Here is a 56348-nt window from a genome sequence, read left to right on the forward strand (position 1 = left end):
ACCTTAACCCTCAAAATTAATCCAACCGTTTCTTAGATCCGATCAAATAAAGAATGACAAACATACAAGATACGCGCGAAAAACATAACCCTTACTTGGCAGTCGGGTAAAAAAAATAGGAAGAAATTATGCTTTAATGTTGCCATACAAAATATGTAATAATTTTCATAGCAATGAATTTTTGTGTCGAATATATCTGGCTGTTTCTTTTTCATTGAATATCTAATAACATTCACAAATGTAAGTAAATATTGAAATTAAACACAACATTACGTGGTTCCAGATACACCTATATATCAAAGCTCGCAAAAAAATCTCTATACTTTAGTCTAGACGTCCACTAGACAAAGGCGTTCACAACATACGCATTCAACCTTGATTTATAGATGGGTATTAGTCCAGAATACTACAACAGTGGAAGACAGATCGTCTGGCCCTCTTGGAAAGCAGGGCGTCCAGCGGATCCCCAGCCGCGTACCGTTCCGTCGTGTTACTTGACGAGGACGGGCACCTCGAGGATGTCGGTCTAGATCTGTCTGACAACCAGTTCAGATTCCGCAGAGGGAGATCCATCTCAGACGTGGTACTGTAGGTGAAGTCCCTGGCGAAGAATACAGTTACCCGTACATGTTGGCGGTATCACTTGATATGGCGAACATGTTCACCCCGGAGAAGATTGTCGGGGACTACTTATCTAGGCGTATGGTCGAATACCCTTGGGTCCTCTCTTGTAGAATATCGGCTAAAACTGAGTGCTGCGAGAAGCTCCCCTTCCGGGTGTCAGCGTAGTTCGTTACGCAGACGACACCTTGATGACCTGTAGCGGAAACCATGGGGATGCTTTCCTGCGCGTCATCGCCAGCACGGTATTCATAGTGGGCCGCATACGGCGGTTGTGTTTAAAAATCTTGAAAAATCCGAGGCTGTGCTTCATGGTGATCATTGCGATGCTTCATGGCCCTCGAAAGGCGCCGCCCCAGGATGCTCATATCGTCGTCTCCGGAGTTCGTATCGACGAGAGGCCGTTGCGGACGTCGGACCCCGCTTAGAATAGACCCCTCAGCGCCTGAGGTCGGCGGCGACCTTAGGTAGATTTTCTGCCTTATCTCATGTGAGGCAGCCTACGTGTTGGCGGGAAGTTTGCCCTGGGATTTGGAAGCGAAGTCCTTTGCGTCGCTACGTTAGTGGCGCGAAGAAGCACACCGATACTGGCCGCCCGCCCGTGCGACAGGAACTGGAGAGACACAGACCTGAGCTGCGCCAATGGGTTACCGAGACGTGGAACTCAAGGTTGGTGCGTCCTAGCGCCGTCCTGAGGACTATTGAGGCAATAAGTCCGTTATTGAAGAAGTGCTTAGGTAAGCGCGAGGGCGTCCTATCTTTCCGTCGGACACACGTACTTTAGGTATATGGTTGTTTCTGGAATTATCTGTGCCGGATCGGACGGGTGTCGATGGCCAGGTGCCATCACTGTGACAATTGCCTCGAAGACGTGGCCCGGCTAACGTTTTCTCGTGACCCGCCTCTGAACGTCCAGAGGAACGCCGCGGAGTTTTAGTTGGTAAGAGTCTGACGTACCCCTTCTGTTCCCCCGATCTTCTGATCTGATATGCAAGAATTCTCATGAATGCTCTTCTGGACTTCCCCGCGTTAAAAAAATGGGTAGAAACAATAATTTTAAGTATACCTAGCGCTTTTTTCCTTTAATCACGAATTTTTTTACAATTTATTTATATTCTAAACAAAGACTGTAATTATAATATTCAATTTATACCTAAAATACTACTACTGTAACTGAGCAGGGACTAAAATTCTCGGACCGCGACAACGCTGTAACCCGTGCTGTGTTTAAATATTCTGATAATGAAATTAGTGTAATAGGCGCAGTACAATAAAACGAAGGATTTTTACAGGATTATTGCATTTTAAGGTCGAAAAAAAAACATTTCATAGAAATTTTCTACGCTGTAAATGAATTTAAAATGCTCTTAGAGCTACGAGTGTTAGATCATTCAACACAGAAAAAAAATCTGATTCCAAATATGTATATAACGTATTTCCAGATTTTTTGGAGTAACAGCAATAACGCATTCCTGGGTTGATATGAATATTTTATGTAATATTTCAAGTTGTTGTATATTTTTGAACGCCTTATAATGTATGGCGCGTTTGTATGTACTAATAGACTACACATTTTGGTAAAAAAACATTTTAGTGTTGCCATGCAAAAAATAACAAGTTTTATAAATATGTATTTTTGTATGTAATATTTCAAGCTATTGTCTCCTTATTATGTTTTTAAAATGTGTGGCTTATAGACAAAAAAATCAGGACCCAAATTCTTGGTATTTTGTAAATATTAAGTCATATCCTTTACAAACGGCCCCTAAAATTAACAAATTTTCAATAAATATAGAGAAACAAAAATTGTAAAAAATCTTGCACGCAAAACTAAACAAGGCATTTCCCCGCGAGCTGCTTGCAGCTCGCGCACCCACGCGATACCTAGTATGACTATAATTTTGTGAATTCTTATGTATCTCTGTGAACTTTTGTGTGGATGTTGTAGATATTATTTATCTGAAATAAATAAAACTACCTATTTTCATAACACTTTCTAGTTATTATGTTAGGTTTCTAAGTATAAATTTCCTGTGACATATGAACTAAATCTAACATCAGTGTGATATTAGTGTTCTAATGTTAATATAATGTTATAAGTTGTGTCAAAGTTAATAAAATTATAGTTACGTTCACAGATTCATTTGTTTATTTGTCATACTAATAATATATTTTGTTGTTGGGTATTTAAAGTAGGTAGAGTTCTATTGTGGGGAAACTGAATCACATTCTGGCAAAGTATCGTATGCTATTATAAGTTTCCATTGAACTTTTCCATTGATTCTTATTATGTTCATTTAGTGTTATTATGAAAGTAGCTAGCTGCAGCGGCTCCGCTGAAGTTTTCGGTTAAAAATTGAATTATACTTTAAAATTTTGGTATTTGTTTTACATTTCATATTTACTTATAATAGAGTTTATATGTAGATCAGGAGGCAGGTAGGTGCCTATTATTGATATTATTCTAGATTATGTAAATGTAGGTATTTACTAGGTATATTATGCACGGTTTAAGCCATTTTAGGATTATGGCATGTTTGTCCCTGTTGTTCCGGGACCAGAATAGGGCTACGGTATCCCCTGCCTATCGTAAGAGGCGACTAAAAGGGGCGTTCGCCGTATACACCAGACGTTGTGGTGATACAAATTCACCTGGGCGGAGCCCGACGGGGCAGTGCGCTGAGAGGACTCCGGTCTCGTTCGTTTGGAGATCCCGGAGTCCTCTACGCAGCGCCGAGGACGGCCACCGGGGGGGGGGGGGGGGTTTAGTGGGGTAAAAGTCCCACATAGCTCTGTGTCGCTCCCACGGCATCGGGTACCTTTTGAAGGTTTCCCCCTCGCGAAAAAAAAAGGATTATGGCATGTTATATAGCATAATTAATATTATGCTTAAGCAATAAGTTAATTTCGCTGTAGGTATTACGCTTAGCGTACATTTTAAAAGTTGTTAGACATTGTAGAAAATAGAAATTGAGTAGAAAACCAATGTCTCTCTTTCTCTTGTTCAATTTAATACAAACAACATATAAGAGTCTATGCCTGACTTTAATAATCATCTTGTACCCCTATTAACTTCACAACTAACTGTTGTGATATCACTTTATCACATGTATTAGCTATATATAACGCACGTCTGGTTGTCAGTGTGTCGTTTGAAGTGGCGGCCCACAAATCAGACGGCAAGCGACGCAGACAGGCTCTTGGCACGGCGTTACGTACCTGATCACGTAAGTACCCACATCAGCTGTACAATGCATCTAGTTTAATGTAATAAGAAGATTGTTACATTTACAATGAGCAAGATTCTTACCACGCAGAACCAAAGGAGGAAGATTAGGCCCCTAAAATATATAATCTTGAACTATAATCCTTTATGACTTTTTATGGTGCGGCATTTCAGACAAATGGGAAGTTCTATTATCATAGACTCCTGATTATGTCGAAGACTACATACTTTTTTGAAGGCAATGAATTTAGGTCCCCCCAAACCAGAATCCTGATTCCATCACTGATTCCTGCCGTGCCTGGAGAAAAGCTACGGGAAAACCTGGATGATCCTATTGGAGCGACGTGAGGTTATTAAGGCAACGTAAGGTAATATATTAAGTTTATATTACCTCGACTACCAATATATTAGTCATATAAACTTTTTTGACGTTACAGTTTCCAATTTATAATTTCTACTAACTTCTTGCAATACGAACAAAAAGGAATTGTCACACTGTTGAGTGGTCTATTAAGCTAATATTATTGTAGTCTATTAACATACATAGTAGACACTCCGTAGTCGGAAAAAATAAATATAAAAAAGCGTGGGGTGCTCCATTTATCAGTTTTTGAAAAGCACCCCACACTTTTTTCACAATAATACTATTTACTGTTCCTTAATTGATTCCTAGATTGAAAATTATTTTCTACTTTTTACTTGATTTTATCATAAAAGCGTGTTTTATTTGTTTTTTGAACTATATTTATTTTATTAATTTTTAGTATTTGTTGTTATAGTGACCATTATTATGCTTCGTCTGTAAAAAAAATCAAGTGTCTATCTATTACGGTTTAAGAGATAAAGCCCTGTGACTCACGAACAGACAGCGGAGGGTTTCGTTTTAACCTTTGAGTACGGAATCCTAAAATTCATTCTACAAGATGGCATTATAGATATGTACATTTGAGTTATAGGGAAATAACATTATTATTTTTCAAAACTGAAAATCAATCTAGTAACTTTGCGTGAACTTTCTCTAAGGCGCTCAAACAATCTCGCCTCGAAAATCGTTAATCCTGAGGATGTTGATAAGGACAATGGTACATTTTGTCATCGGTTTTTGATATTTTTTTCAAAATTTTGAATTAAACTGAACGTTCAAAGTGGATAGAAATCGGGTTCAAAGATTCAGTTACTCTGTTACGTACATACGTACATACAACCCAAGCTAATAAAAGCGTGTTAATGAAAAGGGTCGCAACAACTATCTGTACGGGCAAATCAAGAATGCAACTAAAAGCTTTTTTTGTAAGTTTAAAATAGCAAACGAGTCCACCTGATGGTAATTGGTAAGTGGTTCTTACCGCCCATGGATAGGTATCTGTAACCATCATCATCATCAACCCATTACTGTCCTACTGCTGGGCACGGGTCTCCTCTTAGAGTGAGAAGGATTAGGCCATAGTCCACCGCGCTGGCCAAGTGCGGATTGGTAGACTTCACATACATTTGAGTTCTATTATAAATCTCTCTGGTATGCAGGTTTCTTCACGATGTTTTCCTTCACCGTTTAAGCAAGTGATAATTGATTTCCAATACGTACATAATTTTGAAAAATCAGAGGTAAGATTTGAACCTTGGACTCCTCGATCGAGAGGCCGAGTTTCTTAACAACTAGGCTATCTCTTCTTTTATCTGTAATCAACTCCATAATATAGAATAGTTGTTTTGCCTGATGTCAATCACGGATGCGCTTCTAAAGACGAAGGTCATTTATTCAGCTTATGCCATGCCTCTTAGACAAATACATTATTAATTGGATACAATTCACTATACAGTCAGCCGGCATCCACATACTTTTACCAAAATGCAAGAATTGCGTCATGGTAGAAATAGGTGTAGTGGTGGTATGTCATCGGTCGAACTATACTAATTTTGTCACCATTAAATGTTTTTTTTTGTGAAATAATTGAGTCTTACATTTGCATATGCGGCTCCATTTCCTTCTAAAAATGTTTACGTCTAAATAGTCAGGTGAAACGTCAGTTCAATGATATTTGACCCGCAGTAGGCTTACACCCAAATGCAAGGCAAACCCGGCGCCGGCTAATAAGTTACATCTGTCGTGTGTTGTGTTGGGTGTTCAATTATCGATTTTTATTCAGTAGTGAAATTCAATAGTGAATGTTTTTTTTTTATAACATAGGAATAGCAGACGAGCATGCAGTCCATCTCATGGTAAGTGACTACTGCCGTCCATGGACATCTGTAATTAATCCCACATAGGATTATATATTCCTACCTGAGGCCGGCTACAGAAGCGCCGCTACTCCTGATGTCTAAGCTGGAACGCCTCGGAAAATTATGTCTCCCTTACCGCCTTCAAATCAGAACCCAGCAGCGTTTAACACTGCTGTTATGAGACGGAAATAGGTGTGGCGGTGGTACCGCCAGAGTCGAACCACAAAGGGTTCTACCATGCGTGTTTTAAACTGGCAGGTATATATTTTTACTATAACCGATATTACATACTTACCTTCAACAATTTTAACGTTTTCATTTGCGCTATGTAACTGAAATTTAAGTATACAAACAGCAAAAGATATATTTCTGAAGTCTGCCAGATCTTTTACAAAACTGTTTAGTACGTCAAAAACCTTCCACCGCTTTGCGGGATGTTTCAATTATCTCGTATAAGCGTCTCTTCCTTGCCACATTTTTTAAAACCAGAAGTAACAGAGCTTACCATTGTTGTTATAACGGTTGTTGTATAACAGAAATAGGAAATAGGCTTAGAAACATAAAAAGTTACAAAAACAAACTATTAGAACAACAACTTATATTAAGGCTGAATTGGGTTAGGCAGCATACGTAGCAAGGGAATCGCACCCAACTTTCACAAACCCATAAATTCCACGTTTAAATAAATCCATTCATCGATACAGACACATCACTAGTGTCAGTTGTGGGAAGCGGCGGCCTCTTTGATATTGATACGGAGTAGGGCTTGTCACTGTTTGTTTGAGGACAGCAAAACGAATCACACTTACAGCACATTTGTATCATGTGTGTGTGCTACTGGAATATACCGAATAGCTTTACTGAGAACATGTGTTTGGCGCCACGACAAAGAAAGATAAAAGTATTGTTTTTGGGAATTAGGATAAGTTTTTGGAATAAGTTTTAAATATATTTCAAAGAAAATGCGTAACAACTATCAATATACCTAAGTAGTCAATTTGAGTCTAAAGTTTGAGTAGGAAAGCAAAGGAAATTATTTATTAAATACAGCAATTGCCCTTTAACAGTGAGTGGTTAGCCATTTTACTAACATTTTCACGAATGTATAACTAAATATAATTTGTATTTATGAGCACATTACATTTTAAATTGAGGATAATTGTTTTAGCAGTTGGTAGTTGTAAGAAGAAGCTGCAGCGGCTTCTCTGTACGCAAGCAAGAACCGAAAACTAATGATTCAATTATCGCTTCGGATAACTCGCATTTCTTAATTAAAGCGGCTAATTAAAGATCGTCGGAGATAGCGTCGGCTCTGCGCTTCCGTTGTTCTTCACCCTTTGTCCTCTGACCAATCCGAACCACACTTTATTTCAGCTTGATAAGCTTTAAAATAAATTGAAGTTAACTCTAAAGCATAATCCAATGCTTAGAGAGTCGATGCAAAATGAATGTTGTCAGCTTAACCAATCTAAATTCAACCTTAAATACAAACAGCAAACTTCAAATTTCAACAGCTTAAGCACGTTACCCATAAGACAGGATGGCTCCAGACTTGCAATTGAATGTGAGCTTTGAGCAGTTGGGTGAAGATAGACAGTTGGGTATTTATAAGGTTTGTTTGTAGGGTAGGCGGTACGATTAGAGGCGGCGGCGGAGCGTGACGCCCGCCGCGGAGATCACAGGGCTCGCTCCAGCCCGAGGGTATTTATAGGGCGGACGTTTGACATCACTCTCGTGGTAGCACCCTTCAGGACGTTTATGGGTATCTCTAACCCATAAAGCGTTGCTTTCATGTGAACGCGATTGATTTATTAATATTGTTTTATAAATCTTGCGGTTTTTGATAAATTATATTGTCACAGACATATTGTCACGCAATAAAAAGCGTATGTTAATCTTTATTCGAGAACCTTCATACATCAAGTTTATTTTGTACCTATATGTTTTATGCTGAGTAATATATGTATACTCAATATGTTTATCATACTTATCAATAAAATACTTTAAGGCTTTAACATAATACTTACCTCCTTAGGAGTAGGTACCTAATAGGTCATAAGTAGTAACTTATTCAGTGTGAATTGATAAAAGCAAGATGGTTGTCCGTTAGTGGCAAAACAGAGATAGTCGGTCTCAAAGATTTTATTGTCTAACCTACCTAACTACATATTTACATCACTTCTTGTTTCCAAACACAATTTATATCCATCTATTTAAGATACCGTTCAATTTTAGCATCTAAGGTCAATAGCCATGTTTAGTTACTTGAATCGTTTGTCTGTTATTCTAACACCGAGTGTGGTCGCTCGCCACGCTCGACCACGCGATCGGACCATTGGGCGCCGGAATGGACTATTCGTGACGCTTCGCCACTAAACGATCAGACGACACTGACTCAGTGATGTGTGGTGTACAACTTACTTTGTTAACTAGCTGTAAATTTTGTGAGTAGGTGACTAGGAGTGTGAAGTAAAGTATATGAATATATCTTTAGGTAGTTTAATTTTGTTGTAGCGACTTATAGGTTTGATATTCATTTATTGGCACTTCTAAGAACCAAGTTAAAAGGCTTCGTGCAAGTGAGGTTGTTACCCTTAAGAATACGCTAAGTTGGAACGCTTCGATAAGTATGACTCCCATACAATACTGTTTAAACCAAAACACAACAGCGCTGAATACTGTTGTTATTAAGCAGAAAAGTTCCGACGGTGGTGTCTCCGGAGTCGAATCTCTAAAGGAGCTGTCCGCCCCCTTTAAAAAAAATATCCGTATCTTATTTTAGCAATGTAGATTATAGGTCTTGGTAGCACAAAACAAGTCGTAATGCGAAGTTATTTAAATAATGTGACCAACATACACAGTTAAGTGCAGTTACACCAAATAATAATATGTTCTTGATAGAGGAGGAGAGTTTTAGGTTTACCGATCAAAGTAAAGCCTATGTAGTTAAGTACCTAATTACACATAGACACAATGCATAATGGAAACTGCTCAGTGAAGTTGCTAAAAATACATCGCAGATTCCATCTATAAATCACGTTACCAAAAAATACAACAAGTGCTAAAACATTCGAGTAACACAAAAATAAATCGGCTTTCGAACGGAAATAAAATATTAATAACCATCTCGTTTGTTACGAATTATATCGCGAACGTAGGTGTTCGCAACGGGCGCAGGGTTGCCTGGAAATATCTTTATCATATTCAATTTCAATATATAATTAGTACATACTACCCCTTCAGTGGCTTTGTCGGTGGTAGAACTCTGTGGACTGACTCCGGCGACACTTTCACCCACACGTATTTCTACCTAATAACAGCAGTGTTAAGCGTTGCTATGTTTTGGTTTGAGGGGTATGGTAAGAGCGATATTCTTACCCGAGACATTCTAACTTAGTTTAATAAAGAAAAAAATATATATGACAACTTTAAAGTAACAATCGGACTCGACCTTAAAGTTACATGAGACGGCAGCCTGTAATGAACTATTCATCCCTTGGTTTAATGCATCTTCCCGAAGGCAACTGAAATTTTATTAGGTACTTTTGAAGGAAAATGGAAAATCTCTTAAGCACGTCCTGCTGTGCAGAATTTAGCTTAATTTCCGTAGCCGTAGCCGCTGCTACGAAAGTTGAAATATCCTACCACTTTCGTTGATACTCAAGAGAGTTCACTTCAAGAGAGTTCCACTTTCGTTGAGACTTCTACTCGTAGAGACTCCTACCACTTTCGTTGATATAAGTAAGTAGGTTTATGTAGGTAGTTAGATAGGTCACTTTTACATATGTTCTATTTAATATTAGGTAAAGTCGCTAGTAGCAGCTAAGTCTTCTACGAGATGCAGCTCTTCCTGTGATTATTCGGATGGAAATTCGAAATAACATCATTTGTAATTCTACATTTTTTTCAATAACTCTCAGCTTACCGTACGGTTATTTCAGCCACTGAGAAGGTACCTAACCAATAAATAGTACCTACCGACATCATCTGAAATTAAGTCAACGTTGTCACGCATATTTACTTAACTTACCTAAAACAATAACTACTAAGGTCTATCACGAATTCTTTATTGTTCGTTAAGATAAATTTGAGACACTCCAAATTACCATATTATGTTTCTCAAAAGACCCTTCAAAACAAAATATACCAGATTTACCAGTTATGTACCTACATTGTACCATCATAATGAATACTAAGATTTCTACCACATGCCACCAACATTCCCAGGCAGCAGCCCTGCGCCCGCGCGCCGGAGGTTAATAAATACGGTATAAAGTAGGCGGGCATTGTTCTGAGGCAACGCGTGGTTTATGCCCAATTGTGGGCCGATTGCGAGCGATTGTGGGCGACGCTATTGTTTCGTGTTATCTTTTCTATAACCCTTTATGGCTCTCTTTAATGGCGTTTTTACTAAAATTTCAGATATTCATTGCCGTAGGTAATATATTAGGTACGTCGGATCTACCTATTGCGTTTAAATTAAAATAATCTTATATATAGAATTCTCGTGTCACAATGTTAGTTACCGTACTCCTCCGAAATGGCTTTGCCGATTTTCACCAAATTTTATATGCATATTCAATAGGTCTGAGAATCGGCTACTATCTATTTGTCATACCCCTAAGTAATAAGGGTCGTTCACCCTTAACTTTCTTTTATTTATTTGGCAACACAACGTTTGCTGGGGCAGCTAGTAGTTTTATAAATTGCGTTGAATGTCGCGGGTCGCAGATTCGATTCCTTAACCTTCTTATCGAAAGATCGAAGTAGCAGACGAGCATGCAGTCCATCTGATGTTAAATACATCTGTAATCAATTCCAAATAAAACAGAGGTTTTACTTGAAGCCAATTACCAACAGCGTTGCCAGTTCTGATGAAAAATATGGCTGCTACATATGTCGGCATCCAAATCCTTACACTGAAACTCAAGAATTGCCTCACGCTAGAAATTGCTACTTCTCATAATTTCACCTCGATGTTATGAGATTATGTGCGTGTTGGATTTTTTTATAATATAAGAATAGCAGACGAGCATGCAGTCCACCTGATGGAAAGTGGCTACTGCCGCCCATGGACATCTGTGATCAATTCCAGATAGGATTAGATATTCCTTCCTATGGTTGGCCACAGATGCGCCGCTACCCCTGAGGACTAAGCTGGAACGCCTTGGAAAGTATGTCTCCCTTACCACACGCTTCAAACCAGAACACAGCAGCGCTTAACATTGCTGTTATAAGGCAAAAATAGGTGTGGCGGTGGTGCCGCCGGAGTCGAACCACAAAGGGTTCTACCACCTATAAGAAGCTTTTGCTTTAACAGAGAAAGAAAATGTACGTGTTGAGCGTTTTCAAAAAAATCTTAAAAATGTGTTAAGTCTACCAACCCTCAATTGATCAGTGTCGTGGATTGGGACCTAAAGTTTCTCATACTAATAACTTCTGCTTAAAATAAGCTTAGGGATTAAATTAAGCCAACGATATGATAATCTTGCATGTGTGATAAGTGTGATATTGTGTGATGTTCGACGACCCGCGTGGCGGAACGGTCACCATACCGGTGTGACGCGCATAGGGTCCCGGGTTCGATCCCCAGACTGACAGATTTCTAAAATGATGAATTTAGGTTTGTGTTTCTCGGTCTGGGTGTTTGTGTATTTGTTTATGTGTGTTTTCATAGCGCCCACGGTACCGGGAATCACAGTGTGGGGCTGTGAGTGTAGAAAGCGTTTTTTATAAGTTAATATTTTTAATTCGTAGCACTTCGTAGCTACATAAGGCAAGATGTAACTAACTAGTACCCATCTACTTAGATACACGATGTCTGCATGTATTATATCGATATTGCGATGTATTATAGCCTTCGTAGTCCACCTCATGGCGAGTCCCCATGGACTTCTGTGACCAAGTCCATATACAACTGGTTTTACCTGAAGCCAGATGCGTTGCCGCTCCTAGGCACTAAGGTGGTCGCATCATACCTACATATCCTTTCCACCGACATGATGAACTAAACACATTTCAATATCGTGATGTTTGTGCCATATATATGAAAAAGTGTCTGAAAGATACCTTCTTTATTTTCATAAGTAATTATTCATAAGTAAGCATGCTTTCCATTAGATTAGGTTATCTACCTATTCTATTCGTTGGTGTTTTTCCTATCGATTAGGTATATTGCACAATAACTATAGAGTGTACCTCACGTTTTTTATGTAGGAGGCTATAGAATTTTCTTGTAGGCATCAACTCGTCAATTGATAGAAATTCTCATTTTACAAAATAAGAATATTACATATTTTCCTAAGAAATGATTAAAAAAATATAAGAATAATATTTCCCTAACATATGATATAGAAATAAAATCGGTACACACAGTTTATACAGAGTACAGATTGTACAAAGTCGGTGCTTTTGAGTCTGTGGCACGGATCCGCATCATTTGCGCGCCATAATCCTGCAAGATGGCGGCTGGTTTTTGCCGTTCACGCATTTTTGTGGTAATTAACGCGGCTTTTTTGACATTAGTCGCATATTCCTGACATATTTGCTGTAATTAACAGCAATACGCCCCGAGCGGGACCTCTGAAACGTTTTTGCGAAGTTTCTTTGTCGCTGAAATGAGTGCCGCTACTGTTTTACTATTTTAAATAGTAATTATCGTAAAAACACGAGGCTGAAAAATAATGAACTGAAAAGGGAATTAATGTAGCCCATGTCACTCCCATAATCTAAGCGAAACTAACAACACCTCGCAGGAGAAAATCTGGCAAGCGTTTGATAGTTTAGACATAGTCATTATCCTCCCCATTTCAGTAAATAACGAGGTTTTTAAATAACTTCTTACATTAGGTCATAGATTAGTAAAGATTACTCACTCCTAACAAGAAAATGTACCCAGTTTTGAGAATTGAAATAGTTGCGTAAAACAGTTTTGCCACGTCTCCGTGCTAAAATGTCCCTAAAATATTTGAAATAATTATTTATTTATTACGTAAATTACGCAGTATTAGTTATTTATTCGTAAATTTTCTCTAAAAATGTTTTTATTTGTCAAGAATTCAAAAAAAGGACTTACTAAAATAAGCCGTTTGAGGCTTCATTCAATTTCAAGGCGGCGAAGTATCTTTACTAATCTATGCATTAGGTAGGACTAGGCAGGTTTGTATCTACTAGCAATACGAACTTGTCTACATATATTGTCATTATTTGTTATGTCATTTACCTTGAAAATAACAATTCGTTTTATCTTTTGAATAACTATTTTACGCATTACGCCTTACGCATACCTGCGTAAAATGATTACAAGATGTATCTACATGGATAGTAATATTTATTTTTCAATCTTATAAAAAAGCTCTTTTTGCACTTTCGTTCAAATTCGTATAAGTTCTTACTTCTTATGTATGTAAGTGAGTACCTACGAGACACGCAAACGGAACTGTGCTGAAATATTTTTTAATCTGGTTTAATCCACTTTACACGCTATCAAAATATGATTGATACGATCTTATATCTAATAAAATGACTTTACAAAGGCGTAAGGTTTTACCTACCTACTTTACAATTCTATCCATCCATACATCTATCTCTAGATAGATATGTTGGGTGGTTGATTCATGATATTCAAAAATAATATTATATGAATTAATTAAATTATTAATGTTACTTTAAGTTAGTGATACTTGCAAATGTACAATATTTACGTTTTAATATTATTTTAACAGAAAATTAAATACTTATAAACTTTGTTGCCATTTTACAAACTCCATTAGCGCATTTTGCATACTAATAGCTGTGCATATCATTTAACAAACATGACATTACACAATCAAACTGCAAACATTTGTAATTAACTCACTTAACATTACACAAGCCTGCAAACATAACCAAATACATAAAATAGTTATGTACATACATAACAGCATAGTGCTACCTTACCTCCCCCTCCCCCTTCGGTAGAGTCCGTAGAGCTTACTCGAGCGACGCACATACCGTCGTTACTCGTCCCGCTTCTGCCCAAGCGCAGCCGACCGAATGGGAAAACAGACACATTACAGTACCTCTACGTTCTTAAAACCGACTCTATCGTGTTAACGTAGAGTTAAAAACACAGCCGAGCGGAACAGGGATGCATCAACAAGCTTCAAATAGAACGCGACACGGAAAAAGGAAAGCGTTTGAAATGAAGCGCAGCGATTGGCGGCCGCGCACCAATGGCGGCGGGAGGCGGGCCGTGCGCGTGCGCCGCGCTCACATGTCGCCGCGCGCCGGCAGAGGGCGGACGTGCTCGTGGTATGTGTGAGTGAGTGATGATGCTGGGCGGCATGGACGGCAAGGAGTACGGCGCGCTGCACGCCGCAGCCGCCGCCGCTGGATACGCGATGGAGGCTGGTGAGTACTTGTTTTAAGCTGTACACCTCATGCCTTTGCTTTCGACCAGTCAAAAAATAAGAAATTAATCTAGATCTAGATGTTGTATGCTTGAAGTTCATGATGTGCTGATAGATTTCATTAGATATTTATTTTTACGAACCATATTGATGTAAAATATTTGCAAAATGCATCTTCAATGTGTCCTGTAAATAGACTCTACGAAAAGTAACCTAAAAAGCTCTTGAAGGTTACTATCGAATAATGACTTAATAAGTCATAGTTAAATATGAATATGCATCTCCAGCCATTAAAATTAATAATACATAATGATTAAAAAAAACGCTAGACGTTAAAGTTGAAAAACAAAGTGTTATAAATTATAATCGATACAAACTTTAAGTAATAATGAGAAAATCAAAACAATCATCGATATGTGGAAAGTTTTTTTAAGGACATTTCTTTTTTCTATAAATAATTTTATGTAGAATACCGAACCGGTAGGAATGTGGCATATTTGATAATGTCAATATTCGGTACATACATTACTATTGCTAACCGGTTTCCAATGATTCTAACACATCTGCCTTTACAATCCCATAATAACACAAGTGATTATAATTTATGATTCGGGCCCTTATTTCGCTCATCTACGTTAATGAAACTCCTGCGCAAAATTTCATAGTCCTAGACCTCGCTGCTTACTGTGTCAGCTCGCCAGTTAGTATTATTAAGTACAAAATTATCACCAACATCATTGATCAGATATAATCTACTTTTAAGTATCCCTTCTACGCACGCTTTATCTGGACCTGAGTCTACAATTCTAGATTTTTTTATTCAGATTGTAGATTAATTTATTACATTAAATTTTATTTTATATCTCTATTCCAAATCGTTATGGATTGATTTAATCCTGTGAGCTATTCTTTCGGCATGGAACAGGGAGACTTGTAAGTCGTAATCCCTACCATAAGTCTAGGTATCATCGTTGTAACAAGAGACCTGTGGCATAGAGGCCTAGACCTAGACCTAGGTAGGCAGTTATTCCACCACATAAGTATGGGAAACTGGGGACACTTGATCCCCCCTTTTGTTTTTTGACCACTATTTGGTAAATATTGATCCGATTTTAGATATATTGGTACTGAAATACGTGTAATTTCATTAGCTATACTAAATATAAAAGCTAATGATATCGGTATATAAATTTTGTAACCAGCCCACGAAAACTTTGTATAGGGAATGATACCATGTGTCCCATATACGAGTATATGTCTGACTTGATCCCCCCCTCTGGAACACTTGATCCTGAGGGAAATAAGTCTCCTATATTTTCATATGATACCAAAATGATAAAAAAATATGTTAAGATTGATTTATCATTGATTTATTTGCTTAGTAGATAAAGTAGAAACAACAACAACAACATATCCACTGTTTTGATAAATCACATATATGAGTAACTATGTTTTCAGCTAACATTACTTAATGTTCCTATTATCACAGAATCTTATGGTTGATATTTTTTTTCTTGCACCTTCTATTGTTTTATATACTCTAGGCATATTGAACCCTGAAATTATTCAAAAATAAACATTAGTGGATGTGTGTACTCTCATAAGAAAGTGTACCAAGTGTACCCTAGCTATACTGTGGTTATAAAAAGATATTGTAAAAAAATCGACTACTATTAACACTATTCTATGAAACAGACGTTTAAAAACATAGATAATGAATAGTTTAAAAATGTTACCTACCCAAAATAAGTTTACTAACCAATTATTTAATCAAAATGAAAACTTACGAAAATAATTTTCCTGCGACCCGAAACACACAATCATCCGCCATCTTCTTAAATATCAAATTGGACAAGAGTACCAAGTTTAGAAAGTTATAACGTATCACAGACAACCAAAGTTGCCACACTAAAATCATATAGCGTTCACAGAAGCTCTGTAAATCCAGTGTACCAAGTCTCCCGTAAGGATCAAGTGTCCCCAGTTTCCCCTATACGATTCGTTACATAGGTTATATTAAATGAATCATCTTAATATTTTTAAATACGACATTTCTCACCTTATTGTATTAAAATAAAGGAGTTGTGGACTGGCATGCAGTTGATTTGGCTCTTCTCTCATATGGAAAGGTCTTATTTTTTTCTGTCTTTTTTCTCGAGGGTTAAACCTTCAAAAGGTACCCGGTGCCGTGGGAGCGACATGGGGTTATGTGAGATTTTTACCGCACTGAAACCCGTGGCCATCCTCAGCGCTGCGTAGAGGACTCCGGGATCTCCAAAGGAATGCAACCGGAGACCTCTCAGCATACTGCCCCGTCGGGCTCCGCCCTAGTGAGATTGAATCACCACACCGTCCGATGTACACGAAAATATGCCACCACAAATACCGCCGTCCTTCCCGGGGTCGTTGGCCGAGCGGTTGGAGCTCCCACTCTTGCCGCCCGCAACCCCGAAAGCTCCTTTTAGGCGCCTCTTACGACAAGCAGGGGATACTGTAGCCCTATTCTGGTCCCGGAACTACAGGGACCATATGGACAGGTCTGTGTCCCCAACAGCAACTTGTAAAATGAGTTATAACAAAGTCGTACATTAGAAAAAGTTCTACTAAAACCAAAAACTCTAAAATGTGTCTGCATATCTATACCACCTTCCACAAAGATATGTAAGTAGGTGTACGTTTCCCTGTACGTTTTATATTTTGTACTCCAATGCCTACGGTAACGTAGGTATTACCGTCAATTAAATAGGAAAATAAAAAAATGAACTGCTTATTAATTAAGTAAAATTATAGTAAAATATTTGCTTTATCGCCAAAATGTAGAAATCTGATTTCTTTATTAGAAACATCGGAATTATCTGCTTTATATTTGATATAAAATAATATGGTTTACTTAAACAGTAAATAATACGTTTTTATAAGAGTGTGTAAAAGCCCGAAAACACCTATAAATTAATTAACTACACTATAATAGTTTTAATGTATTTATCTTAGTTTATGCGATATAATTGTTCAAAATAAATAGCTCTACATAATCATATCAAGATCTATATACATTTATCTATTTGCTTCCCCGTGGCTGAATTATGTATTCAAGAAAAGTTTTAATCTTTGATTAATTTTAATTAATCGAAAATTAAATCCTATAAATTTCACTCATTATCAATAAGCGCAATAATAATAGATACGTACCTATCTATGAGGAATATTACCCGCTGTATTACCGTCATATAATGAATAAAGAAATAATTTTCCTTTTGATAAATAAAATATGTGCTTTATCATAGTTTTTTGTCACTGCAACATTGTAGCACCGAATATATCATCGATCATTTCACAAGTAAAGCAAATGTACGGTTTAACAAAATGCTCGTTACGAAATCTCCAAAACAATTGTAATCAGTGTGGAGCACAATAAATAGTTTTATCTGTAGTATTGAGTCGTGACGTGGCCGCAGGGGTCCGCGGGTCATCGGGACCCATTCATACTCCGCGTTCAAGCGGGTAATGAATACATCAAATATTATTTATTAGTCGCCCGGTCGACACTTTCTGATAAAACGTTAGGTTTGTTCTTGCTCCTTATGAGATACTCATGGGTTGTAGTAACAGATAGAACTTCCTTGTCAGCTGTTAAATGGCGATTCTTTTAATCTGAACGCTAGTTTCTGTTCTTTAAAGTTTAAGCATGACTCTCTCCCAGCATCGCAGGTGGGACACGAGCTCCTCTGGAAGGATACGAACCGTGCTCTTTGTAGTATTTTTTGAAATAAAATTGTCCTAACCAATCTAGTTTAGAGACCTTGACGAACTCTTTGTGTGTGGGTGTACAAAATATTAAGTTTATCCTCTGGCTCTTCAGATCAGCTTCTAGCTGAAACGCTGCTCTCTATCTAGAAATCTCCAGTCCCTGTTATATTAGCCCTTACTAAGACAAACAAATGTATGTCTGTGACGTAAAATAACTGTATTTTCCGAATTAATTCTTTGCATACTATAACATATTCCATTTTGCTAATTACCGTGATATCTAAATACTTAACAAAAAGTATTCTAATTTTCATAAAACAGTAGTCTGAGCTGTGTGTTTTATTATTTAGAAAACTCTACATAAATTACTTTTTCCGCCAAACATTCCATTCTGCATTAGAAATAAGAAATCACACGGGAGTTCACGCAAACACAAAGTACAGGTAGCAAGAAAATTCGGTTAAACTTAAATAACTCGTCAGTGCGTAAATAACACATTGACACCGTTCCAGACAAGTGCTCGAACGCCACCAACTTGCACGTTACTCAATCGTTATCGAACGTAATTCATTCGTATTTTAAATAGGCATACTTTCCATACATTACTGCTAGAACAAACAAGATCTGACTATACTTTTCCTACTTACTAATTTTTGCAAGACTATGCATGACTTTGCTGATTGAACTGTACATTTTGAATTTAGTTTAGAACGAACCATTAAAGTCTACAAATACGCCTTAGGCTGTTATGAGCTTTGCATATTCTTGTGTTAAGATTGTAGCAGGGAGTCCCATTACATTTTTATTTACCTTGTTAATGAAATTGAAGTGAGCAGCTGATGGTAAGTGGTGACCGCCGCCCACGTGCACTTGTAATACGCTCCAAGTAGAATAGGAGCTCTTCCTGAGGCCATGGATATGTTACTATTCTACTTTACTTTACTATGAATACTTACATTGAAACGTATTGGCAAAGTAGGATTGCCATATTTTTTCCAGATAGGTAACTAGTATTTCTTACAAAGTGTCACTGCATGACTGCTCTTTAACAGAGCATTAGAACATAGCAGCACTAAACAAGTCACAATAAGGTCATCGATGATCTCTGTAAATTACTGAAACAAAAACCAACGACGAAAATCCCAAGTAATAATCCAACTGTGCTTAGAGAGGTCGACATACCTATCGTTTTTGCGATAAAACTATGTTGGCGCCATGGATCTGTGTGCGATTCATTATTTTTAACCAAGTCTGAGTGTATTTTTTTTTATCAGCTATACCTAAACATATATTACGAATTAATAAAAAAGGTACAAGGTTGCAGGCTATCACACTCGTATAGTATAATTAACTATTTATGTATACGAAAAAAAAGAAACCGATGTGGTTTTGATAGCAAACGTTTCCTAAGCATTTTAGATATTTTTAAGAACTTATAACACACTATGAGCTTGTTCTATGTAAATCTAAATAAAATTAATAGAATTAATATAATAGTGTCTGTATGACATTAAAAACAGAAAATAGAAACATAAATAGCAACTTTTGATCATTTAACTGCATTTCAACCACAGCCGTGAGGACTTTTTTCCTGCCTTTCTATTTAAATTTTAATGAAGAATTTAAATATCTGTGTATCCCTGTGTGTCGAAGATGGTACAGAGATCCTAATATTGATTAGTTGTAGACGGTATTTTTACACAACAGACGTGCAAGCATGCCTGCGTGCAGAGCACACGACAAGAAAATGTCATTAATAAATCGAATAAGTTAATTAAATTATTAAAATGTTTTTACCAATATCGCATTTTTAAAATTTACTACAAAGAAAGAAATTTGATTAACCGCACTAATTGTTGTCGTAAGGTATACGAATAATTGAAATAATGACGACGACGTTTATATTAACTATTAACTTGAGAGGAATAACTTTATAACTAAATTCACAGTTTAAACTAAACACTTAGATATAAAACACAAAAGTAAATCTGTTATTTATCTTTATGAACTAAACTACTGTGTTTTGATTTATTTTATAATCTATTTACTTGTAATAAAATAATTGCAATAAAGAAATAAATATGATGATGTGAATTAAGTTATAAATTATTATATATTAAGCTATAAATGGACTGCGCGCGGATTAGTTATCGCTCGCTATCGCATTAATGTAAGAGAGAGCTTAAAAATAATGAGCTATTTTATAAAACATTGTAATTAAATGCAGGAGGGTTTATGCTAATTACCTGTTTTATTAAAAATGGGCAGTAAAGTACGCAACCGTGCAGTAAACGCCGGTTTATCGGCAGTCAAAGGGCGGAGGGTATCGCCGCGATAAGTCGCGCGTCACTTCACTACCACACGCGCGGGGATTGTAAACATAAACAATGGAGAAATAGGTATTCATATTCCAATATTACCTAAAAGTAGCTTCTTGAGATTTCACTGAATTTTAGTATGTGTGTAGATAGAAAATAAAATGTTTCCTAAATGTAAATGTTCAGTTAAATTAATTTTATGTTGATACTAGTTTTTGCCCGCGGCTTCGCTCGCGTTTAAAAGAAAATAATATGACATACTAACATACATAAAACTGAAAATTCGTACCGTCATTGGAACGACAGTGGCACCATCTGGCGAAAATTGGTCGTACCAACTCTGGAGCCTTCGTGGGCTCTTGGACAACAACTTTTCTAAAGATCATCACTTGATCAAATGCATAGTTTACGATTCAATCCTTACTAACATCGATTAAAATAATCGTTTTTTTTGGTCCAAAAGATCGATTCCCCGATTAATAGATCTTAAATCGCCATCCCTAGTTCCCGTGGGATTTCGGGGATAAAAACTATCCTATGTCCGTTGTCGGGTATCAAACTATATTTGTACAAAATTTCATTACAATCGGTTTTGTGGTTTAGGCGTGAAGAAGAGACAACCAGACAGACAGACAGAGTTACTTTCGGATTTATAATATTAGTAAGGATTAGTAAGGATTTTAAGTATAAGTTGAAAGTTTAGGGGTATTTTTGGAGAAATTACTGAAATCGAAATATCACAAAATAAAGTAAAAAAAATAATACTAAATTCTATGATTTTTTATTTAAAGTGACCACACGTCTTGAGCTACTCTATCCCGGTGTTTTAAATAAAAACTGAGTAAAAGTTATAGAAATATAGAACATACATTTCGATGGTTATTTATACAAAAATTGTAAATAAAAGGACCTTTTTTCGCCAATTGCAAAGATACACATTTCACGAACTATCTACGCCAGTTAATTATAAAATCAAATCCATATAATATTTGGCAAATCAACGACCAATATTTGGCAAGTTACCCTACATAGAAAAAATGTTCCGTTTTAAATAAAAATAAAAATGGTTACTACATTCACACTTATAATCAATGTTTTGTCAACAAGGAAAAGTATGTGATAATAAGTTTAATACAGCGGACTTAGCATTTACATGATGGGCGTAGAAATGATAAAACCTTATATAAATTGGACCTCCCACGTTACAGATGAAAATACCTACATCAGAAAAAAAAAATTGTTTTCACACACACTTGAGAATGCGCCATAATTCCTTCTTCTTCATTCATTCTTAAGAAGTATTCCCCGTTTTGCCTATTACTTCAATAAAAAGTCTTTATATTATGTCCTTATGTTCCCAGGAAAATGGTAGGTAAAGATTTAATAGCCCCACACTCTTCACACTCTCACAATTTTTTTCTGTGCCATATGCGCGATAGAACACACACACACACACACACACGAAAGCGAATACACACCAATAACCATACCCAGAACAAAACTCTAAATTGATCAGTGACATTAGGTATCTGGTCGGGGATCAAACCCCGAACCCACTGCGTGTCAAGCCGGTAAGGTCACCGCTTCGCTACGCGGGTCATCAAAATTCTTAATAACAATGATAATAATATTTTTAGTAATAGCGATTACATAACACGATGATAACGTGTTAGAGAGAATACAGCTATTTTCCTCTATTCATTTCGTAGATACGTAAGTTAGTACATAAATACAACATTTCTCCAAATCATCAATAACGTCAACTATCGTACTATCGTACGTAATTCATTAAGAGATTCATTAAGTGCACTATCAGAGTATTTACGGCGTAATGAGTCTGTTTGGCAATTATTGGCTCGTGCGGGCGGCGGGTGACGTCGCGCGGATAACCCCGCGATAACCGCCGGCGATAATCGTCGCCGCATCGACGGCACACCACTATTGACTCATGGTAACTTTTTATGGGATTGTGCTTAGTGTATAATATTCCCATTATGGTAGTATCGATCATCAACCCGTTCGTCTCATGACTGGGCACAGATCAACTCTTCGAGCGATCAGAGTGAGATATAGGCAATAGTCACCACTGATTAAATGTGAATTGACAGGCTACACGTATTTTGGAGAACTTTCTTTTAAACATCCTTTAGATGAAGGTAGGTATAGGTTTCCTGACGATATTTTCCTTTAAGGTTAAAGCAAGTGTATTGATTGTCTTGGGCATACTTTAAAAAATCAGAGGAGCGCGCCTTATATTCGAACTTCATACTCCTGAAAGAAAGGCCGTCTTACAAATTTTAGTGAGCGAATAATTAAGTAGTAGGTAAAAATGGTAGGTTTTCTACATTTTTCATTACATCTTTTCAATTATCAGACATATTAATTAAAGCCGATATAAATTTAGTCAAACTTGACAATGCTTCGAAAGAACGAAATAATGCCGATATTCTGAACAAACAAATTTCGAAATTAAATTTTTCGGTCATGCCAAGTGTAGTAAAGGGTACAAACAGCGGTGTTTGTCTGTTTGGCCGCCGTGTTTGCGCGGCGGTCGGTGCTCGGCAAACACACAGCGGCTACCGGACAGAAAGAAATCCATCTGCACTTGGGTAAGGAATGATAAGTACTCGCTGAATGTGGCTAATGTTGTCTCTTTGCTCTGGAGCCTCTCTATGAATCATGCAAACTATAGTGAATCTAAAAATATATGGGAAACATCCGTGAATCCGTGAATGAAGTGGGGAAGGAAAAATAAATCATTGGTAGAGACTGGTATTGGTAGAATATTAAATCTGGATAGTTGCACTTCTACTTTCGTCAATCTCCGGACAATATAAAATCGCTGTTATAAACCAACAACAACTATAAAAATCAGTACAATTATTAAGTTATATTAGTGACATAACAAAACAGTATTTTCAGCGTAACGAAGACCTACTATCAAACTACTTAGGTTGTAACTAGATTTATTAATTCAGTATTATAATAGATTTAGTTTATTTAGTATTGTAATTCAAAATTAAATTACTAGCTAATCTTAGACTAAATCATAATACCATTAAGGCATCAGATTTATCCTAAGTATACATAAACTCACTGTTGGCACAATAATGCTAAATGGGAATAGGAACAAATGACAGTGTAACCCAATACCGGCGTCAGGAGCTTAGCAGAAGCTCAAACAGGGAATTATGTTACAATTTCCTGTCAATTACTTTTGTTTGACCAAACTGTACCCAGCGGTGCACTGATTTTCCTTGCAAAGGTACTTGATGTTAGATTATACACCGTGTGTTGTAGAATATATGTGGTATTTTGCTATGATTTTGGGAATTGTTATTGTTTTCATTGTACTGCACTTACTAGTTACTAATCGCGTGTTGATTTTCTGTAGTCTACGCAAATTCCTAAGTAAACGACGCCTAGAATATACGCAGACACAAGTACATTAATAAAAAATAATAATATAAATAAATAAAAAATAATAATATTGAATAATTTAATAAATATTTATGAATTTATTTAATCATTCAATATTTTTAGTATAGCCGATATATTTTGTAGATGGTAGAGTCCTTTGTGGTTCGATATCTTTTGCATCGCTGCCTTTTCTACTTTGACCTTATAATGGCTCTTCTTAAATGGCAATTAATGACCAATATTAAGCTCTGTTTTTTACTCCAATCTTACCTGAAGTTAATTATAGATATCCACGAGCAAAAGCAATCACTTACCATCGTGGACTACACACTTGATTGCTACATCTATATTATAAAAAATAAGTATTTTGCATAATGAAAATAATAAGGCTATGTAGCATGGCTGTAAAATATGTTAATCTTGTGAAGTTGTCCCCAAACTGTGCGCGCAGTAAACTCAACACTGATACGCCTGGTGTTACACGGCGTCACGGGCGTCACGGCACGTCACGGCACGACACGCCGACGCCACTCCGTTTGTATTGCAGCGAGCATGCACGCTACCGATACTGAACCGTGCAGGTGCGGTATTGTTTGAGGAAACAGATTTTATACAGCCCAAGTTCTATTCCATGTTTTTAAATTTAGAAATTGGGATCTAGGTTCTGAAAATGTTTAGAGTTGCGTTAAAAATCAAATGGTGTGGTATACGAGACACATTTGTGCGAGGATTTTTTCTTAGAACTAATCTTCATGAGTAGCTATGAAATGTAGATGTCGGTCGGGTGGACTTTTATTCTATTTTCTATTCTATTCTAATTCTTTTTTCATTGAATCACGATGGTATCAAACAAAGAAAGTAAATTAAACATAAGGTTAAAGCCTAAATTGTGAAAACTTTTATTCAAAAGCTACTACTGCTTTATATTTCAGAATAACTTTATTACATATTGGCGAAATACATTTTTGCTCCCCATGTCCTGTCTATTATATAGTCGAATGTCTTTGGCATCGAACAAATATAATAAGTACATGAAACTGTAAAACATAATATATGAAGAATGAAAAAAGTACAGAGTAAGGAGTTATGCTAATTGTTATTTAAACAATCGGTTGGTATTGGCTTCCATTTAAGTTTTGCTCCACAAAATCTCGTCAGCTATTAAGGGGACGACGGTCTCTGCCACTGATTCCCACATCATGAATAAGACTTGGTAAATAATAATGTAGAGTCAGGGTTGTCAACTTGCTACGGCTTAGTTTCTTGAATGTTTTTATGGAGAATATCCACTTCTGTATGGCTTTCTTGCCCTTGTTATTATATACTTCATCACGATAAAATCAAGCGTCTATCAAGAAAAATAAATAAGAACAGTAGGTAAGTCCAGATAATTATTTCAAAAGAGATGTCATTATTGATTTTAATTTTTAAAAAATAAATACTCAATAGCTCAAGGTTTGAAAATTTTATTTGTGTTTCATAACTGCAGCGTTTCAGTGTGTCTACAAGCTAACACATAGCTAGTAATAGCGACATATGACATTCCTTAGCTAATACCTAACAAGTATTTATGTACATAAAGTTTTTTAGCTTTAATCAGGAATCAAAGACAATGAGAAATGGAAAATTAATCGTCTACAAGGCTCTCCTTAGGTAGTAAGAATTAATAAGTTCTACCCTATAGCCCTCACGGGCAGCCCTGCAGAGGGCGTGCGAGGCAGCGCGGCGGTGTTTGCGCACGCATTAGCCGCGCCGCGTGTCAACACCGTAATGGCGGCAAACATACCCTCCCCCCACCACCGCCCCCACCCACTCGAGCCTGCGCGCGCGCACCCGTTCCGCTACCGTCTTTATTGTACTATGCTTGTTTCTCCTGATCATTGCTCGATGCGACCAAAGCTACACACTTAATTAATTATATGGGTGTAACTAAATATACGAGTATCATCCAGACCCAGATCTAAAATCAAAATGTTTGATGTAGATTACAGTACGTAAAAACTCATGGTAGGGGTGTACCCCTGGAGACCTGTGTACCTTGGAGAGGCACTTTGAGAAGAAGATCTGTAGATCTTCTTCTCAAAGCGCCTCTCCAAGGAGCGAACATTGGCCGTCAATTCCGCAAACTTCCTTTGATCTGTAGCGAGGCAAAATAATTAGGCAGCACTCGCTATCTTTTCTAAATTTCAGATAGATATCTGAAACTTTCCCCATCTATAGAATCCAAAGTTCTCTGATTTTGGTACAAGTTTGGAAACTTGACTTGACCACTTAAAATCAGGACGATTGTAGAGATGTTTGCTACGAATATAGGTACAATTGGCACATCTAATAAACAAAAAACGTAGTTTTTGAAAAGTTTCGGCATAATTCAATTTACATTTATATCAATTTTATATTATTACTACTACAAAATAAATACTACAATGCAATACAAACTACAATAAAATAAATGAAATGAGCTTACTGCGTTTTGGATCAGGGTTCTTTTTTATTTTGTGTGTTGATATGAGAAAATAACAAGGTAGAAAGCGTCTACTAGTAAAAATTTCATTTCTTACATTACACATTACATTTATTACAATGCACAGTTCATTATACTTACGTTCTAATCAAAGCCACATGAAACTACAAATCCGAACCAAATTTCCAATGACAAATGTCATGGGGTTTGGTAACGCCATGTCAGATGTCACAGCCGCCCCAGCTGCCCCCATTAACCCCCATAAACAGTGTCAAAGTATTCGACCACCATTACTCATGTCGAACTAATTGATACTGCGGGCACGTGCCCGTCCAAATGTAGTTCGTAAAGTCCTTTGCCTAATTAGTTGGGCACTTAAATATTGATTGACATCATTGGAAATATGTGTTAATATCGAATTTTCCTACTTATTCACATATTTTTTTAAGTTTTACCAATGCTCAGTAAGGTTTTTTGTACTTTCGACATGTTATTTATAATCATTCAAATATAAGATTAAATACCCATCTACCTATGTTATCTATTTATTTACTCATTTATGTACACACAGATAAACTATAACTATAAGATGGTCTTATATTTCAAATTCCATGCAAACGTACTGCTTATGCCTAACGAAAAGTATCTGGGGACAGCACAGATAGTATAAAATATCGTTGGTGGACACAATATAAAATCCTCCGTCTTTTCATGAACGTCCGGACAAGATTTTAATTATTTTAAAGATTAATCCGTACTTATTGCCTATTTAGAAACTTATTTCCCATGTTTTGATATCGTTAATGATTCATATGAGCTTCTAAAGTAATATTTATTTTTAATCCTGAGAGATATTTTAATTTGATATAGGTATAGACAATATAATGCATTAAGTTTTATAAGCGAGTGCCTTAAAGGTATGCAAAATGTGCGGAATGCGGTGCAGTATCGCGGCGGCTAATTTGTAGCTCGTGGCAGCTTTATGGGGTAGCGAAGGGTTTGATTTGTGGCCGCTATTCTCGGATATCCGCCTCGGGCTGACATCAGCTGGACGGGACGACCTTTATTATTTTGAAAAAAAAAATCGTAATGTTTAAAATTTTCGACGTACTAAATCAAGTTAGTTTGATAATTAATATTCATCAAAAGTATTCAAATATATATCCTAGGTTGTTTTTGTTAGTTCAAATCCCTTAACTAAGGTGAAACCTGTGAATAAAATATATTTTAAATAACATATCTATAGATATAACGTTTATTACCAAGATTATTAACATTAATCGCCGCTATGCGCAAGGACGCTATGGAAATCAATTATTGTTGTAAAATGATGGATTGGCAATTAATCAAAGAGATCAATTAATAAATAGGGCTATAGAGCGGATAATGTCAAGAATTTGATAATGGATTGATAATTTGACTGATATTGATATTAGATTGGATTTGATAAGAATTTAATTGGATTTTGTCAAGAAATAAGCAGTCCCTTGTACTGTAATTCTGTACCATTTGATTTTTATTACTTTTCCGGGTACGAAAACTTATAAATAGTATACATAGTAGTAATAGTATTCTTCTACTACCTTACAGTCTCTGATTGACATTTACATAAACATCAACTCAACTTATTATAAATTCGTAATAAGTAAGTAGTTGTCATACCATTTTTCCTTCCCATGTTTATTAGTACCATTTTATTTGTCCCTTCCAGTCTATTGGTACTATATTGGTCAATGTGTTTCAACCTAATACAATATCTGCCAATTGTCACGAAGATTGACGTGGAAATAAAAACAGAAACAAACAAACAGACTCGCATATCTAATACGAGTAAGGATTAAAATGTAAGTGCACAAACCGCTACGAGTGGGTGAAGTGGTCGCCACTCGCCACCGCTCGGTAGCCATGTTTGTGTAGCGGCGGCGTTTGGTCGCCGTGTGTGGCCGCGCTCGGCGGACACGAACTGTACTCGCCTTTTTTATTCAGTTATACTTGTAGTTATTGAATGTTGTAGGAATCTATGGAAGTATTGTGGGAAATAGGGCCGTTAAGTTAGTCTGACTTCTGAAAAACAACTTTGTGCAAAGGTAGTTTTGCAGGAAGTCGAATGTAAATAAAAAAAATAATAACGACACGTGTTTTTATATTTTGTGTTTATCAATTATTTTGAAAATGACAAAGCAGGGACTCTTTTGAGGCAAAGTTGAGGCTTTACAGGAAAGCTAATTACAAAACGTCATATCATCCTGTAAGCGTAAGTAACAAGTAATTAATTTAAAAAATCAAAAACCCGACTGCACCAAAAAGGCTGAAGTAGAATTTCCAAAAGCAGTGAAATAGTCATTATTTTTATCCAGACAGCCAAATACAATGTTTCATAGTAGGTGTCTGCTTCAAAAACAAAAGATGTTCAAACAATATTATCCTATTTTATCCTCGTAGTGTCCATTTACGCTATATAAAGAACCTATGTGTAAAATTTCAGCACGCTTAAGTTCAGCGGTTTCCCTTTGCGTTGATCTCTGACACAGCAACTCTCTCATTTAATCAGACAGTTATCTCGATGTGTATATACGAGTATATATGTACTAGCTGACCCGGCAAACGTTGTGTTGCCATATAAATAAAAAAATGTTAAGGATGAACAACCCTTATCACTTAGGTGTAAAAAAAATAGATAGTGGCCGATTCTCAGACCTACTGAATATGTATATAAAATTTGGTGAAAATCGGTGAAGCCGTTTCGGAGGAGTACGGTAACTAACACGAGAATTTTATATACAGTGAAACCTGGTTAAGTGAGACATCAAGGGACCTGCAATGTCGTTTCACTTATAGAGGTATTCCACTTACCCAGTGTCTCAGATATACAGGTATAAATAAATATTTGTCTCATTTACAGAGGGTTCCATTAATATTCACGTAATGATAACGATTGTAGCTTTCGTTTTGACATTTTTCAAATAAACATCTGTATGATAGTAAAGCGAAACTAAAACTGAAGGTAATTGAAGCTCAAAATTTGTACTTACGTACTTGGAATTACGTGTGGAATTTGTGGGTAGAATAAGAATGAGTAAACAAACAATGTTATCTCAGTTACAGAGGTTTATGCATATAAAATTTACTCGCTGTCTCAGTTATAGAGGTAACTATGATGATAAATCGAAAGAACAAATCCCAGATATAGAGGTTTACCTCGTCCCACTAACAGAGGTAATTCAGTACCAAAGTGTTGGGACCTCAGCATGAGTTCCAGTTATGGAGGTTTCTCACTTATCCAGGTCCCACTTAACCAAGTTTCACTGTATAAGATATATTATATAATGTATGTGTAATCTCCTCTTAATTTCCTTTATTTTGACACCCTACTCGAAGTTTGGTTTGGATAGGAGGTTTGGTTAACTTTCTTAAAACGTATTACTATTTTGCGAAAAAATTCACCATTTACGGTCTATAAAATATATAACTTCAGTAAATCAAAGTTTCGGTCATTATTTTACCTCGTTAGAGGTAGCATTTCATTATTTTTATCCAACAAGCCTGATCCAAATTGTCATAGTGTTTGCTTCAAAATTGACGATTGTTCAAATGACCTTTTAACCCTTATTTTACCCTCTACGGAGTTGATTTTTCGGAGGGGGATAAATAAGTGCGTCCTTGTTCCTATCCAGAAAGCCAAATACAAAATTTTGTAGTAGTTGCTTCAAAATTAAAGGATTTCAAAAAAACTGTTTTCCCCTATTTTACCCTCTTAGGAGTAGAATTTCCAAAAGGCCTTTCTTAGTACTTATTCAAGCTATATAGAGAACCTGTGTGCAAAATTTCAGAACTGTAAGGTCCTTGGTTTAGGCTATACGTTGATTTCTGAAAAATGAAAAAGTCATTTAGTTAGTCAGTCAGTCAGTCACCTTACTGTTTTATATATATACAAATATGTTTTTATAATCTCCGTTTAATTTCCTTTCATTTGATACCCTACTCGATAGGTTCGGTTAACTTTTTTTTTTAATGTGTTACTATTTCGCGCCAAAAATCCGCCATTTTGTTTTTTTTTTTACTAACACCTATCTAAGGACACTCGGGTCATTGAGACAAATATAATGACACTTTAACTGTTGAAATTCATCCAGCCGTTTGTTAGATCGGATCAAATAAAGAAAGACAAACATACAAGATACGCGCGAAAAACATAACCCTTCCTTGGCAGTCGGGTAAAAATAGAGTCATCAAATAAAATATGTTTTTTTTTGCTATTTGTTCTTTAGAACATATTTTCAGTTTTTACTACTCAAATTCTTAAATTCAAGTACTATATTGATACTCAGGTACTATATAGAAATCAACTCTAACAATAATGGTTTTAAACAAAGCATTCGATAGTCGTAGTCAATCTAGCAGCCAGCGAGCCAACCCGTGACATACCCATGTCCCGTCAATCTCGTGTCACGCAGCTCTCGCGGCCGTACATCACGAGTGATTACTAAAAGTATTCCTCATCGGATCGTGTCATAAATTATTCAAGAGCCCAGCCAACAAACTTGACACAATCAATCCTCGCCCAAGTGTTGTTTACATCTGGGCGGGCGTATTGAATGAGGTACCTACTCTCATTGGTCGCTGTTAATGTGTGCTAATGCTAACTGTACACGAAAATAAGGGGCTGTAACATTTGGTTACTGTTAGTTTAAAAACTGAATTGAGGATTTTTAAGTAGTGCCGAATCTATTATATTTTAGTAGGTAGGTAGCTTACAATTGATCTTCATATTATTGTAATGTAACTAAGTAAATATTATAAAAGTGAAGACGGACATTTAGATAAAAAGCAGCTCACGAACCAAATTACATCAAAATAAGTTTCCGGTAAATAATGAAAAGCATCAGGAAAACGTAGAAAAGCATTTTACGAAATGGTAGTAAGTAGTACTCGCACTCGATTGTACCTATAATTGCGCATGACTTTTGAGATGAGGTCGCAACACCCGAAAACTAAGTGCACCCGAAAATTAAACCTCGTGTAATAGTTTCTTATAGATATTGTTTTTATAAAACATTATAATTAAAGCAGTAATTCAGTAATAACTTTTACCAACCTCTATCATTCGTTCGAAAAAAGTGTGCAACGTGAATTCTTACTTTAAGTGCTGATAAACAATTTTCCTGTCGCAGTTCAAGTTCTTGGTAGCACTCAAAACAATATAACAATGAACAAAACAATTTAAAACAGGAAAAAGTTTATCGTGCCGCGTAAACCAAACGTTTGTAATTATTCCATATCGGGGCGCGAGTAAAATTGGCAACATCTGTAATGGGTTGTCGATTAATGCGCGCGCGCCGCGCCGTGATTGGTCGTTCGATGTCGTAAAAGGCTCGTAAACAGCGTTCGAATTTCAAATTTCGTCCGCCATTGTTGCGATAACGCTAACGAGGATTCTAGCTCGTTCGGGATGCAATTTTCGCTTTCACTGTGACATTCTGTCATGTAGATTTAATCTCAATAACTCGATAACTTGTTGTGTAATAAAATATAATTAAACAACGTTTGATAGCCAACTTATCTGATTACAATGATTAAATATGACATAATAAGATTATTATGATAAATAATCTTATGCGAATAGTAGCATTTTTAAACAGTCATACATTTATAAATAGTCTGTAGGTAGGTACAAGGAGTCTAAATATATTCTTGTGGAAAATTTTGAACAAAATTTTATATGGAACTTATATTTTCAAATTGTCAAATAATTAAAAGCAATCAATTTATTTTCAATTGATTTATGGACGAAATGCTTGATATTTCGAAAAAGAAAGAAGTTAGTACTTATAACGTGATACGAATATATTTGGATGAACAACATTGAACTGAAAAATTAATGCACTACAGAAAACGTTATCAGTAGGTTTTAAAAAACTAATTACAAAGAAATTACAACGCATTAATATGGATTAGTTTAAACGTTTTCGTACATATGGACAGACAAGTGTTTATATGAAACAAAATATTTGGCACCTATTCCCTATTGCACCTAATTTCAATTCCATGTAAGGATTCACTTTAAAATTAGGATAAGGAAGTGCTAAAATTTGTGAAGCTTCACATTAATGAAATATCGATGAAAAGGCGACATGATGTAGAATATTGAAAGAATTTATTATTCAGCGTTCGATCTGCTCACACTAGCGCGACTGTTTTCGGAAGGCGCGTGCAACAATGCCACGATGAATGACGGTTGTCCCAATTCCCTTCTGTCAATGGTACTATCTTCGTCGCTTCGATCTTGTTGCTTTCTCTGCTTAACACATACTGCATTCCGCTAGCGACCACGATAAGCGACTTATAAGATGATATATACTTTTTATCATTGCTTATAAGTATAAATCGTATGAATAAATAATAAGTACTTCCAAATACATGAAGTTCTTCTTTCGCATATTAATATTGAACTAGAAACAGGTACATATAACTTAGAGTATTTCAGGATTTAACTTTAAAACCATACAAATGGTATATGCCTTACCTATATACGAACCGATTTTTCAAAAGTACAGTTAGAAGTATTTAGTTAAGTTAGAACCTTTACCTAATTCAAGTTGCAAGCCATGGCTAGTTTAATTAAACTTGCTGATGGAAATTGATAGTTATGTTAAAATAACCAGGTATACATACGCATAGCAGATACGCAGAAATACAGAAAACACACAGAAAACACGCTATACATCACGTAACAATAAATTTTTCACAAACTTTAGATCTAAGAAACGAAAAAATTCGCTGCGAGTCACGACCAATTTAAAAATAAGTGCTACACATTATTCATGTACAAATACTATAATATTCACTGATAATATTCAAATATTCGAAATATATCAAAGTCACGCTCAGTTTTCCGGCAAATCCAACAAATTCGCTGAAAGAATCAGCCATTAGCCACAATCAAGCTAATAAAGTGTGAAGCGTCTCAAATTATTTACGATGTCTTGAAGAGCGGACGGGGCCGCGCGTCGGTGACACTGACACTACCATTTTCTAGTGATGCACCACTAGATATCGATTTATATCCAATCAAATCAAATCATAAAACTAATATTAATAAAATATATGAGAAACTGGGAGAAGTAAAAATTCAAACACCAGAAAATGTAGATTTAAATGCTACTAGGTAAGCTTGAAATATACTCCTCTAAGTTGCTAAAGTGTGAATTGGAAGAAGCTATAAGTTAGTCGCCAACCCGTGTTGATATCTTCAAGCCGCCTACAATATATACCTGTTACAATGCTGCAAGAAGTCATAATTCTAATTTACTTAACGTAAATCGAGATTTATTCGATGGTAAGTATTAGATAAAACGGTTACAATTAATTACGAACATCTTACGCTTATAAAATTAACATAATAACCTACATATGATTGACTATCGACAATTGTACACATCCTTATCCACATTAAACGTCTTTTCTTTTTGAATCGGTTTCTTTGAGTTGCAACTAATTGGTTTTAGAGCGAGATGGTAATATTATAAACGCACTGGTTGGAAGGAGACGATAGGAATAGGGCGGGAAACATCTTTCTTTACGCGGGTAATTTACGATTCTCTTTGAGTGTTCACCGTTGACAGTTAGTGTTGTTTTCGGCGAATATAACGCATTCATTAATTCGACTTCACAAGTTTAATATCTTTAAATATATCGTTTTCCATGTGTAGCACCGCTTTCAGAACAAAGGCCGCAATGGTTCGTTAAAATTGCTGGAACACGCCGAACAACGTTTTCAAACGGCATTCCTAATTTGAAATGTTTACTTTTTTAGAATTCTATTTAGCCTAATGAGCTTAGTTTAGGTGAAAATAAAAGTGAAATAAAAATAGTCAGACAAAAATATTAATTAATAGGTCGCAATTTTTCTAGTCATTTTATTCTTAGGATCAGTGATTTCACCTATCAGTAATTGACTTCTGGTAGAACCCCGCATATATTTTAGGTCATTGGTCATAAGGGTTCTCAGACAGAAGTACTTCACATAAGTCTACCCGGCTGCATACTTCTTATATTATGTAAAAATAACAAAATTGTTATGATGAATCAGAAAAAATCTTATTGCCTGTTAAATTTCATGTTTTTACTTATTACACTTTTTAAAGCAAATGAATCGGGGATAAACTTAGTGATTAAAATTTGAAATAACCTAAGGAGATGTCATTTACATTACTAGTTAAATATGAAGTAAGCTCGTAACGTTATCAGGGGCGTGTTACAGCGGGCGTGACGGCCGTGCACTTTTCATTAGTTATAGTATCGGCTATTAACACTCTGTTAGTAATAACGACACACTTAGCATTTTACTATGTTACAGATTACATTTCAACGACTTGGTTCTACAACACTTAGGTAATGTGCTACACCTTGCTAACGTTAACATTGCTGCTTGTAACATTTTTTTTTTATAAAATCGGACAAAGACCTCAATTTATGTAAATGCGTCGATACGATGAGGACTAAATTAAAATAACCCACATGAGCAGATAGACTTTCTTAGGACGCTCACCGTGGCAGAATCTAACGATGTGAACACTTCTTCAATATAACATTAATATTTACCGGTATAGAAGTTCTTTCTTTTTCAAAAAGTGCAATGTATTGAAGTGCAAAAAATGTAAAAAAAATACATATTGATTCTAATTACGATAGTTTGAACAGCGCAGGTAATTCCATTTAATAAGCTATGCCATTAATAATGTCCTGTATGTACTTAATTATCGTATGATGTAAAGTAAAGTGTCGATGTAAAAGTCGCTTAAAAGTGTTAAAAATGCGTAGTTTGACCTAAATAGAGAAGATCGCGTCTTCTTTGAAGTACCTACAACAAAGGCGCAGCGTGCATAGTGTTTAACGGGAAGCCGCCGCCCCGAGCCGCCCGCCCCACGACCTAGCGATGCCACACGCGATGGAGGTTAAACTTGCACTTCACTTGCTTAACTTAAAGTGGCAACTGATGATGGTGATGAATGATGATAAGGCAATGTCTCACTTAGATTTCTGTCTAAAGTGAAAGGCAAATACGTGACACTTTCTAGTGGTTTAATTTAGTTTAGATTACGCCTTAAAACTCTTTACTTGTAGCAATATTTTCCTTTTGTACCTATTGTTATTATAATTGTTCAAAATACCTGTCTAAAGACGAAACAAATATTAATATCGCTACGTTCTAGACGTAGATTTAAGATACGAGTATGCTCTAACATTTTTATATGTTGCCATAGTTTCGTCCTACAATCTAAATACAACAAAACCATAAATGGTTATTACCAATATAAATGTCAAAAGAGTAAAGAACGAAATTGTTTAAATTTCTAGTACCTAAGCAGAATTTGTCAAGTTACGTTCTTTCTAAGACAAAAAATGGACAGATTATGATTTAATTACAATGCCTCTATTAACCTTGATTACAGATATTTATGAATCAAATAAAATCATAACATCCTTTTATTTGCCGAATAAATTCAGTTTGCAATATTGTAGTAAACAAAACAATTGCCATTTAGATAACAGCATTCCTAAAGCTACTATGTAAAAAATAATCATCGTGACCTTAATACGCACTGATAGATAATATCTGACACTGTCCAATAATAAATTAGCTTGTCATCGTTATAATCTCAAAGCGGCGTTTCGAGGCTCAAAAGAATCATGGGCGGGGTCGCTCATGTCCGCAACCGTCACACATATGGGCTGATTCGACCGGCCTTTAATGCCTTGATAATATTCTTTCATTTTAAAATGGTTTCTCTTTTATTTATAGTACTTATAAGTAATTTAAAATCGAGATAATTTAACTTGATAACGTAGGATTTCAAACTTCAACAGACTACAAAGATCTTCTACAAAGATGTGGGTTCAATTCATGAATTTGTTCCCGACGGGAACAATTTATTGTCCGACGTCTCTATTATATCTATTCTATTGTTCTTTCCATAGAAATTGCTATTTACTGTACAAATTCTACGCTATACGCACAATGGGCATGTACGATGTAGTAGGACCTATTTCTGCCTAATAACAGCAGTGTTAGGCGCTGTTATATTCCGCTTTGAAGGGTGTGGTAAGGGACACAGACTTTTCCGAGATGTTCCAGCTTAGTCCTCGGGGGTAGCGGCGCAGCTGTTTACGACCACAGGTAGGAATATCTAATGCTATCTGCGGTTGATTACAGATGTCCATGGGCGGAAGTAGCCACTTACCATCAGGTGGACTGCATGCTCGTCTGCTACTTCTATATTATAAAAAAAGGACATGTACCTTAGATTTAATGGTTGTTAATTAAACTGGCGTAGACCCTTCGTAGACCAAAGTGTAGGCCGTGACGAAGCTCTATATTTTATTTTAGAAATAGTTTTAACGTAAAGTTTTAAAAGTTTTTGTTAACTCATATTTAAACTAATAACTACATTAATTAGACATAACAACCGTATCTGTGCTGTAACTATAACTGCAGCTCTAGCTAAAGGTTCTTGGTTTGATTCACGGCCGGGTAATTCTAATTGAAGAGAATAACTTCCATTTTGTGGGATTTGTATCTTCGTGCGTATAAATACATAAAAAGTTAAACTATAAATGCATAAAAAGTTCATACATACCATACAATTTTCATTACTTATTTAGCTCGTATAGGGGGTTCATTTACAAAAATATTTTTAATTTTACTCTTATCTACATTATACCTACTAACTACTAGAAATAAGCCTCCACAATCTAAACCCACCAGTTTAAACTTCACGTAGTCTGTCAGTCAATCTTTACTCGTTTTATTAAGTACACGAGAAAGACTCAAGTTATTCAGAACAAAACAGGCAATGTGCTCGTAATTAGTCATGAATTGGACAAATGAGAGACTATTTCGGACTCATCTCGTAACACAAGACATTTTGTAGGCGCGTCGAGTAATTTGCACCTCTGTTGATATATCGGGGTGACGTCTGGTTACTTGTTACCATTCCTTGTGCGTTATTCCGAACGCTTGAGCAATGGTACACATTTGTCTTCAGTTAAATTTAAATACGGAGACAATTCTCATAACGATTAGGTCTGTATATCTCTACATTTGAGAAAGTGAAGTCTCTTTCTGATTTTAAAATGACTTCCTGTGCTTTTGATGAATTTTGATATTTATAAAAAAAAATTTGTACAAATTACGATTTATCATAGTAATTTAAGAAGATTAAAGTTAGTAGAAGAATATTTTTATTGGTTGTGGCATATTTGGAATTACACTTACAATTAACAGGTTTCACAGGTAGACGTACGGTTGTAAGATCAAATATTATTCAACCTAACTTGAGTATTTAATTTTCAATGAACTCGCAAATAACCGCACTAGTACGCTCAAATAAACAGCATACAAGCAATCATATAAGCAATATTTATACATTAAACATGAAATACTTTAACATTTAACCCTCACATCTAAAATAGAATTTAATAACACGAACACCACTTCAGAGAGATATGATTTATGAAAATGTTGAAATATCATGAAACGTGATCGTGTCGTCGTGTTTAAACGTTCCTAATTCTTGACAGATGAGCGCGCTGTCAACGTGACAGCTGTCACGCTGTCACGTGTCACGCGGCCTCGGCGGATGTAATGCGATCCGTGTATTGCTGACTGTTGCTATTAATTTCCCTCTTATGTTCGTTGTCGTAATTTGTTTGTTACTCTTTGGCTGAGTAGGCCAATTTGTATAAATAGTCTAATTATTTTAATGACATTTTCACTACATACAAACCATTAATAAACACATCGCTTTTAAATAAATAGTGAGTGCTTTACACAAATACCTACCATATACTATATAGGTAGAAACATTTAGAGGAATAACCTAAGCGAATATTTACAGTGCAATGCACTGCACTGTTACTGTACAATAAAAAAACTCTCTTGAATAGTTTCACTTTCCAACCCGTCTCTACCAGCAAGCTCTGACTTCAAGGTACATAGAATCCTTATCGCAAATGTAGTTTATAGATAATTTACGAATGAAACGATATTTCTCCGAATTTTTTCTTCGATTTCATGTTTTTTCACGTACTTACTGCACATGTCGGCATTGTTCAGCGTAAATTATACTATGACAGCCACTAAACGGCTTACAAATTTGTCAGCTGTTTAAACCATTTAATGGCTTCCTTCAATTACGAGGCGGTGCGATATCTTTACTCATCTATGGATGCATCATAACAACATAAATAAACTAAATTTCAAGATTTTTGACGATTATAGAATCCCTAAATTCTAGATTTATTTTCACAAAATGTTAGTCACAGAACTTAAGAAAGGCAAAAGTGTGTCAAAATAAGAACTATCTGTGAAAATACTCACCACTCGTAATTAATAAGTAGGTGACGAATAAAAAAGTAGAGTCATTTATTCCTCTTTGTTACTTAGTCGTATTTTAAATACGTCCCAATCGTGTTACAAAGTTTACGACGTCCCCGCGGCTGTGGTCAGTGTCATATGACCACGACAAAAACTGTAGGAGAGCGATCAAAGTTGGCGTCGGGTGTCACAGGCACCGCCTTGCCCCGTGACGTCACAACACGTGCGGATAGCTTTGATGGTACACATTCTTTTTACGAATTAAGTTCTTAGTAAGTCAGCGGATGTCATAATAAAACTACATGAAGTGGAGAAGTTGTTTTAAAGCAAATTAACAAGTGAAGTAAAAAAAACACGATAACATTACTGAGTTTATAAAAGATGACATCTATACGCTACTTACTTAAAGCCTTCTAATACAACAATTTGGCGGAGAGTACCATTAATTAATGACAGTACAATTAAACTTTTGAAAGAATAAACGGAACCTCTCATATTGCCAAAGTACCATAGACTATTCCTATAGGTATGATGGCAAAGGGTTGCAGTGACTTGCAAACCTTTATTATCATTAAGTTCAAGTAGGATTCCTGAATCCTACTTGAACTTAATATAAAAATATTTACAATTTTTTTAATAATATAGGAGTAGCAGACGGGTATGTAGTGCACCTGATGGGAAGTGGCTACCGCCACCCATAGATATCTGATATTACCCTGAGGATTAAGCTGGAACGCTTCGGAAAAGTATGTCTACCTTACCATAGCCTTCAAACAAGAACACATCAGCGCTTAACACTGTCGTTATTAGGCAGAAATAGGTGAGGCGGTGGTGCCGCCGGAGTAGAACCACAAAGAGAAACATGTGTTTTATTTTAGAAATTTTTAAACATTTGTGTTATTGTTGTCAGATCCGAGTGCGGGCATGGGCAACCCGGGCATGCCGGGCGCGGGCACGCAGCAGTACGGCGAGGTGAACCAGCTGGGCGGCGTCTTCGTCAACGGACGACCACTGCCTAATGCGGTACGGTTGAGGATAGTGGAACTAGCGCAACTGGGTATCAGGTTAGTAGCGCATATTACTTTAGACTGAAGGTTTTTTCCGCGTCGTCTCCAAAAACAACATATGTCTGGTATAAGTACAGTTTACTAACCTTCAAAACATTCAAAAAATATTACTTTTTAAGTACCTATATTTTTTAATTGTTTTATTGTATGGTCTTAGAACCAGACAATTACCTAAACCTATTTTTTATGAGTAACTCTATCAATAATGGATTCTATTGGTAGGAGCCCTTCCTTAAAGTTAATTGGAAAGTCGGTTAAAAACGAGTTTATTCCCCTTTTTAACTTAAAAAAAAATATTTTACACATCTGCTTCGAGAATATTTGTCTTGGATACTTAGATTAATTACCAAAATATAGAAATGGTAGGTAGGTACCCATTTCTTTGTCCCTGTAGTTCCGGGACTAGAATAGGGCTACGGTATCCCCTGCCTGTCGTAGGAGGCGACTAAAAGGGGGCTTCCGGGGTTGCGGGCGGCAAGAGTGGGAGCTCGAACCGTCCAGCTAGCGACCCCGGGAAGGACGGCGGTATGTGTGGTCGCATACCGTCGTAAACACTACATGGTGTGGGAGGAGCGAAAAGTGCTCCTCCAGGGTAGAGCCCGATCGGGGCATCGCGCTTGGAGGGCTCCGGTTGTGTTCCGTCGGAGATCCCGGAGTTCTCCAACAAGCGTTGAGGACGGCCACCGGGGGGGTTTTAGTGCGGTAAAAATCCCACATAACCCGGCGTCGCTCCCACGTCGTCGGGTACCTTTTGAAGGTTTCCCCCTCGAGAAAAAAAAAAAAAAAAAAAAAAAAAAAAAAAAAAAAAAAAAAAAAAAAAAAAGGTACCCATTTCTTATATATAGGTAATATATAAAAAATGGGTACCAAGATTTGAAAAGTAGTATTTTTATATTCTTCTATTCCGCAAAATGAACGTGGCTGGGGATTTAGACGTATGTATCGTTCGAATCACATATACTTTATTACCATAAAATATTAATAACTTTTTTGAAACTTATTTGATATTTATATTTGATAGAATAAATTAAGAAGACTTTAAGGTTTTATTAAAATGACAAAGTTAGTAACAATTATTTGAAATTGTGTGTTCAGGCCGTGTGACATCAGCCGGCAGCTGCGCGTGTCTCACGGCTGCGTGTCTAAGATCCTGGCGCGCTACCACGAGACCGGCTCCATTCTGCCCGGGGCCATCGGCGGCTCCAAGCCCAGGGTCACCACGCCCAAGGTCAGTTCAGCTTTATAAGATATTTGCAATTAAATCTGGATTTAATGTAGATTCATAGACAACTCGCGTGGCGGAGTGGTCACAATACCGTGCCGAATACAAGAGTGTCGGGTTTGATCTGACCGATATCTGAATGAGACATTTAGAGATCTGTTCTGGGATTGGGTGTTTGTGTATTCATCTTTGTGTGTGACCATGGCACCCACGATTCAGAGATCCTATTATGGACTGTGAGCGTAAAAAGAGTTTATTTATTATTCCAAACTTTCCAATATTGGTCTATATATATGGCGGTATATGACTCTACAATTCGATGCTGGTATGAGCATCTAAATTATTTATTTCATTGAATGATATAGTTGTGTAAGTCTTTATTTTCTTGTGTGTCCATTACTTGACATAACTTACAGAACGTTGGCTTTTTCTCTTTCCTTATCCGACAGGTACTTAACTTAAGATTACGTTTTTAATCCAGTGAGGATTATAATTAAGGAAAACCATTCTATAAATGTATCTACAAGCGTTTGAGTTAGATAAGGACAAAATAATGAAATATGCTACAGCTCCTAGAGTCTACGACATAATATGAGTCAATTCGACCTCGGGAATCCGGGATACAAAGCATTCTTCTGCTTTAATTTTTACTGTACTGTACTTTTTAAACTTTAACGCAGGTGGTGTCATACATAAAACAATTAAAAGCGAAAGACCCCGGAATCTTCGCGTGGGAGATCCGGGACCGGCTGCTGGCGGACGGCGTGTGCGACAAGTACAACGTGCCGTCCGTGTCCAGCATCAGCCGCATCCTGCGCAACAAGCTGGGCGGCGCGCTGTACCCCGTGCCGCCGCTGTACCCCGTGCCGCCGCAGCGCTGCTGGCCGCTGCACCAGCCCTACGACTACTACGTGTACCTGCAGGTGAGCACTCCCACAGCATCAGCCGCGTCCTGCGCAACAAGCTGGGTGGCGCGCTGAGCTCCGTAAAGCCTATAACAAATTTTCTATATTATTTATAGTAGTTTTAATTTAGTACCTATAGATGTTTAAGCGCAGAACAAAAAGTACTTTCGCACAGGTATTTAATAGGATTTTCTACTATATATATTTTGTAAGCATTTAATACAAAAGTATTTAAACAAGCTGCAGTCAACACGGATGACTCTACATACTGCAACGGTGACAGTTGTGACAATAACTCATACAATCATAGTAAACTCCTAAAACGTGGCAATTATACATGTATTAATAAATATTTCTCGTGTGCAGGGTCGGCAGCACGGGGCGGGCGCGGCGCACGCGTTGCCGCACGCGCACGCGCCGCACGCGCCGCCGCACCACCACGCGCACGCGCACGCGCTCTGACCGCCGCGCGCGCCGCACTGCACGATGACTACAGCCACAAGACTGCACAACCACTACGAAGCTGACGCTGATACGAGATTGCGTGTAGACTAAACGTTGAGACCGACGCAAGTACAGGACTGCGCAATTGCTCATCTATGATCACAGAACTGGGACACAAGATTGCATCCAGCCCACAAAGTCACCAACAGACTTTGCGAATACAGGAATTCGCAGGGCGTTTATGAACGTTATGAATATTGATACCGACGCATCACGCTAGTACAAAATTATGGAACTTAAAGGCTGGTCGACTATTAAGAACAGTGAAGCAGATTTGGAACTACATCGACACTACGTTATACTTCAAATAAATCGATAATGTGTTAGAGTCAGATGTATGAATGTTAGTAAAGGATTTTTGATAGTGTCGAGGAACATGGATTGCAAGTCTGTGACTGAAAGTACATGAAGATATCATCTAGAAGGTTAAAATACACATCAAACGGAAAAGTGACCAAAGATATAAAATGTCATAAAAATCGAAGTCTGTAAGCCTTTCCAAGAGAATCATCGTTTAATATTTTGAATTGGATGACAATGCGACTGACAATTAATTGAGATAGAACGTTTTATTTTGGGAAGGAATTATAGATAGTCGGAATTGTAATATGATATCATTAAATTATATAAAAACAACAAATAGCAACTACAAATATTATATGTTTTATCTCGAACGGCCGTTCTAAGATAAAATTTGTTTTATCTTTAAAGATAAATAAATATAAACATAATAAATTTCATACTCATTCATAGAATGTTATTCTTAACAGTTCTAAAATGAACTCTACAGTCTCTACATTTAAGAACCTTTAAAATTCCTGGACCATACCGCCCTTAGACCAGGTTTGGAGGTAACTAAGCTGATTTCTTAATGATATTGATGATCGATAAAAAGCATTGATAGCCTTATGGTTGAATGACCTTCGAATCGGGGGCCCAGGGTTCAAATCTCAGGCACAAAACTTAGATTTTTTAAATTATTTACATATTAGAAAGTAATTAACATTTACTTTAACGGTGTAGGAACAAGGAAGAAACAGGAAACCGTGTTCAACAGTAGGACAACAATGGGTTTATAGTTGCAAATATTATATTTTTTTGCAAAACAGTTTGAAAGAGATGAGCAAAAGCCAGTCTGAACATATCTTTTTTTTAATTGTAAAAAAATACATACAGCCGAATATGTAACCTCCTCCTTTTCAGAGTCGGCTAAACTTACAGGCAAAATGAAAAATACGAAAATCTATGTTCTTATTCTAATGTACATACAAACAGACTTTAAACATATCTATGCTGTTAATATTAAAGTGCAGTGCAGTGAGTTATCGCGAGGACAATACTGACCAATATTTATAATGAACTGTTGTAAATGACAAGTATTAAAGTTGTATATAAAATATGCAGGAGTGTAAGATAATAGTGTATTAGACTAATATTATGTACGTTTAGTTTTTTAATTTGGGTATACGGCTAGGGTTGCCAAAAGACTTATAAAATATTCAATATTTGATTACATTGATGTTAAAATATATTTATGAAAATATTTTAGTAATTTTATTTATTTTGAAAGTCTCTTGATGCTTCGACACTGGAGGCATCAACGCGACATATACACGTAAAACTGAAATGTTAAGCGTAGCTATGTTCTGGTTTGAAGGGTGTAGTAAGGGAAAGGCCCTTATACGCGACGTTCCAACTAAGTTCTTAGGGGTAGAAACGCATATGTAGTCACCTAGTGTAGACGTCAGGTAGGATTAAAATCCTATCTAGAGTTCATTACTAATGTCGTAGACGGCAGTGGTCAATTACCATCAATTGAACTGCATGCACTCTTTGACGAGTAGCGGGAAGTCGCTACACTACCTTTTAAAAAAAACAAGCTGACATTGTGTTTCTGTGACAATTTGTGAATATTTATTTAGTTATTTATTTTTTCATGTGTGTAATATTTCTTCATTTACGCAAAAAATTAAAAAAGGTTAAGTGTGGCAACCCTATATTATTTATACATTTGTGTAAATCGGTGCAATGTTGAAAATAGTTATAGTGATAATGGCGAAATGGGTACTTACTTTAATTATTGATAATAATAAATCTTTATTAGTACTGGATATGCAATTGTATTTATTTAGTTAAAACTTTGTAGCGACCAAATTCCTTACCTCGTTCCATATCCCCACACACAATATTATCCTGCCTACAAAAGGAAGATACTTAACAGACCTACCTAATAACAGCAGTGTTAAACTCTACTGCGTTGTGGTTTAAAGGGTGTGGTAAGGGAGACATACTTTTCTGAGGCAGTCCAGCTTAGTCCTCAAGGGTAGCAGCGCATCTGCGACCGATCTCAGTTAGGAATGTCTTATCCCATCTGGGGTTGGTTATAGATGGGCGGCAGTAGCCACATACCATTAAAGATAAAGATAAAGATAATTTATTTGCTTTGAACAGTGAGAAAAGTTGTTACATACAATATTAATAGTCTCTTATTCAGCCTTTTCAAGCATGCAAATTGAATTAAATGAAATGAAATTACATTATATAAAATTAAATTAAATCAAATTAAATTAACTATACAACCCACATTAAATTAAATGGTTTGAAATTTTAATTATTTAGATTAAATTATTATACATTATACAAGGGAATACATTAATTACAATTAATTTAAATGTCAACATCATCATTCAAAAATTCTTTTATGTCATAATAAACTGCTGTCAAGAGAAATTGTTTCAGTTTTATTCTGAATTTATTTATTGGCAGTTTTTTGACATAGTCAGGTATTTTATTAAATATTTTAACACACATGCCATATGCATTTCGTTGAAGCAATGAAGTACGTTGTGGTCTATCCAAAAGTAGTCTTTGAGTATTTCTAGTGCTGCGTGCATAAACTTGATCTGCTGTTTTAAACAGATTTGTATGTTTTCTTACAAACATGCATACTTCCAAAATGTACATACTAGTCAATGTTAGTATTTTAAGTTTTTGAAATAATGGTTTACACGGCTCATGTGGGGGAACACCTAATATCGCTCGAATACATTTTTTTTGAGCTATAAATACTCTTTGTATATGTGCAGATGAGCCCCATAGTAACAACCCGTATCTGAGATTCGAGGCTATGTAACCGTGATATGCCAGAAGTGCTATCTCAGTTGATGCAGATTGTTGGAGCCTAAAAAGGACATATCTAAATCTATTGAGTTTATTGCAAACCATTTCTATATGATTATACCAGGTTAGACAAGAATCAACCGTTATACTTAGAAATGTGCTATTTTGTACTTCTTTTATTGTGCTTCCTTTGTAATTTATGTTTAGATTTATGTCACGTTTATTTTTGGTCTTGAATCTGATATAATTAGTTTTAGATAGGTTAATATTTAAATTATTATTTGTCAGCCATTTTATTATTACGTCAATAGTTTTGTTAATGTCATATTCAAATTTATTAGTGTCAAAATTACTTTTAGATGTTATTATAATGGAGATGTCATCCGCAAAAAGTATACTACGATGCAATGTTACATTGGGAAGGTCATTGATATATAAGAGAAAAAGTAGGGGCCCTAGTACACTTCCTTGAGGTACGCCACGATTGACATACTTGTAGGATGATTTATATTTTATTAGCTCGTTATTTTCATTTATATTTGTTATTTCAACACATTGTAATCGTTCGGTAATATAAGAAACCATCCATTGTAGCGCATGCCCTCTTATTCCACATTTCTCGAGTTTATGTATTAATATATCATGAGAAACAGAGTCAAAGGCTTTGGACATATCAAGAAATAGAACGATTACATCTTGTTTCATGTCAAGTTTTTTTATAATTTCATTTATCAGATTAAATCCTGCTAACGTGGTTGATTTATTTTTTTGGAATCCATTTTGATCACAATTAATAACATTATTTTTTGTCCAGTAGTTGTCTATCCTAGTGTACATGCATTTTTCGAATATTTTTGAAAATATTGGTGCTAGAGTTATTGGCCTGTAATTATCTAGACTTGTTTTGTCACCTTTTTTGAATATTGGCTTTACTACTGATCTTTTAAGTAATTCAGGATATATACCTCTTTCAAATGATAAATTAACTAGATACATAAGTACTGGAGTTAGTTCATCAGTGCAGTTCTTTATAATTTTTGTACTGATTTCATCATAACCGACTGCGTAAGAGTTCTTCAAAGATATGATTATCGACCTAATTTCACTTTCCGTGCATGGCGTAAGAAATATGGATCCTGGGAAAGAACTAATAGGTTCTACAGTCGAAGTTACTTTTGCCTCATTTCTATATCTATTGCTAAGGTTAAGAAAATGCGTATTAAAAATTTCTGCCACTTTATCCGGATTCCCAACAACTGTACCTTCATACTGAATTTCACCTATTAGTTCTTTTAGAACACTATCGGACTCTTCCTTTATTATATTCCACGATGCTTTTCCAACATTTTTATGATTACAAATATATTTTTTGTTGCAGATAACTTTCGCGTTTAGAATACATTTTTTCAAAATCTTCGTGTACTTTTTATATTCTATCTTTGTTTTTGTTGATTTTATTTTATATTGATTAAATCTTTAGGTGGACTGCATGCTCGTCTGCTACTCCTATATTATAAAAGAAACTACACAGGAATATCATCCAACCTACAAAAGAGAAATTTAAGCAAGGCTTTCCAACTAACTAACTTTTCCTTAGGGTTAGCTAAGAGTTATCCGTTGCCGACCTCATTTAAAACTTTTTTGCTGCTTATTCAAGCAACACACACATACTCACGATGACAAATAATAAGTCTATACTTATTAATAAGATATTCTTTGTCATTCTATAATGACAAAAAATCTCTTATTCTCAATCTCAGATAATATGATGCGAAGTAACGAAGTAAATTATGAAAGCTTAGGTAGATTAGGTACCTTTATGTACCAATACACTCCATATTGGTACATGAAAAATCGAAAATATATTTAAATAATTAAACAAGAAAATGCTCTACTAATTTGCTCTTATTGTGCTCTATGACATATTTTCAAAACATTTCCATATTTGTCATAAATATTTTGTCATAAATATATTTGAATTCTAAATATTATTTACAGTAGAAGTAGTAGTAGTAGTGATCATATGTTACTTAAGTATTTATAACTATTTTTAGTAACTTGCAGTGTAACATAGATTTAACATACCTATACAATAATTTATTTTTTTATCTCTACGCTGATAATAATTTTAATTATTTATTTTCGAGCTACGTGTCGAGGGTATACCCGCTAAAATTTTTGGGGGTTACCGGTTACCTAATTACCTAAAACATGAAAGTAGATTTCAAACTTTTTATATATAAAGAATAGTTATGTTAGAAGACCAATTTAAAATGAAGCCATGATTTTATAACTCAAACATTTTTTCTGCTATGGATACACACTACCAATAGTAATATGGGAAACAAACCCCGATCTCTTTCATTAGTAGACTGGTAGAGTCACAAGCACACAATTTGCAAGGGAAAAATCCCTACGTATTTCCTGGTAGAAATATATTACTTTTTAAAACTCGTAAGCCTAAGCAATTTCAACTCCTAAGCGTCAGAACCGAGTGCTAGAGTTAACTCTTGACTACTAGAGTACTACTAGGTATAGCATTACTAGGTATGGGCGCAAACTGCCATGCGCCTTTCCATGACCTATATCGTTTTCATATTTAAACACATAAGTAGTCTTTCGCTATCGTACCTACTGAACTACATATTACGTATTACGAATTAGTTATTTTAAGAAGTTTGCATTTCCTAGGTTTCTTGTTTAATTGATTCGCGATCCCCCACGGCCGGCCAGTGGAAAGCCGAAACGCCCGAATCGAGTTTACAACCGAAAACAATAAACGGATATTGCGTCGCCGCCGGACACGAATTACCAATTAAATCCTTGCTTTGTTTCCAATTTAATACCACCTAATCCGAAATTTTACTGTATCAATAACAATTTTTACGAGCGCGCCTGAGTGGCTTGGATCCGTTTCGTTATTTTCTTTATGTCCTATTTCATGTTTATATTGGGTAAAAAATATAACTAACTTCGATTGAACATGACAATATTCAACAAAAAGTCCAAATTCTAATGTTTAATAAATATTGATGGTAGATTTAGTATGTAACTGTGTAGTTGTGTACTTGCTTATATTACACCCAAATGAATACAGTGATAATAACCTTATTTATTTTTTACAATTTGCTGTGTATTAGTGATTAGATACATTGAACTATACTTCATGCCAACATTTAGTGTTGGTAGTTAAATGGTGATCTACATTTGCTAAACATCATTTTCTATCAAGTATATACCTAAAGTTATATAAATGGACGAATTAATTTTCAAACAGTAAGGCTCATTCATCATAAAGAACTTGAACGTAAGGAATCGAAACCTCAGCAACTGCAGAAAAAGCGCGGGAGCAAAAAAGATGGCGGCTGTTAAAATGACATCGGACGCCGCACGACCGAACCGGCCTAATTAAAAAGTGCGCGGCCGCTTTGTAGCCCGAGTCTGCCCCAGTGCTCCTGCTACAAATACGTAATAAGTATGATTCGCTACCATGAAATGGCTCCCACCATGTTTCACCGGTTTATAAAATTTAATGTTTAACTGCGCATGTACGAGATCCTACTTAAATTGTTATTATATATAAAAACACCATTTCATAAATATACCTACCTCCTTGGCTTTAGTCTGTGTTTCTTTTCGATTAAATTAAATCACTGCAGTCGGGTATAAATGACCGGCAGTCATCATACTCGTAATTCATAAGTGATTCTCAATTGTTCTAATCAGATAATGTTACATGGCTTTTTTATTTATGATTTCCTTTTTTGTTACACCTGATTGTATAAATATAATAATGTAAATTAAAAATATTTTTATATATTAATTATCTTTGTAATAATTAATTTAGAGAATTTACAAACAGAGCAAACTTCCAAGTATTAAAAAAACTCTGATAATTAAATGTACCTAACATATGAAATTGTAGAATAATACAATATAATATAATATAATGAAAAATATAATGTTTATAGCAATGATGGTTTAAAGTAAGTATTACAAATGTGTTAGGTATATAGGTAGGTACATACATACAGTTCTCAGAACTCGCTCCTAGACTTCGTTATGCAGTTTTAATTTCGAACCATAACAAAGACATATGTATAAATTGATTTAATTTATTAATATATTTTATTTATTTATTTAATTATAATTAAACTTACAGAAAATTGAAAGAAATAAATTAAACTATAAATATAAAACAACTTATGTACAAAATTTACATACATATATACAAAAATGAAAAACAAAAATATAAAAACAAAAACACTACCATAAAAAATTGTCACCATCACTGTCTTTGGGCAAGGTTCCCAAGACGCTGGCAGCATTTCCTCTCTGGATTGCTATACCAATCCTTTGAGCGAAATGTATGCCAGCTCTCGGGTCCCCAGAGACGTCAAATTACGAGCTATGCATCATTTATTAATTATGTTTTAACATAGATGACACATAACAAATTTTATGACCTTTCTCTACACCGTGACGCATTTTGCGAACCCGATTTACAAATGACCTGAATGACCCATCGTGTTCCGTGTCATCAACGGCATTGTAAATTTCATTCAAAAACTAACCGGGAACATCAAACGGTCTAATAAATAACCCTGGTAGCCACGATGACAGTTGTCACCAGGCGCCGTATAATCCCCAGTCCCACCGTCCGGGGCGGGCCCTGCTCTCAGCTTACACTCGTGCCGCGGAACCACCGCATATCGCCGACAAACAAGATATTTTACTAATTCGCTATGCATCAGTTAGTGACAGAGGAAGGTCACGCTGAAAAAAATGGCAACACGTGACACGTTTGGCACATATTGGCTTTTGAACAAAAAGTTACGATTTAACTAGAAAGGGTCCACTTGTTACTTATAAATAATAAATTTATATCAGTAATCACGTAATTATTACGTTTAGTGCAACAAAATTAATTTTAAATAAAGTAGGTATGTGCAACCTTTGGCTGCGGAGAATGAAAAGCGCGGACCAAACTTAAAGATAGATATTATGAAGTCGTGAATATTTAATAAAAAATGGCTTATTTTACATTACATTATGTTCATGGCAAAAAATAAATGTGAAGATCGAGTTTGAATCGAACTAAAATCTCGCACTGAATAAAACATCCTAGGTAAGTACTTAAATGCCGAAAATATGCAGTATGCACATTATTGCACATTCACAGTCATTCATCACCACAGTAATTGTAAAATTTGCAATGAAACAAAATGTAGATGCATATAAAAATTATCTATGTATAATTTTTTATGCTATGTACCTACTTAATTTGTATGCATTGTTCGTTACATTATTTTCTGGGAATTTAATGTGAATATCTATAAATAGATAGTAGAGTTACCTACATAAATTATAATATACCAATGGCATAAGTTGTTCAAAATTACTAGATTTCGTTATTTAATTTAATTTAAATATCATAATATAATGGGTCAGACAAGCAAATACATATTATAACAAAAATAATATCATATTTTGTTCTTATGATAAGAGCATGCCTTTACATCTAGCTTCTATTTACTACGCTTTTTAGTACATTAAGTATGTAGATAGGTATAATCTTACAATATTAGTATTTTGTTATATTTTAACAGAAACATATGGTACAAAAGTGACATCTAGCGGAATTTACGAAAACTTATTCGAATCAAGCAGGAATCTGCCGATCTCAATCATGCGGCGTCATATATTTGCTATTGCGCGCTAGATGGCGCTGTTAAGCATATGTATTGACCCAAAATGGAAAAGTTTTTATAAGAATCAAAACAAACGAAAATTAAATATGGATAGCATAAATAAAAATTGTAAACAAGATTAAATAATCTCTCGGGGACGTTAATCCTAGCGAAATGTTTTAATTATCATATTATGATCCCCGTATCGCGTGCGTACTACTGAAGCGGCGTATCAGAACAATTGTGAACAATAACGATCAATAAGATAATATTGAATTTTGAAAGCCTTTTTGCACACGACACTATTAGTGCCGCGTGAACAACACTTAAGGACAAGTCCATACTTATAAGACATATAAACAGTAGGTTGTAACAGTTTCGGAATCACAAACGATACGATAAGAATGAAGAGTACAGTCTATAGGAAAACTATTTGCACACACTGCAATTTTTATCACATCAATATGATGTTATGTTCTTTATATCTGAGTTACTTTTAAATGACTAAAGGTAAAGATGGTAGGTATCTCCACTACCTAGGTAGGTACTACATAGAATTCAACCATCTACCCGAAACTAAAAAATACCTTCCTTCGTAAAACAAATAAACGTATTACATTGTTACAGTCTATTGTTTTAGAAAATAAACTTACACTTGGTACATATATTTTGGTATATGTAGTTAGAGTTAACAAAAATCAAATTAAATATAGTACAGCTATCTGCATTTAAACACATATATTGTAGTGTTTTTGTAACAACTTGCTTTTGTCATAGTTTTAGTTAAATTTATTGCTATTTCTATTGATATTTATTCTAAAACTTCAATCTATAAACAAATAACACTTAATGATCTATAAAGCGCTCCTCCTTAAGCTTTGTGCACACGGCCCCAACGTCGCCCATTATCGGCAATTATCGTTGATAGTCCAGCGCCGTTGTTGCCGAGTCTCTTGTGAAATTATCACGCGATAAACTCCTAATTCGTTCGTGGACTTCCACTTATATCTATAATGCACGATGTTGTTTATTATTATTTAGAATTAATATGTTTTTTTCCTTAACCATCGATCAACCACAGTTTTTTGAGACGTTTGAGATTTCATATTTAATGAGTGTAAGTCTTTCGAATCCAACGAATTTCGGCTGGCTTATTTATGAAGTACACTATTACGTCTACTTTTATGTAGGTGTAGGTATTACTTTTTCTTTTTTATTCACAACCCACACTAGGATTCACACACAGAGATAAATACACAAATATACCCAGAAACAGAAACCTAAATTCATCACTTAGAAATCTGTCTGGCCGGAGATCGAACCCGGAACACCCTGCGAGTCAGACCGGTATTCACTATACCGCTTCGCCATGCGGGCAGTCAGTTAGATCAAGTTAGTCCAAATCTTTCTATACCGGGTCCATGGCTACCGACATGACGAGACCATTGCCATCAAGTAGCGAAATAGCAACACTTGATAATTTTCAAAATATCAGGCTGCATGCAACTGCATTTGTAGGTATATAACCAATCTCTTCTTCTAAGATGGTATTAAATGGATGGTCAATCTAAATAATTACTGCGAAAAACTAAGTGGTATTTCCCAAACTGGGTATAAGGAAGAATAAAGGCACAATACTCTATATTCAAATATCCAATATTAACTTAGTTCTTTGTGTATTCGATTCGAGGTAGGTAGATGAATCTGTTTCCAAAATATACATATTAGTGATCACATCTGCAGAACAGATCACAAAGGGTTTTCCAACAACATAACAATTTTATTCACTATTCATGTCACGAAATAACTTAAGTTAGAGCATATGTTTTTTTTATTATGTCTAGGTTTAAAACGTGGTTACTGTACTGTACGAGTTTCGCGGCATCACCAATTTACCTGCCACCTGCCTCTTCTGCCCCAGCTCAATGATGAACAGCTGGAATGGCAGGTTTTATACTACAGGAGTAGCAAACGAGCGTGCAGTCCACCTGATTGTAAGTGGGTGCTGCGGCCCATGGACATGGATTTAAACCTACCTATTTGGTGTTTATTATAGACTACCTGACCTGGTAAACTTTGTACCGCCTCAAAATCTATTTATCAAATATATTTCATATAAAATATAGCCTATGTTACTCGTGGATAATGTAGCTTTCGAATGGTGAAAGAATTTTTAAAATCGGTCCAGCAGTTTTTGAGCCTATTCATTACAACCAAACAAACAAAGAAAGTTTTCCTCTTTATAATATTAGTATAGATGTCTGCGTGCTGCAGAAATACCTACATTAAAGTATGCGATAAGAGTAATTATTACATACAAATCAATAATTTATCTTCAATTTTATAAAATATCAACACAAACTCGTAAAAAGTTATAAAAGTGTTACCAGTTAATCAATTTGAGTGATTTATTAGGTTTTATGGTGAGCTTTGACAGCAAGAAAAACGTGTAGTGTTACTACGCTACATTATCGATGATGTAGAAAGTTATTAAATACGTGACACTGATAAGTAGTCACGTAGGTCTATTAAGGGAGGATATTATTTTTTATCAATACTTTTGCTTCTTCTTTATAAAGTTATTTATTATCACCACGTGCAAGTTTTTAACACGTTACCTACTACCCTTTTTATATTCCACCGATGTCTCCCAGAACTATGGATCTGGATGGCCTGCAACATCCACCAATGTAAACATTATTGGATGGATCAAACAATGGATAATGAGCGCTTAATGCCTATAAGCCTGTACGTTGCGAGAAAACCTATACAATACGTAAATACTCTTACCGATTAATTACTAAGTAACTATATGCAATTCTCTAAGATTTTCACATAAATCTCTTTGTTTTATTTTACATTCAACCTGATGGCAAGTGGCCTGATGTCAAATGGATATCTGTAATGAACCTGAAAAAGATTAGATTCCTACATGAGGTGGGCCACCTTAAGTACTTACTAAGCTGGAATGCCTCGGAAAGTATGTCTTGGCGTCGCTGCAGTCCGGTAGAAAATGTTCTTTCACCACTATCCTTTTATATATTTTAAATATTGTATTAGCTGGTGCCATTAACATAAGAATAAGTTCCCATACCTACTATAAAATTGATGATAATTTTATGTTAACCGCAATTGGAACGCGTTATCGGGTTTTCCCCAATTACAATTTACTTACAAGTATACAAGCTTACATTAATTACATTATATATCGTACAGGTAAGGTGACAAAACAATTAATAGATTATATCATATAAATGTTTGTATGTTTGAAGGTGGAAGAACCCTCTCTGGTTTGACGCCGACGGCACCACCACTACACTTGCTTCTGCTTAATAACACCAGTGTTAAGCCCTGCTTTATTCTGAATTGAAAGGTATGGTAAGCGAGACATAATTATTTTAGGCATTCTACCTAAGTCCTCAGGGGTAGCAACGTATTTGTTGCCAACGGTAGGTAGGAATCAATCGGGGGTTGATTACATATGTCATTGTCATTAGCCATTTACCATCTAGTGGAGGTGCACTGTATGCTTGTTTGCTACTTAATAGTAAAAAAGGGCGTTCACGAGGCAATAAATAAATAAATAACAATTTAACACGTTAGCTGCGGAACGTGGCTTAAAACACCTCGTCCATGTCTGGTCGTTATAGCGGTAAGAAAAAACTTTAACTTCTCTGTGGTGCGAGAGGCATAACTTCCGTCTGGTTCAGTGTAGGAGAGTGATAACTATATGTTTGTGATGTGCTACTGATTCCTAGTTCTATGGTACACCAACCTAATGTCGGGTTTGTTAGACCTCGTACCGCACTGAACAAATAATAATGCTAACACAGTGCGGAACGAGGTTGGGAACGCCTCGTTTCCCCACGCACCTCGTACCGCACCCCACGCTAGCTTCACGTGGTTAGTGTTGTGCAACGCAGTCGAGGCTGCGTAGCGACGAAGTAGGACCGCTGTCTTTATGTTGAAAATTATCATGTCGAAACGTTGCCGAAAAAAGTTGATCATGGAGGAAGATAAAGAAAAACCGGTTGAAAAATCTGAGCCAGAATCAGAATACAGGAAGATATTTCAAAAACAGGTAAGTCACAAATATACTCTGTCTAGGTGAAAGTCCAGTAGTGAGACTTGGCAGGCTAGGCGTATATCCGTATAGTAAGAAATTACATTATAGATCATTACGTTTCCTGTTATGGTTCAAACAAAAGTTAAGTAGCTACATTATTGATATAGGAAACGTAGGCAAAATCGTTACCGAGTATTCCGATTACTCTTTACCCTAATCTACTCGCTCCTACTTTTCAGAATCCACTGCGAAGAAAGCACATCATCTCGATAAGGGTCCAAAGAAGAAGAGATGTGTCGGATGCTACGAAAAACTCCGCACATTCTTGACATGTCGTGAGGCAGACAAAAAAACCAAAAAAAAAATCTCACGGAATGTACTGTTTGCAAAAAACCTTATTGTCTGAAATGTTTCAATCAAAAACATCCATAACTTTTCCCCTTTTTGTATTCATTCTGTCCATAACGTTGATAAATAAAAACAATAAAATAAAATCGATATTTATTTTCCCATCACTAAATTATATGGAAACCTGCCATTTTTCAGTGCGGTCCGAGGTGCATTAGACCCACATTTTATTTTACCCATAGAATCTAAAGTAACGAATTTAACCAAGGGCGGCGGCAGTTTTAGGTTAATCAACTCATTGTTAATAATAATCAAGACAAAAGCCGTCGATTTTGTCTTATTTGGCGCCAAAAAACGGATTTTAGTCTCCTTCGGGCGGTGGGATTTAACACGCCTCGTGCCGCCACAATGTCGGATATAGGACGAGGTTTAAAACAACTCGTAACGCAGTAATGGAAAGTACAGAAAAATCTGTGCCGCAGGGAACGTGTTAAGAGACAATTACTAACAAGTATCAACATTGTGTGTGTTTCCTTTATTAGGTACTTTTAAACTAACTTATAAGAATCGGTGAAGAATTTACAGGTGTTCTTACGTACTTGGTGGCGTTTTACAAGTCGAACCAACGATTATTTAGATGA

At 35.9% G+C, this 56348-nt stretch overlaps 1 protein-coding gene across 1 annotated transcript; it reads left to right on the top strand.

Moving 5' to 3' along the window:
* The first annotated feature begins 14300 nt into the window (after positions 1 to 14300).
* Positions 14301 to 43254, top strand: Poxm (paired box pox-meso). Its single transcript, XM_073073490.1, has 5 exons — positions 14301 to 14461; positions 39696 to 39849; positions 40948 to 41080; positions 41755 to 41997; positions 42346 to 43254. The coding sequence occupies exons 1-5, from the start codon at positions 14380 to 14382 to the stop codon at positions 42439 to 42441; spliced, it is 708 nt and encodes a 235-aa protein (XP_072929591.1). The 5' UTR covers positions 14301 to 14379; the 3' UTR covers positions 42442 to 43254.
* The last annotated feature ends 13094 nt before the right edge of the window (positions 43255 to 56348 follow it).

The sequence above is a fragment of the Epargyreus clarus genome, unplaced genomic scaffold (genome assembly GCF_041222505.1).
Source record: "Epargyreus clarus isolate Ecla_fem2 unplaced genomic scaffold, WU_Ecla_fem_2.2 ptg000006l, whole genome shotgun sequence".
Classification (NCBI taxonomy): domain Eukaryota; kingdom Metazoa; phylum Arthropoda; class Insecta; order Lepidoptera; family Hesperiidae; genus Epargyreus; species Epargyreus clarus.

Bases quoted from the DNA above. Each gene is read 5' to 3' on its own strand.
- Poxm (XM_073073490.1), top strand. From the start codon at position 14,380: ATGATGCTGGGCGGCATGGACGGCAAGGAGTACGGCGCGCTGCACGCC. The intron at 14,462-39,695 runs GTGAGTACTTGT...TATTGTTGTCAG, and splicing joins TGGATACGCGATGGAGGCTG to ATCCGAGTGCGGGCATGGGC. The intron at 41,998-42,345 runs GTGAGCACTCCC...TCTCGTGTGCAG, and splicing joins ACTACTACGTGTACCTGCAG to GGTCGGCAGCACGGGGCGGG.